This window comes from Python bivittatus, unplaced genomic scaffold (genome assembly GCF_059951505.1).
Source record: "Python bivittatus isolate LINGU-HERP-01145 unplaced genomic scaffold, Pbiv_v1 ctg000350_np1212, whole genome shotgun sequence".
Lineage (NCBI taxonomy): Eukaryota > Metazoa > Chordata > Lepidosauria > Squamata > Pythonidae > Python > Python bivittatus.
In genome coordinates, this window is record NW_028277074.1 from 22,630,016 (window position 1) to 22,702,104 (window position 72,089).

The following is a 72,089-nucleotide window of genomic DNA, read 5'->3' on the forward strand; positions in this document are numbered from 1 at the left end:
CGCACACATTCAAAGCTGTCTGAGTCTTTTGCCTGGGTAGCCTCATGTGTGGGTTTGGCAATCACCACAAATCCTAGAATCAAGAGGCAGCAAAATCCAAATAGGTAAACAGCTATTTTGAGCTTTTTCCTGAGACACCTGGTATTCAACCTGTCCCAAGAAATTCAACAATGTGCACATTGTACATGCTTGGGCATTATCAGCACACAACAGTAAACCAACAGCCTCACACAAATGTTGGTGCCACTGAAAACTGCTCTCCTCTCCCACAAGAGAGGCGCTGAGTTAAATACAGACCAACCAGAAAAATAACCTCACCAAGACAAGAAAAAAAAGAAAAAGAAGATTTTACAAATTCTTCAGGCAGTTGTTTTCAGAGCTCCCACTTTATAGCATGGCCTGGCATTTTCACAATAAAACTTTAACCAGTCTTTCTCAGGGGATCCCCTCCTCCTAACTCTTTTTCATCCCATTTTCCCATTCCTTTTTTTCCCCCAAAAAATAACATTAACTGCAGTATGGTGTTATAATCTATGGATCCTTCAGCCAGCAACTTAAGTTTATCTTCCAGCTTATACCATAGCTAGACATTTTCACACAAATATATTAGCTGACTTTTAGTTAAGGGGTTGCCAACCACCCAGTACCTTGGAGTTGGATAACACACATCTCAAGTGGGTCATTACATTCTCTGCCCTGTCCCAACCCCATTTCTTTCATTTGCCACCTGTCTTTGCCCTTTCCCATGCTACCAGGTTCAGCTTAGGGTCACTCACACTCTTTTGCAACCTGTTAGGGGTTTCATTCAACTGAACCAATTTCCTGTACCAGAGTTCAGCCCCTCTGGACACCCCTCTTGGGCACCTATGGGCTCTATCCCAACCTCAGCACGCCCTTGGCATCTATGGGCTTTATCCCAACCTCGATACCCCATCAAGGCCTTTGGTGGACTTATTAACAAAAGTTTGACCCAGGCAAGGATACTCACCCCTCTGATGCAATCAATGGTACTGGGATGTCAGAAAGCCCTGCATCAAACTGTCAGTTGAAGTTTTTCCTTTCAGAGATTTCCAAGGTTGGTGTTGCACCTTTGAGTCCCAGAGGAATCCTCTCACCCGAGTCTCCTGGTTTTGGCCCCAGTTAACATCTCTGGTGCACACTGCTGTCCCCAAGCTCATCTGGTGAGAGGAGACCTCTGTAGAACCAGACAAGGTCATTAGTCTGTCCAAAATTGTTGTCCCAGGAAATTTCTGGGTTTGTTGAGCCTGGCATGTAATACCCAATTAACAGGTAAGGTGGAAATCTCCTTTAATAGCTTTATTCTGCAGAAGAAAGGGCACTTGGGAAAGCCTTCTAGATGAAGCATGCAAGCTTGCAAATCAGCATAGCTTTTTTCCACGAACAAAAAAGTACATGATCATTGGCAAACAATAATTATTTAGACCCTTGGGTGGACGGAACGCTCCCAAAGGTGGACACTTGAACTGTTGAGAAGCTAGAAATATCTGACTCGATTCTAGTGCCTGCAAGTATGGATGCTGGAATAATACAGGATTTCCTGAGTACTTGGGCTTGAAGGATTAATTTTGCATAACACCTCTTAGTCTGCAAGATCATATTTTAATGTCTGTGAAGTTACATCATGCATTAACAGATCCTGCAATGCTTTTTTTTAAAGGGCAAAGAACAAAGGGCTTGTTCATACATGATAGTTTAGGCATTGGGCTGCAGGCTATGCTTCCCAAATTATTTGTAAGCTGTTCAACTAGTTCAGCTTCAACTAGTCTAACATAGTTAGAACCTATGAACTGTTGCAGCAACACATAGGCGTTTATGGTGGGTGTTATCCATATTTGGATAGCCATAACCCCTGGCATTATGCTGACATCAGGGATCTGCCCAGGATATTCTGATATAGCCCTCAAATTCAGACAGATTTGCTTGGAAATCTTCATTTTCAGAATGCACTTTGAAGTGCTGCAGAAAACATTGTTTTCTGACAACCCTTGTTTTTAAGTCTTCCTGAAAGTAAATACAATATCATTGTAAATACAGCTGCATTGCACTTCTTCACATTTTTAGAAGAAACATTGAAAAGGGGAAGATACATTGCAAGATAGAATTGTCCTATTTTTCCTGCACAGCTGATTATGATACAACCTGCAAGAAAAACTATTCTGTATTTCAACAGTATGAATAGAATGAATTTTTCATCAGTGCTAATTCCCCTCTTTAATCAAATTCTTTGGTTGGTAATGATCACAGCAAACAGGGGTGAATTTCAACACTGCAATAATACGTGTGTGAAAAAATGTATAATATTCTGTGAAGCCTTTGAAATACAAAATGTCACACAAATCATATCTTTGGTAAACGACTCTACAAGTGAGGGATAGGTTTTTCAACTAGAGAGGAATTGGTTCTGCCCAATGCTGTTTCATGTGCTATGACTATATTCTGTTCTGACATAGCAATCGGTAGGGTCAGAGAGCATTTTCATATATGAAGTGAAAATCTGCCTTCAAATATTTCTTCTGCTACTTATAGATGTTGACAAATAGTGTCTAAAGGAAGGCGACAAAGATAGTACTGTCCTACAGAGAACAGTTAGTCAATATCAGCCTGGAAAATAATGATTAAAAGGAAGTATGTTAATCATCTAGTCATCTTCGGATATCTGAAGGGCTGTCATGTAAGCGCCAAAACAAAACTGTTCTCTTTTGCTCCAAGGGGTTAAATCCAAAGCAACAAGTTTTAAAAAGAAGACATTAATTCTGACTCAAAGTTAGATGGATTTGATGTCCAGGTTGTTCTGTAGTAGAGTATATTGTGTTGAGAAGCTGTAGATTCTACTTTGATAGAGGGTTTAAGGTAATAGTCATCTATCAAAGACCCTGCAGCAATAGATTTCCTTCATTACCCTGAAGGTTAGGCAAGATGATTTTTGAAGTAACAACCAATTCTGATTTGATTATGCTATCATTCTGGTATACTTATGTGGGAATTAAGCACAGAGAAAGTATAAAAGAGGAGGTTGTAATATGAATTAGCATCAGGCCACAATAGGTTTTATTATATTTTATATATTATTATTATATATATAATATATAAATATATATTATGTAAATATATAATATATAAATATAATATATAAATATATTATTATATTTAGAGTCGATTGAATCATATGTGAATATCCACATATTTTTCAGATATATTTTGTTTTAGAAAGATTTGGTTCAATCAGCTGGCCCTGGAAGAATTTATGGATTTTCTTCCCTCTGTATGTTCATGGAAAGCAGAGAAAAGTCCTCTAATCTTGTCCCTATCTGAACTTGCACCATCTCCAATTCCTCTTACAAATGTCTATTAGATGTACATATGTGGAGTTACTATACTCCAGGACAGAATCTGGGTACATTTTGGGGGGATAGAAGCACTACATGCATACACCTGTACATATGGAAAATTATCAGGTCCATCTAATGGATGTTCAGCAGAGAGACAGCATTTGATATTAATGGTGGGCACCGCTACTATAGGTGGCTTCATGAACCCCTTCAAGCACATTTGTTGAATGTGTGGAAGGGAAGAATGAGAGGTATACATATTCTATGGGTTCACATATGGAACTGCAAATGATGTACTGCATAGTTAAGGATTGGTTAGGCAGGAATTGTCACATTATTAAAGAAAGAAAAATAACCATTGGAAAGAATTTTAATTTCCTCAAATATATAATGTATATTAAATGCTCTTGACTGTAGTTTGAATTCTGCAGCCATGAAACAATTATTTTCATAAAACCAACTGGTAATTCAAAGTATTTTTTGAGAAGAACTGAGTCTCAGAGAGCACTACACAGGAACAGGGAGAGGAGGAGGAAGTGAAAGTACCTTTTTCAAATAGGAGAAAGCATGTTTATCTCAGAAGGCTTAGTTACACTTGCAGAAAGTTCTAAGGCAGCTTTCCCCAGCCTGTAAGGCCATTGTTGAGAATTCTGAGAGTTTGAACTCCACGCAGTTGGAAAAAGCCAGGGTTAAGTAGGACTGTTCTAAAGGTATAACTGCACTAATAGCCTGGCTCCTGCCAATAGGCCTCCTGAACATGAGACTGAAGTAGAGCAGGATCTACTGCATTAAAATCTGTTTGAATTGGTGGAAAAACAAACAAAGCAAACACAAAGATCCATGCAGGATTAAATAAGGGAAGCTTCTCCCACCCCCAAACACTTGAGGAGAAAGGTGAGATATACCCAGATAAAGAAATACTTTGCATCACTTAGGGCTGGACTTGTTCTCCATTAGGTGGCAGTGGCAGAATTTGCTGCTTTCCAGGGAGAAAAAGAGAGACGAGGAGTGAAGCGGAAGTTATCACATGCTTTGTTTTATTTTATTTTTCAGGGAGTGCAAATACTCTTGGGCACCAGAATTCAGAGAAGTAGTATCTATATCCATGTCAGCAATTCCCCTCAGGTCAGGGAAAGTGGATTTAAATGGCTTATTCAGCTGTATTTTTCTGCAGGACTTCATGAAGTACAGGATCATAATGAAATATATGGTCATGAGGAAAAGTTGGGTGAACAGTTCTTCATGCAGAGAAGTACTTTCTATCGTGGAATTACTTCCTGTTAAGAGTATCAGTTTGGTGGAAAACATTTTATGAGGCACACCCTAATAGAGAAAGAATAAAAACAAAAATGGATAATGGTGAATAGAATGAAAAACAAAAATAAAATCAATAATTTGAGTAGATTCATCATAGCACTTCTCACCACAAACTGTGAAAAAAATCCTGACTTTAAACAGACTGATGCAATTTGTAGTACCTTACATGTTACCCATGGAGTAAGAGTCTATCTCCAGTAATTCCCAACTTGTAATGTTACTGCAGTTTCCTCTTCTTCATTTACTGTTGCTTAAGGGGAAATTGACATAATAATAATGTTGCCTTGCACATTTGGTTTTTCTAAACAATAGAGGAATATGGTATTTTCCTCCACAAAATTTGTAAGGGCTTTGGGTGGGTGGGATATTAGATAGGATTATACAGTGAGGAAAATTTAACCTCTTCATCATCACTTTATCACGTTTCAAAACTGATGGTGGAGACGTTATTTTTTTTAAAAAAATACAGGATGAACTGATATTTTAGAAACTAAATAAATACATTAAATATATTTTTGAATAAAATTTTGAATGCACAAGATTCTATGTTCTTGAGGATAGCAATCTAAACATATCCTGAAAAAAAGAAGATGGGGAAAAAATCATAATATCTGAAGGAGCTCCAGGCTGCAGTTTCTATCTTCCCGGTACTAGAAACAAAAGGCCTATTTTAAAGAGTGGGGAGAGATAATATGACAGCACAATACAATTTTTTTACTAATTCTGTCTTTGTGAATCTGCATAAAAGCAGCAACTCTAATGGGGAAATATATAATAGGTAATAAACTTTAAAAATCAAGTTTCCTCCCTCCCTTTCATACTCTTCTTTGCCATTCCTGGCTAATGCTGGGCCTGCCATTAAGCAGACTAATTTAACTGGTTCAGATAGCAGGTGCTGTGACATACCTGTTGGAATATAAAATGGATTTATACATGGCCTTTACGAGACTGTCTCAAATGGAAAGGAAGGATGGCTGCTACCCTATCAGTGGCATCGAGTGGAAATTCACCTGCCTTCAGTTTGTAGAACAGGAAGTGTGATTCTTAGCTTCTAGCAGTCAAAAACCTTAGGACAGTGTTGCTCTGATGCTTCAGAGGGGTTGCTGTCTCTCGTTTGATAAAGGTAAAATTGCATCCTATTGCTTGCCAAAGAACATTTTCAGCGCCTGATTATTAACTGCTTACTTTGAAGTTACCTGGTTTTGTCTAGGGATCAGTTTGGTTCAGGCAGAGCTGTAAGCCTTCATCAGGCATTCCCTAATGAAGGGTTTGTGAGAATGAAAAGAGCCTGATGAGATTCCAGACTCCAGCAATGCTTTCAAGTTGGATGAGAATAATTTAAGCGTTTAAGGTTTATCATGGTCAGGCTTGACAGTGGAAGGATGACTTTCTCTGTGCATAGACAACACTGGACGGATACAACTCAGTGAACAGATCTCTGGAGCAATCACAGTGCTAAGTTTCATGTTTATACTGTTTGGCATTCTCCATGTCAAAAGGTCATGGCATAATACACAGAATCCTAGCATCTCAAGGAGACTCACAGAATATATAACTGATTGAGGTGCCAATCTAGCATGATGCTCAGATGATTCATACTGACACTCACGCTACGCATGGGCAAGCAATCACACTGAAACCGATAGGAACTTGTAGCCCAGAAGTGACTTAAAGGGGGAGATACAAACCATCTACTGGAGCAGGCTTGAAACACCAGGGGACATTCCTCACATCTGAATCGAAGCAGCATTCTCTAGCATTGCATTCAATTTCAGTGATGCCTGGATAGCCACAATTTTCTCTTGCTTTTGGTGGAACATTGCATTCTCCCGTAGCTATTTAAAACAAAGTGCAGTATTAACAGGCTGTTTTCTCTATGGGATGTCAATTGCTCTACAAATACTAATGTATAATTATTTAATACTGTAGCAATAATTCCATTAATTATAATCTTAGCTGCAATAAAAAAGACTAAAATAATGTCTGTCTGTCTAGCAAACTATTTCCTACATATTCTAGCATTTTTCCTCTTATTCTATTTTGATTTTCCAAATTCCCATTACATTCTTTTGGGCTTACTACTGAGCAGTTCTGCCTATGCTTTTACTATTCATATATTTTAGTCTCTCAATATTTGATCTTTCACATAACACAAACCATACAGAAATATTGAAAATGTGTATACTTACGAATATAGGCATTGCTGAGCCCTATGATTAGGCAAATAGTCAGAATCCAGAACATTTTAGTTTCTTCTGCAGTTTCTATGCTCACTCTCCACAGGAGGAAGATGGTGACTCTATCGATGAGAACCGTTCAGGAGAACGTTTTGTTTTATATATATATATATATATAGGTTTTGTCTGTTTGTTTGGTTTCTCAGAATATTTGCCTATGGCTGTACAGTACTTTTTAACAGCCCATTTCCTTAGTTATTTTTTGATTAATATTAAGTCATTAGTACATTTACAAAATGATTAGCTTATCTTGACAATAGTAAAAAAAATGCTGCTGATATTAGACTTTACTAAAGGTGTGAGTATCAAAAAAGATTTTATGTTCTGTTTACACTGAATCTACATGGAGCCCCAACCTGTGGTTTTTAAATGTTGTATGTTAGGAGAATAAAATTCAGATTTACAGAAACATCCTATAGAATTTTCAACAGTGAAGCAGATTAGGCAAATACGTTTTACTGATTGAACAGCTTTACTACAGTTGCCTAATGCTAGGTAGTATACAAACTGAATTATAATGAATTAATTAGACTTAAAAAGCAATGTATAAGCCATTAAAAATGAGATAAAATCAACAAGCAGTAATAATAAAAGCAATAGAAATCACAATGATAAACAAGCAATAAAACACTAAAAACACTAAAAAAAATTTTTTAATGCTTGGGAGAATTTTTTAAAAATCCAGATGCTAAAAGCTCAAACTGTAAGCTCCAAATAAACCTGTCTGTGGACTGCCATTTGCAAACACAATGCCATCGGTGAAATAAATACTTTTTCTGGCAACCTGTCTTGACATAGCTATTTCTCCATGGAAGTCCTTCTGTGCAGGCCTCTGCTGAAAGTTCACATACATGGAAGGAGCTCTTAAAACCTTACTATTGTTCCATATATGAGCCAAAGATGCTGAGTAGCACTGAAGTAATAGAAACATAGAATATAGGGGTTGGAAGAGATTATATAGATATAATTTAGTCCAGCACCCTGCCCAGCACAGAAGCCCACTACTTTAGCATCCCCAATAGATGGTCATCCAGCCTCCTTTAGTCATACAGCTCTAGTAAAGGAGAGTCTATTATCTCCCAAAGTGGTTTGTTCCATTGTTGAACATTTCATCAGGGATTTTTTCCTGATATCCAGATGAAATTTAAACTTTATACATTACACTTATCGCTTCTTGTCCTGGAACTACTAAAAAATTTTTGAACAATTCTGCCCCATCTTCTAAATGACACACCTTCAGATATTTGGAAATAGCTACCACCATATCTCCCTAAAATCCTCTTTTCTTCAGGCTAAATATACTCATCATCTCCAACTGTTGCTTGTGCATTTTTCCTACCAGATCCTTTATCTTGGTTGCTTTTCTGCAGACATGCTCCAGTTTGTCAATGTCCTTCCTAAGATTCAGTGCCCAGAACTGGATGCAATATTCTCAGTGCATGAGACAAATGCAAAAAAGAGAGGAACAATGACTTTTTTTGATCTGTATATTATAATTCCATTAATACATTATGATGTCGTATTTTCAATAGCAAACATTTTCTGCTGCCTTCTACACAAGCTTTAAGGTACACTTTTGTGTGTGTGTGTGTGCCTTCGAGTCAGTATTGACTCCTGGCGATGGCCTGGACAAGTCCCTGCAGTTTTCTTGGCAAGTTTTTCAGAAGTGGTTTGCCCTTGTCTGCTTCCTAGGGCTGAGAGAGAGTGACTGGCCCAAAGTCATCCAGCTTGTGCCTACGGCAGGACTACTGCTTTCATGAGTTACTTCTTGAAGCACTAAGGTTTACTAACCTTGAGGTACTTTTTCTAGAAGCCACAAAATATTAATTTCTTTATTATTTAAAGCATTTTTCTTATGGAACTTTACCAGTGATGAAGTTTGTACACCACATATTGCTCATCTGACTTTTTCCAAACAAGCCAAGACATCATCATCATCATCATCGTCGTCGTCATCATCATTATTATTATTATTATTATTATTATTATTATTATTATTATTGCATATTCCCAGATATCATTAAATATATTGAGTAGGCTTTCGTATTAAGCACGGATTACTTTATGTACCCTGTGTACAACACCATGGTATGAAATGGTTATTGTCCTTTTCTTTGTACTGGTATCCTTTAAAAAACCCACATTACTACTTGTGAAATCTAGTTCTGTTAAATACTAGATATAAGTAAGCCTCCTATTTCTAAATATTTCCTGTAGTTGTAATGCAATCTGTGGCAATGCAGGTGCTTTACATTCTGGTTTCAGTTGGCAGTTCTTTAGTTGTTGAGTTATCCCTTTTTCAACAGGGAATGCATGCAGACTCCAGTGTTTGACTCACAAATATTGGAGCATTTGGAACAGCCTCAGCTTCAGCCCTCCACCTACCTAGCAGTTTCTTCTAGAAAATGTTCTTTTCAAGCAGCGATGAGGTATTTAAAAGGCCTCCAGGGATGTCACTGGAAGCTGTTTAAAAAAATGAGGACAGATTAAGAGCAATAATTGTTCAATGACAAGTTGCAACACTATGGAGAGTTGGCCTTTTCTTCTCAGGCAGCAATGCCCCTACTCTAGTTGCTTTCCAGTTAGTTTTAAGGGGATCACAAAGTAGAATGTTAGTCTTGTTTTCTAAGCAACATCCTGCTCAACATATGCTCATATGCTCAAGTGGGCAAGGCGCCTGGTGGAGGGAGGGAGGGAGGGATATCTAGGGAGATATCTGGAGACACATTGGCGTATGCCTCATATACGTAATGAAATTAAGGTATAATTAAGTGTGGTGCTGTATCGCTTGTTTCTCTTCAAGAAAAAGTTGAAGTGAATGAATAGTTCTACATTTTAATTTGATCTCTGTATATTGAAAGCTAGTCAGAAAAGCAGTCGGAAGACATTTATAACGATATCTACAACTTTTAATGGAAAGATACTTGTGATACAGTCTGCAATTTGTTTTTAATGGAAAAGCAGTTAGCGGAATGTAGAGTTATATGTGGAGAATCAGTAGGAAATAGAATAGGGGTGGAAAGATGCTTAATGTTCCCCCGATGTTCCTCTATATATATGATTGTTAGACTATGTCAGAAGAGGCAAAAAAGGAACAATATGAGAAGGTTTGAGCAGAAAAATGGCAGTCAGAAAAATCCTCATATCCCCATTACTGCTTGAAACTGTGATTGCCTGAATGAAAATTGTAGTGGCTTTTCATTTAAAGAGCAGCCTTAACTGCATCTTTGAGTATAACATATGCTTTGATCTAAAAGTATCTATGGAGTGTTGGTGGGTGTTTCCCTCTTTCTCTTTCATTCATTCATTCTATTCTGCCTTTCCTATGGGAGCTCAAGGTGGCTTACATGGGTATGTTCCCCCTATTTTGCCCTCTGTACAACAACTTTAGGTTGAACTGAGATAGTGACTGATGGAAAGTAATGAAATGAGTTGTGTGGTTAAATGGGAACTTCAACTTGCCTCTTTGTAGTCCTTATCCAAGCCTTTAATCACTACACAGTAATTGGTATACCAAAGTGGTCATATTTTTAAAATGAGGTCACCATAAAGTGGCTTACATATTAAAAATAATATAATAAAATATTGATAAACCCTAAGATGATAGAGATCTTATCAGATACGAGATATAAACTATCAGAAAATAAGTTAGACTTGATTTTAACCACTAACATAGAGAAGACGGCCATTGTTATTTAAAGATGAAGGAGGAATTATTCAACCACCCAAACCCTGTATGAAAAAAAGGAGAAACATGCTAATTAGTTGCAAACAGCAGAGATGAAGAAACACCAATGTTTGACAATCTAACCATATAAAACTCAATTGTTTGGTAATAATGTGTATGTGTGTTTGTTCATTATTCATATTTCTAAGGCTGCCCAATAGCAGCTCTGGATGGCATACAGAATTAAAAACAAAGATATAAATAACAAGCACAAAAAAAAAAAGACAGTCATCTCAGTAGAACAAAATAACCACTAACACCTGATAAAAAACCTCACATAGGGAACCTGCATCCCACCTTATCCCAGAGTCTGGGGAAAGAACCAGGTTTCAAGGCATATTTAAAGGTCCATTTGAATCTCTGGGGGGGATGCGGTTCCAGAGGACAGGGGCCACAACAGAGGAGCCATGCCTTGTGGGTCCTATCAGATGGGAACTGAAGTATTCTGCATCTATCTGATCTCACAGGATAGGCAGAAACAACAGGAGAAGGACTTCAACTAGGCCTTATGCCTTGCGGGGTCTTTCAGATGGCAACCAGCACATTGAATTCCACCCAGATGCTTACTAGTAACAGTGCAGCTCACATAGTAGAGGTGCTACATGGACATAGCATGGCACATCCATAACTGTTTGTGCTGCCATAGAAAGTTACTCTGGATTGTTAAGCCCACCAATGGCCTCTTGAGAAGTGAGTGCATCACTACCTCCTTCAAGGCAGATAGAACCATCCCCCCTCCCTCAAAGAGTAGGTCATCACTACATGGATCCAATCATAGGTTACCTCCTGGGAAGCATTCACTAGTCAGAAAGGACATGGATCTAACCAACAGATGTCCAGGTGAACAATCCTGAGGAACCTGACTCTTTCCAGATAACTGAGCAAGACCATGTCTCAGTCACCTCAACTGGACTTGCCCAGTTGGAATCCAACTCCTAGTAGATCCAAGCAACTTTATCTATCAAATGAAGGTAGCCTTATTATATACCAACCTAATGTTTAGTAGCAACAGCCAGAGACCAGGACTGCTGAGGATCCAGAGTCAGTACTGAGGGCCAGAAGGTGAGATCATCCAGAGATTGACATTGCCTTCCCCATGCTAGGACACTATAATCTTTCCTTAAGCTGCTTCTTTAAGGATTGTTTAAGTTGGGTTTTTTTTTCCAGCAAATATTCATATTGTAGCTTTCTCTACTTTGCCTTGAATGCAGATCTTAATTAATTAAATGCATTCTGGTAAGGTGTAATGTTTAAAGCATTGGATTGGCACTAGGAAAAAACAGCTTCAAGTCCACCATCAGACATAGTAGCCCACTTTTGGGCCTTTCTATTTCAGCCCAAGCCCAATCTACACAGGGTTGTTATTGTGGGGAATAATGGGAGGAAGGAGCACTACTTGAGCTCTTGTACAAAAAAGTGGGATATAAATCTAATAAAGGCAGGAATAAAGGCTCCCTATGATATCTGTACAGCCTCTGTACATTTGGAATATTGCTTTTTGAATAATGTTGGTGTTGTATGTCCAGTTGCAGAGCTAGCTAAAGTGTTTGTGTGAAGGGGTACCAGGCATGACTCCCTTGATTTGAAACTCTAACTGGAAACCAACAATCATGCAGGCAGAGAATTCTCTAAAATTGTTCCACTCTTGTTTATCCTGTGCAAAGCAGAAATGGAAGGATGGTAATGACAATGGACTTGTTCTAGTGACCCAAATATTTGCCTTATCACCCTCTGCAGTCAACCCTCCCCAGTTGTAAGAGGATGCTATTAGTTGATGACAGACTAGCAAGTGCAAATGAAGACAGGAGTATATTTTTTGAGGATGAGATAATAAGTCACACATCACATCCTTTAAAAAAATATTTATATACCAAATGCTCAATATCTATTAGGTACAAAAATGCAGTTAAGATATCAGAAAAACTGCACATAAAAACAAAGCGGTATGATATCTGCATTTTCTTTTCCTTTTTTCTAAAGGCCTTTTTTAGAATCAATCAAATCACTGATATATTCCCATCCACCTGGTTTCAGAAAGAACCAATTTTCCAACAGACATGTGGAGTCTGTTGTTTAAATAACTGCAGAAAGGAAATAACAGTGCATTTGTTATCTCTGAAGCAAATAGTAAGACCAAAAAATAATAATAATAATAATTAGAGAACACAGATTTTGTGTGTCTCTATCCTTGCTCACAAGCACCAAAGTCAAGCTCTGTTCAAATCATTAATTAGGTGCCCTGAAGTTAAAATGTTCAACACTCAACTAGCATCTAACAAAATTTCTACCAGAAGTAGTTCCATATATGAGACATAAGGCAGTCCCCTCTGCCCTTTTATTTGTATTCCTTCCATTCTTGCTGTAGGAACTCAGCTGATCTTTTAAACATGTCCTTCATTGTTCTGCTTGTTTGGCCAGATCTGATAGGATCTTCTGGTTCCATTTTAATGTAATCAGATTATGGATGGGATTTAAAAAAATGAATCCATTTTATAAATAAGCTTTCATCTCATGATTGCATGAAGTCCTCAGAAGAAGATAAAGATTCTCCATTGTAAAGCAGATTTTGTAGTTATAGGAAAAAAGGAAAGTTGCAGCACCTCTGTTAACAAGTACAAAAATCATGCAAGAGGGAAGTTAATTGTAGAGCATTTGAAGAAATCATGATGATGGTGCTAACCGTCTCCTTTCCACTCTTCTCTCTATGGATAAAAATCAAGAATGGACCTTTTGAGATATCAGTAACATTGATTCTCAGGAAGAAAATTAAAAGGTTAGCTATGAAAGTAATTTAGGATTCTAGAATTTGGGTAACCAAAAGAAAATAAATGTTAACTCTCTTTTTTATAACACATTCCAGATCCCACTTTACTTATATTAGCTAGTCAGAATTTAGGATGTGTTGATAAACATCTACCATAAAATGCACATGGAGAGTTCATGTGGAGATAATACTTATGTGAACTAGCCACATCCACGTAGTTCTGCATAAGCAGCATCCCAAAAGTTTATGGAAAGTTGTTGACTCAGAAGAATCAGAGGATCCATATATAGACAAAACATGTGAAAGTGCTTTCATGTATATCAAGTGTCCTTCCTAAAGTGTCTTTACATTCTAAACTTCTTTCAATGTCTTTTTTAAAATTGTGGCTGTTGGTTCATCTATTATTCACTAATAATACATTGACAGCAGTTATCGAAGTCAGGGATTGGCATCACAGTTCCCATGGGCATATCACTCATGATACCCACACTTGGTCCTTACATTGTTTTACAGGTAGTCCCCAGGTTACAAACCTCCAGCTTATGAACAACCCATGGTTGTGAATGGGCTGTCTACAGTACTTAAAATGGTAGACAGCTGACCGGCAATGAGATCTGACACAAAATGGCAGATGGTGCTTTCCTCCCCATAATCCAACAAACTGCCAAAGCCGCACAATGCCTCCATGGGTGTCATGAAGTAGTTGTGCATTTTTAATACATTGTACGGCCTGTTTTCAATGGTTCATGAAAGCATTAGGTGGCTTCAGTGGTTCATCAGCGTGAGGAAGAAGAACACCATCTGCAATTTTACCTCATGAATGCCCCTTCTGGTCTGCAAGACATACCCCTTCCAGTACGCAGGGTAATATACAACAAGAGTAAGTGTTAACCTTTAATCATGATCTTTCTGGTATGCTACAAAGCATACCTACAGACATACACACAGACAGATTTTTTTCCCTCTCTCTCTCTCCTAACTGACTCTAAATACTTGCTCCAGCTTACATTCAAATTTGACTTAAACACAGACCTTGGGAACGGAACTTGTTCTTAACCCAGGGATTGCCTGTATTACATGTCCACATATTCCTTTACTGCATCCCATTGTAAAGTGCCTATAGCCTAAGGACCAAGCAAGGACTGCTGAGTAAGAGTTATGCTGTTTGCCATTCTGCAGATAAGTGAAGGAGGTGCCCAGCAGGAAGCCTCTCATTATCTTAGGAATATTTGCTCATGCTCCTGAAATAATTGCCTCTAACTGGCAATGCAAAACCAAGCAGGAAATGATTAAACATAACTTGGCAAATCTAATCTTTCTACTGTTTTATCCCTGGACAAATAGAAGCATATTAGGGTGCAGCAGGACTACCAAACTTGCCAAATGTCAGCAAAGTTCAGCTGGCGCTCAGTCTCTTGACGTACATCTTTACATTTTATCATGCTTAAATCTCTCCTCCTACTCCTGGAACTGAAGACTCAGGCTTGGTTTCTCCCCACCCACATACTTAATAAACGCTGGATTTCAACAACTACTCCTACGGGCCAACTTAATGTTGTATAAAACATACTGCAGATGAAGCAAAATCCCGTTCTCTTGTTCCATTCACATGCTTGCAATAGAGAGAAACAGGAACATCTGCAGGGAGGGAGGGGGGAATCAAGATGGCAACCACAACCCTGTGATTGAAGGCCCATCTCCTTTTATGTGCATGGATGTATGTCAAAGAGGGTTGGGGTGTTGAGCACAGTTATGGCTGCCATCTTGACTTTTTTATCCCTCGCCATAGATGCCCCTGGGGAAAAAACGTGGCAACCGAGCAGAAGAAACATAATTGCCTGACTACTCCCACTGGATACACTAAGCTAGGCCTGGAAAATAAACTGTCAGAGAGTAAACCTCCATTTGTTCATGTATCCAATCCAGAAATGAGGTGATGCGACTGTAGACTCCAGGTTTGTTTTCTTCTGCACAGCCCACCCCAAAGCTGGTTGTTCCTACCAACTTCCAAGTATTCATATCTTTGCATGCCAGTGGCCCCCCACTATCTCCCTGAAAGAGACAGAAAAACAAAATGTGGCCATGTCTGAAAAATATTGCTGATCATTATCTGAGCACACATTATCTTGAGAACATTTGCTACCTTTTAACCGCATCATAGTTTGAGGATTACCATCTTGTAAATCAGCAGAGCAATTAATTAAGCAAGCAAGTGTAACCTTTTATTCAAACTGCTTAGCAACTGCAAAAAGAGGGAGACTCTTTGTCTCTCTAATGAGTCAACAGCATGACTTTTCTGAGAGACTGACATGAATATCATGAAGAAGCTGCCTTTTGTCATTGTCATGCAGTTTATTATCACAGGGTTGAAGAACCCTATCACAGGGTTCCTCAACCTTGGCAACTTTAAGATGGGTGGACTTCAACTCCCAGAATTCCCCAGCCTGGCTAGGGAATTCCACCCATCTTAAAGTTGCCAAGGTTGAGGAACCCTAAGACTGGCAGTGGCTGCTCTCTACCTCAACATGGCCTCCTCAAAAAAGGAGTGGAAAGCAACTCCCAGAATTCCAAAGCAACATATCCAGAGGGCACACATCTGAATAGGAATATTTCCCTAAAGTCTTAGGAGCAGATCTTTGCCAGAAATTGAAAGTGGGATCTTCTGTACTCAACAGCTAAGCTTTGCATTCTTTCCATCCTTTCTTTCTTATGTTCTCCTAAACAAGACATTCTTTCTCATGGTTGTGGAATTCCTTCATTTATACTATTCCTAATGGTGTTTCCCCACATCCCCTGCATTACTTCCATTTGCGTCCATTTATCATTTGACCACAGGCTGATGTGACACATGGACTTGCCACCAAATACCATGCAGAAATTCTGCAGAGATTTTCTTTAAAAGGCAGTGGGTACAGTGGATGTCTGTGTGTTGAGGAGTTATTTTAAATGAATTTTTAATCAACAATACATTTTAAACAAGTACCAATAAGAAATGTTCCTACCTGACAGGTGTCTATGCCTCCTTTTAAATAACCTGCGCAAAGCATTGATGAGGCTACAATTCCTCCATAGACCTCTCCATGATTGCACGCTTTGTTAGAAATTAAAGGGACACCAGCATATTTCATGGATTCTGAAGTATCACCTGATATCCCAAGACAAAATTTTTTCCCATTTCTGTGATAACAAAATATGGCTTTTTAAAAAGCTATAAGCTGTGATGAAGTATATATTATATCCTAAGAAGATTTTCCATAATTTAATATATTTTATTAGTCTTCTAAAGAGCCAGTTTGGTGTAATGGTTAAGGTATCAGGCTAGAAACTGGGAGTCCATAAATTCTAGTCCTACCTAGGCACAAAGCCAGCTAGGTGATTTTGGGCCAGTCACTTTCTCTCAGCTCTAGGAAGGAGGCAATGGCAAACCACTTCTGAAAAACCTTGCCAAGAAAACTACAGACTTGTCCAGGCACTCTCAGAGAACTGGATACGATTGAATGGATTAAAAAAAAAAGTCTTATATTAATAAATAAATATAAATATGTTTATTCATTAGCTATGTATATGTATTGCTGTTTTAGAAGATATTGGACCATATGTATACTGTATTTATTTATTTATTTAGAAGGAATTCCCATATCCAACAAGAACTAATTCAAAACTATTTATAGGCTACTGCATTGAAATGTTTGACATTCAGCTGGAGTCAATGAGCAAAAACATGGTTTTGAATCATGAATCTCACACTAGAGGTGAAGTTATTCCCCACCACCTCTCAGTGGATGTAAATTAGGACTTGTAGAGAAACAGAGATGGAGCAGTCTCCAATAGAAGAGAATATATGTAGCTCAGGGTTGAACTGTGAAGTCCTTGGGGTTTTCTGAGCAGTCTTTCCAAATCTGACTTATTTTGTATATGTTCAACCATAGTCATTACTGTATAATTTTTGCAATTAAAAACAAAGAAAAAGATTGAATTTATTTTCATATTGTATATAATTTTCATAATATACATATTCTCATACACAGCATTCTCTACCATGCACATTTTGTATCAATTTTTCTTAATATATGCAATTTTGTGTGCAATTTTTAAGACAGAATTGCAATACAAAATTCAGAGGAGTGCAAAGTCAAAAGTTAACTGTATTCAGATCAACCTATGGACTAATCAAATTCTCATACATTGCAAAAGTAAGGTGTGGTGTTTATACATTAGGAAGTAGACAATGGTATCAGTCAGATATTTGGATCATCTCCTGAAGTCTTTTACCTTAGATCAAGCAGGCTAAGACTGATAGGAAATGATCCCCATATTTCTGAAAAGGAATCAATCTATTTATTTTGTTGGTACATAATGCAATAATTAGCAACTCTCAGTAATTCTATTTCTATTTCCTGGCTATAAATGTGTTTCTGTTTTAGAAATGAAGGGAATATTTATTGAGAAGTTTATATTTATAGAAAGGTATTTCTTATGTGCATCTCTTGAATTAATTTTTCACATGTGGCAAAGTTTGGTTGAGAAAAAGGCAATGCCAGTTTCAAAGACTTAAATGAATACCTCCTTCTTCTGTTGCTCCCCATCCTGATATCCAACACATTTTTCCTTCTGGAAAATGTTCTCCAAAATTAGGAAGGCAAATTGGCTCTATAAGACCTGTTTAAGTAAACAACATTCACCTGTGAGATCATATTCCTCATCTTTCTTCTAAAGAGTTCAGAACTTTTTAAAATTTAAATACAGTTCTTCGAATACTTCATGTGTAGACCCTGACTAACTTGATTTCAGCAGTAGAACTGCAGCATTGGGAGATTCCAGAGGGGTTGGTGGGAAGTGACAGGAGATTTCATATTACTGAATTGAGCATCCGATTCTTAAGCTATTTGAATTAAAGATCCAGTTCTGAAAATATGCAATTCCATGAACCCCTAAAATGATGATAATAATAATAATAACAAAATACAACAGTTATAGAACTGTACAACTTTATACAGTAAAACTATTTCATTGGAAACAATGAAAAAATAAAATTTAAAATGATGCTATTAATGGGAAAAATGAGTCTGCATACTTTGCATAAAATCTGAAATCTGGGTTTCATTTTGAAGATAACAAAATCTCATTCACCAAAAAGTTACCAGAAAGGGAAAAGAAAGTGAAAGGGTTGTCTCTTGGTTTTAAATTGGTTTTTCCTTCAACTGCTCTTAAAATTGTACAGATTGCAAAACAGTGACTGTCTGCAAATTGGGTTTTGGTAGTCTCTCCCACAGCTCAGTTATACTGAGATAACAGTAATAGCCCACACCTTTCCTCCCTTCCTCTCCATCATAGCTGCCTCTACAAAATAAGCATCAGGTCAGATGATCAGAGATTTGCATAGAAGGCTTCCAAAAACTATGACTCTTCCTTTCAAAGGCAAATACACACAATATTTAAGAGAAACAAAAAACACAAAAAAACATTCCAATTTCATACCGCTCTCAACTTCTCATGATCTTATAATAGTCTTTCCATAAAAATATACTGAATAGATACTATAGAAAATAATAAATAAATGTGATCAGTCTATGCCACCCTTCTCAATGTGAACTTTAAATACAAAACAAGAAAAAAAGAAAATCAAGGGAGTCAAAATTACCATTTGGTGCAAGTGGACTAGCCAGCTTAATCAGTGCTATATCATTTTTCATTGTTTTAGGCTTATAATTTTTATGGTATATAATTTTGTCCACTAAGTATGGATTAACAGGACTTTCTTCCAGGATTACAAAACCCACATGTACGCTCCAAGCTCTAGGTAGGTACAAACTGTTTCAACAAAAACATTAAAAATAAAAAGAAATTAATATCTTTCAACATTTAAAATTGGCTGTGAACAGAGTTTTGAACTTTATGTTCAATCACTTTTGCCTTAAAAGATTTCATTTCTAAAAAATATCATGGAAATGGTGCAAGTCATGCAAAGAAATCGTGCATCATTGTTTCTGTACTTGAAAATACAAATTATAATACAGTTATGTTCATTTACTTTTAAAATGATAATATTACATTGTCAATTCCAATTTTTAATTCTTATAATGCAGTCAAGCTATTGGTATAATCAGTATTGTGCCACGTAATTAGATCTGAATGCCACTGTTCCCCAACTTGGTGCCCTCCAGACTGGAAGTTCAGTCCTAATATAGCAGAAAGGTTCCAGGTTGAGCTAACCTAGTGTACACCCATGAGAATGTACAATATATCAGTTACATGTGCTGGGCAGGATTTCTGGAGGTTGTCATCCCATCATATCCAGGAAACATCAATTTGGTATTGTGCTTGCACTATAAACTTCTGCAAGTGGTGTCAGCAGAAGTTTCCCATCACCACCACCTTTTCCCAGCATCATTCATGGGTCATATAGGCAACTGACTCCATCCTCCTTATCAGTTCCAGAATCCAAATTGAAACATGAAAACCCTGCTTGAAGATAGCCATTGAAATATAACTGAGTGATTCTATAAAAAAGGTAGAGAGAAAACATAAGACACAGTTGCAGAAGTTTACAGCATGAGCACAAGATCAAATTGATGTCTCCTGGATATAATGAGATAATAATTGCATCACTTTGTTAAATGACGATGAATTTGTTTCACTATAAAAATACATCTGTTCACTTTTTAAAAGTTTCTTATAGTCCACCTCTAGCCACTCAGGCCCAGCCGGGATAAGATGACAACAATTAGTTGCCTCTCTATATTACACTAGCATCTTGGAAAGTAATCAAAGAAAACTGATTCCTATGTCATTGCTGTAATGAAAAGGATATATATTTTAAACATACAGAAGTTAGATGTTAATGCTTTACTGTTGTTGTGAAGCAATATGTAAAGGAGCATGGGTAAGGTTAGAAAAACAACAACAGAGAGACCACTTTTTCAGAAGAAGGCAAGCAAGTATATAGGGCAAATCTATGAAGACCAGAATTATGACAGTGAGAGATAAAATTCAAATAAAATTCAATGAGAGGGTTGATCTGGGTGCATTCTGGAACAAGGCATCTCCATTGTGGGGAGATGGGCGGGGACAAGTCCAATAAATAAATAAATAAATAAATAAATAAAATAACACTGCAAAACTTGTAGAAGACAGTAATCTAGATGAGATGCTTACTCATAAACACAGTGGGCTGCTGTAACAATCCACCAGGGGGTGATGACTGACCCACCACACAAATGATACCCTTGAAATTGAAGGCTGGCTTGCCATGGCCATTGCTGGAGCAGTGATGCATTTCCACCAACGATACGTGGGGTGTACCTAGACCTGGTACCACATGCTGGCAGAATGAAAAAATAAAATAACTGGAATACATCTGTCACTATAAAAATGCCCGTTCTTTGACTGATCTAATAGAAAATATTTAATCTGTCTACCTCTGAATAATCCCAAATCTAGATATTCACTTATTCATCTAATGTTATCTTTAATTTGTTCTTAACACTTAGGAGAAATGCAGTTATACCAAACATGTTAATATTTGAGATACAACCCACCAGAAAGTTCTCCTGCATGAGATTCACAGAAATGAACTGAGACTATGATAATCTTGTTCTGTATAGCTCCCCTTCATTATAACTGAGCATGCATATAAGGATTTCTCCAGTTCTTATATTTGAACATTTGCTAATTTCCCTGGTTCTTGTGAGGAAATTGGGTTTAGATTCTGTATCATTTTCCAAATCACTTACCTAGACATTTTAAGACAATTACATTGCCTGAAGTACATTCTTCTCTGAAATGGGGGGGAAAAAAAGTAAAGTCTATTACTTCTCCCTTCCCTGCCAGCTTTATCCATCAAGTATCAGGATACCAGTTGTTCAGTCAATAAATCTAAACCAGCTTTCCTAAATCCATCCCTTCCAAATGTGTTAGGACTACAACTCTCAGTATTCTCAAATGGCAAAAGATTTCTTTATGCTGGCTGGAAATTCTAAGAGTTACCATCCCAACACATTTGGAAGAGACCAGATTGGCAATGACTGATTTAATGAAAAAAATTATTGGCTCAATCTTGTAAATATTTTGTCAGCATAGTCTTCACTGATAGCAATATGAGATCATCACTGGAAGTCTGAATTTTCATACATATGGAAAAAGATGCTTAATTTAGTATATAAAGGCTTCCTTTCCATATTAAAGCCCTTAACAGGGTAAAATGGAATCTCCCAGATACAGGTTCCCTGGTATACTGATCCCAAAGATATCTCGCTCATGAATCAACTATATACATGTTCTTGGATATGAGAGAGGTCACATTATTTACACATAGCCTTTATATTTACACATAAGTGTCACAGTTAACCCCAGGAAATGACCGGGCATTTTAGTAAACTCATTGCTACTTACAGTATACCTTGCAAAGGCCTAGAAATGAGGATAGAAATGAATAATGACTTTTATTTCAGTTGTTGTATTCAACTGGAGATGGGATCTGAAATCAATGAACATTTCCTTTAGAATAGGAATCAATGCATATTGATTTGCCAATGGAGGAATAGTGGAGGCCCAATAATACAGGGCACCTTACATAATGGCATTATATGACAATTCATGCATGCAGATAATATAACTTTAGATGCTGCAGTCCCATGGAAACATTCCAAGAGAGGGCACTGAGTAGCCCATTTAGCCCATTTGCATGTCTTTCTGAAGGTAGGCATCTGAAACATACCGTAAGTGGGTAGTATTCTGTGGTGATGTTAGCTGATCAGCTGATAACCAATGATTTGCAGTAACAAAGTATTTTTGGAACTCATTTTCAATGGCAGCCACTGGGAACCCAGATGAACTTACAAAACTGTAGAGGGTAAGAATTAGCCAATATATTCTAGTACATTCTTCATGTTTAACTCTTATATTTACATACTACCTGGTTTTCAAATCTGGGGTAGACTATAATAATATAATAGATCTAATGCAGGGTAGCAAATCTACTACCTTCTCAGAATGCCAGCCTTTCGTTTATGTCAGCATTCCCAGCATCTTCTCAACATGTTAGACCACCACCATCCCATCATCCCTTTTCAGCATGGTGGGGGAAGTTAGAACCTATCTTGATGGCATCAGGAAGACTACTTTATGGTGGGCTCTGTTCTGCACAGTTGTAAACATTGCAAACAGAAGACCTACATCTCCAGTGCTATACTGTCAAAAACTCCTGACAGACTTAACATAATCATCAGCAAAACCAAGCATTTTGGCAAAGGTTTTCCTAACTTTTTGAATATTTTCAGAAACTGTATTAATTAATAGCTTATTGCAATCAAGTAATTAAAAAGAAGCACTTAATGCAAAAGCCAACTCAATGTAGATGTTCACTGTATATCAGAAATGTATATTTTGCTTTAAAACTACATTTTGACTCAAACTACATTTTGGGTCATTTTATTTCCATTGTTATTTGACAAAATTGCTAAGCAATACAGTACCTTGAAAATCCTAAGTATTTACATGTAACACTCCCATAATTGTCTTTCCAGCCATCTGAACACACAGTCCGCCAGGTTCCAAAACTGAACACCTGAAGCACAGCCCTTTTGCCACTCAGCCTGACTGGGGAGACACAAAAGAGTCAGTGGGTATTTAATAATTGCTGTAAAGACAGGACAGTTTCTCTTGCTTTTTCCTCTTTACGCTATTTGGGTAAGACCTGCAGCAGACTAGAGAAATAGAGCAGCGGTAATGTATACCAGACTTAATGAATTAACCCTGTAATTGACTCCAATGTTATCCCCCCTTTAAAAAAAATAATTTTTCAACAATGAATTTGGGATCGAATCTAATGGGGCTAAAATACAGTATGATTAAATGCAAAAATGTCCGTGGGGAGTCAAAAAGTATGGTGGGTTTAGCATGCCATTGAAGCCCTCCCCCCCTTTTTTTTGTACAAGTGTCACAAGTAAAACACATATAAAAAGGGGCAATCCTTTGATTATGCAGTTGCGTCAACCATCTTGACTTTTTTTACCTCCCCCTCCCCTGCAGACACCCCTGACTCCATGTGTTTAGGGCTATGTTGATAATGTTGGATTTAATTCCCCTTGACTCGCCATCATTGAAAAAGGCTTCTATGTAAAAGCAGAATTGTTAAACTTTTGAGTCAACTTTCAAATTAACTAAATTTGGGTTGTTTCAAGACAGTCTTATTCATATGTGAGTATCTGTGTACATACATATAAACACAGATGTAAAGGGATATTTTTATAGTACTTCAAGATAAATATAATGTTACCTTGTACAAATATAATGTTGTACATAACTGTGTTAATGTGATCTTTCAGTCACTGCTGCTCCTGGAATAAATGAAACTATCTTACCATTTGTCATCTCTTCGCAGCAAGCTGGGTCAAGGAAACAGCTTTACAAGTAATATTGGAACACTGCTTTATTGATAAGTAACAGAAACTTGAAAGCCTCATAGCATTTTCCTTCCCTTCTTCTTATACTCAAGAGAGTAAAGGCAGAGCTGGTCTGAGCTCCTTCTAAGGTTTTCTTCCTGTCTTAGACTTAAATAATTTTTTTTCACCTGCCTTCACATAGTTTCTCTAAGGTCATCTCTGTAGTTCTGTACACCATTCTATAAAATGGTAGCTTTTCTGCACATATTTAGTTAAAATGGTAGTTCCTAATGAGTGGAAGATAAAGAAATGTATTCAGATTGGCACTAATTTTAAATTCTCAAAATTTTTTAAAAAAAAACCAAGAAGGAGAAATTGTATCTATTTTTATTACTTTCTCCAGAAAAAGACACACACCCCCATAGCTAAACATTGTTTCTCCTTTTACTAGTGTGGTATATTATCTAAAGCAGGGTTTCCCAACCTGGGGTGCAAGATGGAATTTCAGGGTGTGTGACAATTTTATGCACTGAGTTAAAAGCTAATTTTTAAAGTTCAATTTGTTCACCTGCATTAGAAATTAGACTTCTTCATCTTCAAATGTGATATTACTTTTGTAGGGTGTGTGAACACTAATCAAACATTTCCTAGGGGTGTCAGGCATAGAAAAGGTTGGGAACCACTGATCTAAAGCAATGTTTCTCAACCTTAGCAACTTTAAGATGAGTGGACTTCAACTCCCAGATTCCCCAGCCAGCCATGCTGGCAGCAGAATTCAAAGAGTTGAAGTCCACTCATCTTAAAGTTGCCAGGATTAAGAAACACTGATCTAAAGTGTTGGACTAGATATGGAAATTCCCTGGGTAACCATGGCTTAGTCATTCTCTCTCAGCCCAAAATTTACGCTTTGAGGGGAAATAGCACATAACATCCATAATAAAAATGAATGTTACCACATCTGTACTCATCTTCTCCATCTTTACAGTTGAAGACACCATCGCACCTTGCTGTTGGATCAATACATTTAAAGGAAGACCTGCACTGAAACCTCCCATTGCAGTTGAAATAAACTGGAAAAAATCATATTGTATTAAGTCAACACAACTCCACATTCGTTCAAAAATATGCATGTGAGAAAAACAGACAGTTCATAATGAAGGAATGAAAAAGGGAACCTTGAAGAATCATCTGCTGTACACAACGTTATTATACTGTTCATTCAAAAAACCATCTACAATGAAACAGCAACATTCTGATATTTGGTTGCCTCTTACACTATTGGAACAGTAATTATGCATTCAATCTTCCCCTCTTTCTCTGAACATTGGAAAGAAGGAAGTGTTATAATTGCTTTGTGATGGAAGTTAAAATAGAAACCCATTCCTTTCTCTACGTTCCTTCCTCCAGCTGCCCCTTCCTTCCCATTTGCTTCTCTTCCACTCCCTCATACGGTAACAAAAATCAGCCACACAATGTAAAATAGCTAACACTCATTCACTGTCAATAAAAAGTGTTTATCTGGACATTTTCACACCTGTTTATTGTTCCCCATATGTTTTATAACCCAATCCTTCCATACTGAAAGTTTTGTGTGAACTATAAAGCTTGGTTAACTATTTTTGTCCCTGCTTTTTTCACAGTTTATAGTGGCTTTTAAATGAGACACTATTCCCTAATAAAATAGGTCCACTGAGATTAGGGGAGAGAGAATTTTCTGTAAAGATCAGTATTTCATCACACGCACATCCAGTGCCTTTGTTGATACTTAACTGATCAACTTTGTTGATACTTAACTGAGTAATGGTGCCCTTATATGTGATCAATATGACTGTCTACCATAGTAGAATGATCTAGGTATGTTGATTTTTGCATGGCAACAGAAATGCTCAAAAGTTTTACAAACTTTCAAATACTTGATCTTGTGCTAGAAAGCTAGCAAGTATCTGAAACACTCAGGAAAATATCCCCCCAAAGACGGGAGTACAGCAAAATTGAAACCATGTAATTGGGCCCCAGTGCAGGATTGGCTTTCTGGAATAACCTGTTTCCAGGGCTGAGGATTGCCTTCAGAGGAGCTGAAGTTCAGTTTCCATGACCTTCCAGGCAATCTGTCCTTTGGCTAGGTTGTCTGGGAATCATGAGTCCAACATCTCTGGAGGGCACCAAGTTGGGGGAAGAGTGGGCTAAGCCTATTAATGAAAGGCTTACTTTACAAAGCTCACAATGAGGTTTTTATATTACTATTATTATTATTATTATTATTATTATTATTTCAACAGCAATAATTCAAGATAGCAACTTATAGTACCCAATTAATATAACCCTTGGCAGGAGACTCATGAAAAATGCACACTCTTTGATGGTTAGCTGAGAACCTAATAAATAAATAATTTGTACTCACCGCTCAAGGCAATGGCAGCTGCTATGATTAAAGTGAGAAATAAGACAAGGATAAAGGGAAGCAGCCTTAGTGGCATTAAAAAATGGCACTGTGGCGTTGTAATCTCTTCTGGGAATTAAACAGAAAAGTGAGAAACAAAAATATCTAAAAATGCATACAACCATGAGATATTGTACCAAAATAATGTTGTAAAAGTCCCCAGATAGTTACATTCCTTAATACGAACTTATATGCAGTGGCTTGAATATATATTTCTAAAAGAAAACTCTTGTTTAATGTTAAGAAGCCTGATAGCACCTTTCAATAGCAATTTTTATTAAAAGGCATAAGCTTTTATGAGCTGTAGCTCACTTCATCAGAGGCATGGAGTGGTTTAACTGGTGTAGGATTTAAATTGGGATGAGACATTATGCAGATTACAAGTACCTCATCAATTAGCAATTGTAATGTGTTAAAAACCTATTCTGTTTCTTAAGGCCTTTTGAAATAGCCTTTTGATATATGTGAGCTCTGCAGTCTCTTACTCTGTAGTACTGGCATGGTTTCTTTGTTCCGAAACAGCTACCTTGAGATCTATAATCTAGTGTCCTGGGAAGTTACAATGCTCTGATATTACTTTCTCCTTGTTCTGAATCCTGATATTAAATTTGCATCAATTAGTTCTTTTGCTCAAGGTTTGTTCCACGTAGAATCCAGAATGGTATTGCTGGCAGATAATGGCATATATCACATTAGAAAAAGAGCGTGTGAAGCTGCCTCTAATCCTGTATGTGAAGTTGTTGAGGCCCCTGATAATGCTGTTGCTGTGAATGTGTGGGCAAAGTAAATACTTGGTCTTGTTGCAGGGTGTGATTCCCCTGTTAACATCTTCACAGGCTCCTTCTGACTTTTGGATACCATAGACTGACATGGCTGTCCTTCTACAGTATTTTTAATGGTATCTCATTCTCACATCCCATAAATACTTCGTTCCTAAACGAAGTACGTATGATTCAATTTTGAAAAATTGTGACACAGAACAGACTACAATGGATTGTAGAATCCAGAATAGTATCAGAAACAGGGACTGAAAGTAAGTTTGCATATGATGGGACCTTTGAATACTCAAGGCCCCAACATAAAATGGCTGCCATGAATCTCAAAACACCCATTTACCAAAACGAAGCAAGGGGGGGGGGGATCACTCAAATAATCTTAAAACAACCAAAAACTTAAGTAGAAAACAGAGGTGGAGAGAGAACCTCAAATTCCAAATCATGGTTGTGCCTCTAAAGCAAAAGCTATGTTTGTTTTATAGAAGGCTCATTCCAAAAAGATACTAGTATCTGTTTTTATTCTGAAAGGTTTGAGAACCATACTGTACACAGTTCTTAGACAGAACCCAAGGCACAGATATTCAAGGCAGAATTATCAGTAACTCTCAATCTTGTATTATTATCATTATTATTATTTCCATTCTTTCATTCAGATTCAGGAAGAAGAAGACTGAGTCAGTGAGTTCACTGATATCATTCTCTTTTTCTTGACTCTGCCATGTCTTTTCAGTTTTCCTGATATCTCATCCTCCTTCTAAAACCACATAAGCTAAAATATGTCAGAAATGGTTACTGAAGAAAAAGAAGTAAAGAACATCAATATGCAGTATAAAGAAGAGGAGTACAGAGCTTAAAGAAGATTTGGAGAGGCAGCACCCTATATTACATCCAAGAATTCTATGCTGCTTACCATTTTCATTTTCACTAGGGTCTACTTTTGCTTGCTTTATACAGAAAATCCTTTTGTAGTAAAAACAAAGATTAGAATCTGGCAGTTCATCTTCTGCAGCAGAGGCAATTTCAGTGGAATCAAGACTGGAATCTGTTCCTTGGGCCTAGATCAGCATAGGTACATATGTCTTGTGAGTCCCATAACCAACTGCAGCATAGTAAGTCTATCTTGTGTTGTAGGATTGTTGGAAGGATTGTGACTAAGTAATGCATATGAAAACTAGTGTAACCATTAAGTATAAATGTGTGATGGGTGGAATCTCACCCCTGGAGTAGAATAGGTCAGGTCCCCGATCTATTTAGGCCAGGGAGCACATTTGGGATTTTGAGCGCAGGTCATAACCACCTCTACAAAATGATTGCCAAGTAAGTATGTCCATTCAAAACATTCATATGCCAGCAGCAAAGCACAAAGCTTCAGCCACTCGCCCTTTTATTTTCTATGAATGCCTCTGGGACCTATGTGGGCCTAGAGACATTGCTGGATATATAGGTTGTACCTGATGTTGGTATTTATGCTACAGCATGGCAATTTCTCATTCATTTTTTAAAATTAAACAAATCTAAGAAAAATAACATAGAGAGGATAGGGAGCTTGGTGAGTAGTGACAACTCAGGGATTAATTTCTCAACCAATGCCGATTTTTTTAGTGGTGCTCCTTATTTTACTAAAGAGTAAATAGAAAGCCAGTTTGGTGTAGTGGTTAAGGCACCAGGCTAGAAGTCAGGAGACCATTGGGCACAAAACAAACTGGGTGACTTTTGGCCAGTCATTCTCTCTCTCAGCCCTATGAAGGACAAGGACAAACCACTTCCAAAAAACCTTGCCAAGGAAACTGCAGGGACTAGTCCATGTGGTTGCCAGGAGTCAAAAACTGACTTGAAGGGACCCCCCCCCAAATACAATTCATATTAATTAGGAACTGAAGCCTTCTTCTACTAATTGGACTCTCCAGATAATCTTGGATTACAGAAATTCTGGCTCTTGTAATTCCAATACATCTGGTGGACACTGTGGCAATTTCTTTACATATTTATTTAACTTATTAGATTTTCATACTGTCACAATTGTTGCACCTCTTGGTGGTGTACCAAGATAAAACATCCACCAAAAACAAAAACAACCTCCCCATCCCAATAATAAAGTATTCAGCCCCAAAAGCAAAACAGCATATAATATTCTTCTATGGCACTGTCTAATTAATTAAAACATAAACAGAACAATTCTGCTTTAACTTGCTTCCAGAAGGCCAACAGTATTACTTCCTAAGGAGTAAGTGGGGGCCAAGACAGAAAAAAAAAGAAAACTGCTTCTCACCTATGTCCCCTTAATTTCATGGACATGGGGGAATTACAAGCAATTAAGTCCTGTGATGTTTATATCAGAGAACTCTGAAGTAGGCAGTGCTGGAAATACTATGGTACCAAATCTGATGTCAGCCCTGTAAGGTAGACTAGACTAAGAAACCAAGGCCATATATGTCAGGACTACTTTTATTGTAAGAGCTAAAGTAACAGAATTTTGCAAGACTGAACGTGCTTCCCCCTTCCCTCACTTTATCTTCATGTGAACTAGGAGGGGGCTGTCTGAGATGTTTACGTAAATTAGTTACTTGGAATGGGCTCAAGGCGCACTTGTCTGATTGTTGCCTTGGTAATGGCTCTCTCTTCTGTCCTTCAAAGCTATTCCCTATGTCCTCTATACCATTTAAGGCTTTCTCATTCAAAGCCAAAACTTCATATTGCACTCGGAAGCCTATTGGTAGCCCATAGCAGATGTATAATATATTCATGGTGTAAATATGAGCCACAGAAGTTTGTACCTATTGCAGTTTCTAAGTGGTCTTTAAAGTCAGCCCCAATGAGAGCACATTTCAGTAGTCCAACTGGGTGGTGGTAATAGCATATGTTGCTGTTGTGAAATCCTTTCACTCCAGGTAGGGTTGAAGCTTTATAGATTAAGGATCACATACATGACCATGGTTGGACTTTTGCTAGATAAGTAGGGATCTTGTCCACTGAGGGCCTTTACAGGTCAGTTATTTTATTTGTTTATTTGTTTAAATCATGTGTATATTTCTTCCCATTATGGAGTAAAACACTATATGGAGTTTACAACCTGTAGCCTCAAGAACCTGGACCTGTTATAATCTACTATCTAATAGTAGATAGTTGGTACATATAGGCCTACATTATCCCATATAATCTGGATCACAGGTCTATAGGCTGAAACTGAAGATTAGATATTGGTGTAGACATGCCTAGAGCTTACATGAACAACCCTGTTTTCTTTTGGATAAAGTGCAAGAGTTATTTTGCTTTAGAGCTGTTTTGATTTAGGACTCAAACTTTCATCATGTTTGGTCTTTTGCTATAGGATCTATAACCCGAAAGGATTGATGTGTTCCTTAAGCCAGCCTTTAATCAGCTGCAATTGTTCTTTTGACTTCCTAAAGACTAAAATAATTATGTGCAAATATTTTTCCATTCTTTAATACGACCTATTTAAATCAGAAATACATGCCATTTCTTTTCAAAGATTTTTTTAACAAATAATATTTCAGTCTGATGTTCTCTATAGAAATTATAAAATAAATAATGGAATGTCTTAGTTGATGCAACTGTATATCTGAAATGGGAAGATAGGGGATTTATGATTATTCCTCTTTCTCTGTAACTTCTCTTCCTCCTTAAAATCTGCTTCAAAGTCCCCCATATTTTTGGAGCAGGTTTGGAGGGAGCACAGGGAATGCAGGGAGAAGGAATAATTGTTGAAAAATCAACCCCTCCTCATTACATTGATGAATACCTTCTGTGGGCAGACAGAATTAACTGCATATCACCCTATAATTTTATTTTCTCTAGGAACACATTGATGAAGAGAAAAGATATTCATGCTCATAGCACAATTATAAGTCTGCAATATATATATATATATATATATATATATATATATATATATATATATTAAACAAAACAGGTGCCTAGTATTAACATGATTCCATTTACTCTGAACTACTTCTTACACCTTTGCATGTATGTGACATTTTCTTGGGTAGAATCCTTCCATTGCACATAGAGTTGATGCACCAGCTGTGTGTACATGTGTCCACCTCTGAACATGTGAGTGCCATGTAGCACACATGACAATTAGTGTTGTGCTAGGATTGAACCTGCTCCTAAATAACCTTATACTCTACCCTGAAATCCTCACTGAATTGAAAGTGGCAATACCCAGTACTAGGATCTATTCAACTTGTGCTTGAAGAAATTCAGTGAAGGGTAATTCACAATCTCCTACCCTGAATATACAGCTGGATTAACAGGTCACCATCCTCCTGGAACAATCTGATACTGTTGAAATGAATGTGCTCTTATACCCCTCCCATTCAGTGCATTTGGATTTCAAAGAGCTTTCTAGAATCAGAAATAACAAGGTACACAGTCTATTGTATGTTAGAACGCTGCTTTCTACCCCAACATGTGAGGTCAGGAAGACTTGCCCTCATCTGGCTCCAGTCCACTTGTCTCTAAGGGGACTTTGCCTTGTAAGAACCAGCAACAGTCAAAGAAACAACTTTCCAAAATGTGGCACTCAATGCAGGAACAGAAGAAAAATATTTAACCCTCCTTCTTCTTCCCTGGGTTTCACTTACCTGTTCCACTGAATTCATTCTGAGAAGCCAGAGTGTTTCCTCTTTTCATTATAAAACTTAGCTAGCTAAAAAATCCCATGGTCTGCTCTACAAATATGTTCACCTAGCCCTCAGGAATTGCTAATGGAATAATTGCAGCAGATGATGCTTTGACTGCTATTAATGTAATTCAGTCAGACCAAAGATATCAGGTAGCCTAGAATGACATTGTTCCAAAGGCCAGGAAGGTAAAAAGGCACCAGTCCTATTAATTAACTGTAATCAAGGGAAGGAAACATTTGAGATAGCTGCAAATATGTTCAAGAATCTTGGAAACTGCAGCCTTTGCTTTTCAGGCAAAACAGTTGAAACTGATGATCTGGTTGGGCAGATTGCCTTTAGAAGAAATTCTGCTAAGAGGATAGCTAATAAAACCAAATACATTATTTGTTGATAAAATAGCCTCTCAAACAACAGAGAGGAGATGCGGTTTCAAAGATACTGAAAAGATAGCAGTGGGCAGTTAAAAAAAACAAATCTATAACCAGAAGCAGGATCTTTCATCGCCTTTTGCTATACATGAAAATCCTGAGTCTGGACAGGAAATTAAAGATTTATGAAGTGTGCATGAAAAGATTCACACCAATTAAAATATTTACATAAAGGGATAATTGGAGTACTGCCAGAGACTCTATAGTTTTTTCTGTCTCAAGCATCAAAAAAACAAACAAAAAACTTTGAGACAATGGGGCTTGCAGAGAAGGCCATTTATTATTTTGCCTCAGTAGGTGCCAGCAGAAGTGTGCAATAACCAGAGTGGATAATAAGGAGTGCCAAGGTTTTCTGTTTGTACTACATCAACAAAAGTTGCAGAACCAAACTGGACAGGTTTTCTACTTTACAGAATGATTCTTACATTACCTCAGAAGCATGAGAGACATTGATAAAGAGATTCCAGCAGCTGAAGGTGTCAACTTCTCACATACAAGGGGGGACCCCAAAAAATCTGAAATTATCTTCTGGAGGGTGGGGCCCTTGTAGTTCAGGCTTCCCCCGCTAGGTGAGTGTTCTAGGAACCCATCTGCATCAGTGTACCAGCTGGGTTGTTGTGAGAGGCTGCGTTTGGCTTCAGTGAGTTTTTTTTTAGAGACTCTTTCAACGCGTTTGCCTATTTCGTGATGGTGATCCGTGCCTCGCTTGCTCATGCCTGAACAAAGAGACAATCGCTTGACTGCGTGCCATGCTTTGAAGGAGCAGTTGGAGGCTGACCCTGATTTTTTTTCAAAAGTCATAACTGGAGATGAATCTTGGTGCTACGCCTACGACCCTGAAACGAAACAGCAGTCCAGCCAATGGAAAACTGCCACATGCCCACGACCCAAAAAAGCACAAGTGAAGTCCAATGTGAAAACAATGATCATCTGTTTCTTTGATGTGAGAGGGACTGTGTACTCGGAATTTGTTCCTCCAGGTGAAACAGTTAACCAAAGTTTTTATCTGGAAGTTTTGAGAAAGTTGCGTCATGATTTGCGGAAGAAACGTCCGGAGTTGTGGCAAACAGGTGACTGGTTCTTCCACCATGACAACGCACCTGCACATACTGCACTGAGTGTTCAGCAATTTTTAACCACAAACGGCATGACCCTTGTGCCCCACCCTCCCTATTCACCGGATCTCACCCCATGTGACTTTTTCTTGTCTCCCCAGATGAAAAAAGTCCTCAAAGGGAAACATTCTGCTGATGTGGAGGAGGTAAAACCAAAAACAGCAGAAGCACTAAAAGGCATCAAACTCAATGAGTTCAAAACCTGTTTTGAGCAGTGGAAAAAACATCTCGATAGGTGTATTGCATTAAACAAAGAGTACTTTGAAGGTGACTGAAGTTTGAACATGTAAAAATAAATACATGATTTTTTATAAATTCCAGGTTTTTTTAGGTCCCCCCTCATACTAATTAAAAGTCTTGGCCCATGACTCGTCAGCAGGGATGAAATAGTATTTTTCTTCAAATTCATAAGTGGAATTTTGAACCAATATTTTCAGAAAAACTTCTGCTCAGAAATAGAATGCAAGCAGGATGTCCTGTTTCCTGTTTAAAATCCTGGAGAACAGTTTGTCATATCAGGGAACATTAAACCTTCCCAACCTGGTTTGTCCATTTGTCTTGGCCAACAATTTCCATTAGTGGCAGCCAGCAAGATTAACTGTTGGAGATTATGGAAAATATACTGTACTCCAAAATATCTGAATGTTCTACATGCAGATTCTGACCTACCATAAATCAACTACCTGAGTTTAATTACAGTGATTGAACATAGAATGGACAGTGTGAAGTGGTGGGTAAATACCCCCCCCCCAAAAAAAACCCCCACAGTCCAACTAAGATTATACATCAATGGTCAAAAAGCTTATCTACTGTGTAAAGAGGAAGATACAGTGTTTTGGATGAAGTTATATTTCCCCTGAAAGCTTCTTGACTTAATTCTACTTTTACTTTTACTTTTTATAAGCTTTGTCATTAGCTTTGATGAGAACACCAATTCCTAGAATTGTCAGAATTTTATTCCTTAAATAATCTCAGAACAACTGTGATTCTTAATTATAGAGTCACTACTGAAAATTCAGCTAGAACACTGTGGAAGATAGCAGTACATAAATGTTTTAAAAATTAGCTATCCACCTCACTTAAGTCATTTAGGAGCTTCTGGAGAAAAGCTTTAGGATCAAGAATGGGAGAGAAACAAAGTGAGACCTAGCTCTTTAGGAATCTTATAGCACTATCCTACAACATGTTACTTCAGCAGTAAGCCCACTGGTTTTAGTAGAACATATTATCAAGTATGTATCTTAAGACTGCCATGACACATTCTTCTTTGTTTTCTGTTAGCTATTTTTTTTCAGGGGGGGCTTGTTCCTTGGATTTTTGTGGTTAAATTGCTAATGTTTTGAAATGTTTTATTTCATTTTAATATAAGTTAGTTATTTTGTCTGATTTTTGTTACTGTGCATTATTTTGATCCTTGTTTTTTAGAAAGAAAGTATACTAATAAAATAACCTATCAAAATAAACTGTCCATTTTTCATTATATTGCTTAACAGAAATACACATTAATATATAATTCCTGCTGGCTTAAACCTGCTTTTGAATAAATGAATAGGGTCCCATAATGCATTGGATTTGATTCCAAAAAGGTGCTTCAGAACATACAGGGATAAGAATGTAGCACCCATCTGCAACTCTTTAAAGCAGCCACATCTTTTCCAAGGATTGTCTGGGTGCACTCTGCACGTGCCACATCGTTCCAGGAAAAGAGATAGGTATTTTAAATGCTTGCAGACAGATAATATACTGCATTTGTGTTCCTGAACACTTTTGGGGAACTGAATCTGGACTGCTGGACAGTTTAATAAATAAAATTACAAATCTGGAAACACTGGCATGTAGTAATGTGGAATGTGGATAATTCATTGGTAATTCATGCTGAAAAAGAGCCAGTTTGGTACAGCAGTTTAAGACAACCAGCCTAGAAACAGGAGACCACGGGTTCTAGTCCTGTCTTAGGCAGAAAGCCACCTGGGTGACTTTGGGCCAGTCACTCTCAGCTGTAGGAAGCAGGCGATGGCAGGCCACTTCCAAAATCTTGCCAAGGAAACTGCAGGAGTCAAGACTGATTCAAAGGCAAAATAATTCATACAGAATCTGCTGCTGTGTACATAGCCATGTACTGTATATCAAAATTTTGCTTTATTTTTTTCCCCCTTTTCAGTCTGCTTACTGTAATAATTCTAAGAACCACAGCATTCTGTAAAAACAGGATATCAGCTTGTGTCAAAAAGACTGAAAGAGGTTTTGAGGGTTTGATTTTATCTTAGCAGACTCTGCCTCTCTACTCTTTCTCTATCCACACATTCACAGAAGGGAAAGGAAGACATGGCAGCAGCTGAGACACAGCTCTATACAAAGGTCTTAAACAAGAAAAAAAACAGAAGTACCGATTCCTTACTGGAGCCTCTCTTGGCCACTGGCTTCTCTGTACATACAGCGTAAGTACAGTTATTATCACATTGCCACAGAAATCCTCTCTTCTATGTTTAGAAAAGCTTATAACCTAGAAGGCCACATGGAACCATCCATGATTCATCTGTAGCACAGCATCTCCTTTGGGATCAAGGCAAGTTCAGTTCTTAGATACCACAAAGGATATGTCTTTGTTTTTCAGGCTAACCTGCTGAGGAACATTATTTGGTGCTGTTGTAAAGTTCAATCATAGTATAATCAACTGAAGTAAACCTGGACCAAAACAAAGCAAATAAAACCTTTAAACTGGAGATTGTTTGGGATTCATTGAGGCTAAATTCCTGAAGAAACAAGAATTCTGGAAGATTTTAAAACTCTTGTGATAGTAAGCGAATTTTTGTAGAATTTGTGATCCTGTGGGGACTCTTAGGAGCTACAGATAAGGACTAGACAGCCCCTTGAATTTCCCACAGCAAACAGGCAATTAAGTTAAATGACCTCCTGTACAACGTCCTTTCCAACTTTATGATTTTAGAATTCTAGGGGTGCTTTCTCTGATTTCCTTTTGTTCTTAGCCAGCCAATTTCTACCATTTAAATCAGAAAGTGCTAGCTTTTATGATGCTAAGGAGCATACAAGGCATTCAAGGAATGCAACATATAAATTGTATTTTTGGCTGTCTTCTAATGAGTTTGCTCTGATGAATTACTTCTTGCTATGCAGATAAAGTTTTAGGAATAATTTCAATAGCAAGCTTTTATTAAAGGCTTAGGAGCAGGCTTGGGAGGAACAATTTACATTTTTCATGCACTTAAACATAATGTAAGGGCCTCCTGGATGGTAACTCATGTCTTTTCTGAGTGGGGCCACAAGCTACATTTCCTGATTATTTCTCCTGGCAGGCAGATATTATTTTGCCCCTTCTTTAGCTTGTAAATAGTTGCATGTCCATGGGCTATTTCCATTGTTTCTTTTAATCAGTATGTGTTTCATCATTGGATTTTTACTGTTATTTTTGTATAGGTTATAATAGCTTGCTTGTTGGTGCAGTTGCTGCTAGCCAGCCTCAGTATTTTGGGGTAGAATGGCAGGATACAAAGAGATCCTAAATAAATACAATTCAAGAGGGCTGCAGTATTTGGAGGATTAATCATTAACGGATGCAGGCCTCAACCTTATTATTCCTGGGAAGGTATCTAAGGAATGAAAGCTTCTTTGGTTTTTCTCTTCTGAAGGCAGGGAGAGAGCTCCAACTTCAGAGGGAGAAACCCCGCTGCACAAAAGCCTCTAAAGCAGGTTCATTCTGACATTAGGATTCAACATCAAACAAGGGCTAAAGAGGCATGTCAAAGAACTCATTAAGAATACTGATGGGTCCATTGCATCCAAGCCCCTTCTCTCTCCCAGTCACACTTACAAATGAGCTGCTAATCTACATCAGCTAAGGAGTGAGTCTCAATTAATTATATCTTATTTATTCTAAAGGTGGAGATTCTTTTTAAAAAACACTGACCAGGAAGGAGGAAATAAATGTTTTAAAAATTGCCTAATGTTATGCTACTGCAGAATTTTAATAGGAATCAAGTTTTGTCTAAGGCTTAATGTCATAAGTTTGTAAAACCACAAATAGGATTGTTTTGTACAATCGTTTTTTGATAGATCAAGAAAGGGAGATCTAATTCTCCAAATAACCAGGGCACAGGTTTCTAAAATTCAATTATTTTTAACACAAGTGTTAAATTCTTACTTGCCTGTCATTACAAGAGGAAATATCTAAATGGTGAGTGTTGTCATGTGTAAAAACAATCTTTAAACCTAGAGGAGCTGAACTGGAGAATTACTGTGGATTCATGGGCAATTGTATTCAGATTAACTTTGTTATCATCTAACAAGACAGTTTCCATCCTTATGCCAGTCCAGTTGAAAAGACAGAAAAAGCTAATGGCTTACTAAAACACTCTTGCGTGTGCAAGAGTATTTTTAGCACCAGGGTTTGAACTTAGTGATGTTGTGTGTTCAAATAGCTCTACATATGGCAAAGCCAAAACATTAGACACACTGTTTAAACATCATTTGTCACTTTCTTTGCTCAAAATGGGTATGTGGTTCTTTCCTTAGATTAAAGGCATTGGCAGCTACTGGACAAAAGACAGCAGAAGCAGCAATACAATGGTAAGTGCATGGACATACCACCTGGGCAGACTTCCTCCTCCCCCATCCCAAATCATACCTTTTTTGTGTGCAGTTATACAAGTTGATGCTCCAAAGCCATAGCAAACCTGTGGTATATGTCAGTGGAATGAGAATGCCTGGGTGAATGGGTACGTGATGGAGCAGTTTAACAATGGGCCAACTAATGCCGTCTATGTGGCAGATGAGTTTGCTGCCTCAGACTTGTTGCTTATGATTTTTTAGGCTGGAGAAATGGTTGTAAGCACCTGGGGACAAAGTGTGTGTGCTTGTATGTATGTATGTATGTGTGTGTGTGTGTGTGTGTATGTATATATATATATATATATATATATATATATATAATAAATTATCGAAGCATCTGTATGCTATCTACTTCATAGATTCTGTATGGCTTACAGTCATAAAAACAATAGGTAAAAATAACCACAAAAACAATAGGTAAAAATAACCACAATATATTTCATTCTCACACTGCTATCCATCTAAAAGGGATTCTATCCAAAAGTCCTATGGAAGAACATGTTACTGTTGTAACAATGATCAACACGGTGCAGAGGGAAAGTGACAGGAGCTTCCTTAAAGAAAAAAAAGTCTAAAGTTGAGTCTTTGGGTGTAATTATGTGCTAACTCAGAAATGTAAGGTAGGAGCAAAAACAGGTCCATGTAGGGTTATGAAATATGCACTTCCAACAAAATAGCTGATTTCTGCTATGCATAGAAGGAGGGGTCAAGTAGGGAGAATAGGTAGTTCTGTCTTTTGATGTACTAAAGAAATATAATGGGGTGGGGTCTTGAAACTGATTGTAGGAGTAATGTGGTTTGTTAAGGACTAGGGGAATCTGTGGTTTATTGCATGTATGTGTAAAGCAAGACTGCATATTTTCTTTGCTACTTCTGCCTAATGGGGCATCTCCCTCTCTCTTGGAGTGAGTGTTGAGACAGTATGGCATGCTGCTGCTCAGAAATTAGATTTCTTATGCATTATTTCTTATTAAAAAACTCTATATTGTGAAGAGACCCAATTTTTGTTTATGTTATCTAGAGAATAGAGCTGTACACAGTTCAAAAATGATAGGCCTATCTATCTTGGGGCCTTTCCCACTTATATCTAATCAAGGTATGAAATCCCCCAGCAACATCTTTACTCTGCTGGTTCCTAAGAGTTTGCCTTCTCATCCTTTGCCCAACCTTGAGGCAGTCTTCAGTCATTCTTAGCTGTTCCTGTATTGTTTCCCCTCCAAAATTGACAGCAACCAGTAACATTTTCAAAATGTGTCAAATATGACATGTTTCACTGCCCGTGCTGTTGGCATGGCTCAGTCAAGTGATCCAAAGGGGACGGAAAAGCCTAGTCTCTCTTGGCCACTTCAAGGTAGTGTGGACAAGCTCTCTTCCTTCCATTTCCCTGGCTCTCCTCTACTGCCATTTTTCTCCACCCCATAAAAAAGAGCTGGGGAGGTATAGGGATTTGAAAGGACAATACTTTCTTGAAAACAGAAGTGCAACTCTTTCAAAACCAGCCAACTTGACATACCCAGTGGGCTATTTCAAGATTGCAGTCTTTGGCAAGTCAGCTTCTGTGGTTTTGAAAGAGCACTCTTTCAAAATCTGGTGTTTCAGCAAGCCTCCTAATAGCTGTGAGGTGGGCTTCCTGAGTTGGGGTGCTCTGTGCTCTGCACAGTAAAGCAGGAAAGGAGCCTGTCATGCCACCTGTCAAAATTCCCCACCTCTCCAAACCCCCTTCTGTCCCACTCCTGTATTATCATTGGGATTGGTGACTGTTTCCCACTGGCTTGGAGCGTCTCAGAAATAATGGAGGCAACAAAACCAGAAAGTTTAATGAAGCATAGCACACACTCAATATCAGGACACCGCCTTTCAGAAGAGATGCAAAAGAGGTGGGATAGAGATTGCAAAGGAGAAAGCAAACATTTTCTAGTGACTCATGGATAGGTGGACAACAGTTTAATCTGGCAGTGAGGAAAGATGGCTTAGTCAACAGAACTACCAGAAACTAGGGCAGTTCTCCAACATGATCAGATCCTTTAAAAATGTGAATATTAAATGTGTAAACGTAACATTTACAGTTCTGAGGACAAATATGGAATGCTTCTGAAATTGGGGCTTCTTTAAGAGGATCTAACCCAAAGATCTTATTGGAGACTTAGCTGTTGCTGAACCATAACTCTCTACATTTCTTATGATTTGGCCATAGATTCTAGAGATATTGGGAGGCACACCTCAGGAATACCAGGTTGTCTACTCCTGTCTAAGAGGTGGACCTTCAGCACAAACCTTAAGCTGCTCTAGACTGCTAAAGTTAAAACTAAACTTAAATATTTAACTTAGTACTTAAGGGAGCTAATTAACAAGAACCATGTTCTCCTTCTTTTTCAAAGCTATTAGCCTTCCACATGCATTAAAAATACTTGAAGAATAATGGAGATGTATGTTATCTTTTCTGATCTCTACTCACTGAAATTTTTGTATACTGATGTTCAGCTGAATGCAGTTCCAAACAGGAGTGCTAATCTTGATTGTGGACTCAACTGCATTGAGTTAAATAGGGATTTCCTTTCTTTCTGAACTTTTTTTACCAAGGTAGAGAGGGGAGGAGTGCATGATGGGTCCCTCTCTCCACAATATATCCATTTTTTTGCATGCATGAAACAGGCTATTGTTCCCTGCTCATTTCCTTTCATTCAGAATGCATTCCTGACAATTTCAAAGAAAGACATTTAATCCTGAGAAGGACGAACCTCGTGTAATTTTAAACTAGAATCAGCTCAATTCCATCAGTTCCATCAGTTCAATGGACATTTTTGTAACAAGAATTGTGGCTTTAACATCTCTACACGGGAGATATGTTTGGTTCTTAAATCATAGTTAAATCATAGTTTGAAGGAACATCAACAAATTGGCACAAGAGAAGGGCTACTAAGATGGTAAGAAGCTAGAAACCAAGTCCTATGAGGAACAATTAAAGGAGATGGGCATGTCTGGTTTACTGAAGAGAAGACTAAGATATGACAGCAGTCTCCAGATACATAAAGGGTTATCATACAGAGGAGAGAGTTGGCTTTTCTCTATTGCTCCAGAAGGCAGGAACAGAACCAATGGTAGGTTCAAATTAGGTACTAGGAGGATTTTCCTGGCAATAACTTATCAACCAGTGGAATTGTCCTATAAAGTCGTTTGTTTCCATTCAGTGGAGGTCAACAGATAACTATCTGTCTGAAAAGCTTTAGCAGAACTTGCCTTGAGTAAGGGATTGTATTAGGTCACCACTGAGGTCTTTTCCCACTCTACATTTCTATGTGCAATTTCTGACAAGTTGAGGGATGAAACTAGGCTTTATGCAATGTGTCAAGGACCATACTCTAAAAGTGAGTGGGACTAGCATGTATTTTGAGAGGATTAGCAGGTATTTTAAGGAGTGGAATGGATTCTTTAAGGATCTGCAAGGCTTTAGACAACTATTGTGCCCTTCAAAACTATTCTAAAATTCAAGAAAGAGTTGCCTAACTTTTGGCCCTATCCATTCTGGGGAGCTTTGAAGATCTCAGAACGGAAGTCGATAGACCTTATCCAGCCCTGGGTCACTCTTTTTTGCATTCTTTATGTGTCATATGGTACCTTAGCTGAAAAATGCTCATACAACAATGATCCATTCTCCCTTTTAATTGCAGGCTGCATTCTCACTGCAATGATCCTTCTTTAGAAGATCCCATCCCTCAGGAATATGCCCTCTATTTGTGTCCAACGGGCCCTTTGAATGACATTCTGATGGAGTTTTGGAGAGAAAGCAAATGTCAATGTGGAAAAAACAAAGCCCATGAAAATTTCCCACACATCACACTTTCTGACTTCTTCACAGTAAGTTACTTTTGTGTGTGAGATGACAATGACTTAAATAATATCCTGGTATTTCCTATTGTTGTCATCTTCCCTTACTGTGTAAAGCTTAGTGCACTATTCATTGAGCCAAGGATCAAGCTCAGAGGTAATTTCATGCTGCATCTGTGCCAATCTGGGGTTTGTGTCACACTTACTATTCTCACACCATTGAAGTTTTTCCATAGCTGAGCTCATTAACTTCCTTCTCATCTGTGGTGCAGGAGGAAATACTATGAAGATTATTTTGCAGTGTTAGCACTGGAGCTGTGGGGCAGGTGATTTAATAGGCAAGCATTTTTGCCTCCTTAATTGATATGAAGGTGCCATGACACCTTGACATTGTTTTCTGCTGAGTTTCCCTCCCCCCACTACACACCATTTGTACTTTGTCATTATTTTACTGTACTTTTTCAGTTGAGTGCCTTTTTTTCTCTTGCTGCAAGAATAAATGCTGCAAGACAAGGTGGGAAAGTGGGATGGAGTAGAAGAGAATGGAGTGCTGGCTGAATGCTGATTTCTGTACAGCCTTGGTGTCCCACTGGAAGAGTTCCAGTTGGCTCATGGGAAGAACTGAGTATTGCCAGGATGGAAATGGGCAGGAGACTTGTGGGCAGCATGAAAATGCTTCTTGGATTTCAGAAGTGAAACCAGTGGCTGGATGGAAATGATCTTTACTTATTTCAGTTGCTATTTGTCATATTCTTGTCAACTTTAATTTAAAGGCTTTAGTTTTATATATTATATTACACTCAATGGTTAAAAGGGCTCTTTAGATTGTAATGGTAACTCAAGTGTTTTTTTTTCCCCCCCAGTGTGAAGACCAAAAGGTTGATGGCTTATATGAAGCTCTAAAAAGAGCTGGTAGCCAGTTTTCCAGCAGGTTTCCGATGACTATTTCCCTATCACTACATTCCTCCAGCACCTACATTGGCTTCTTTGTTAGTGATGGCCCTGCAAATGTCATCAAATCATTTGCTGCAGCTTTTGCCACAGAGGCTATGGTCTTAGCAGGTAACAATAAGCCAGAAGTCACAACGTCTATGAGCAGAGAAGCAGATTTCTGAGAGGAGAAGCTGTCCTTCCCTTTTCAGTGTCAGAAACAACATTCCCCTTATACCTGAACAGCCCCTTCTTCTATGTAGCTTTGTGAATATTGCAATATGTTCTAATACTTGCACATATGTATTTAACCATAAGAACACAATACCATTTTTTTTAAAAAATGGTCTGTATACACCACTGAAACCAATGGAGCTTATTTCTGAGAGATTGATCATATGCTAGAACACTTTAAGGAATACAAGTCTGGGAATAATATAGTAATAACTGATCCAGCCTTGTAGATACAGTTTGGTTATGCTTTGTCTGCAGATTGCTGTGTGAAGCCTTCAACAAAGCAGCTCCACCTTACTTTAGCCCACAGATTTTATCCTCACCATCAAAAGACATTGGAACAACTGGCCAAATCAATCAACCCTAAGCAAAGCTGCCAGTGGGTGGCAGCGCTCTATTCCAGAGATATGCGCTTTGTCCATTATCAGGTAGGTGTATTACCTGGAATCTGTCCATTTCAGGTTTGCTCTGTTTCTCAGTTCATCCATTTTTCTATCTGTTTTGTAGTTTTTTAGAACAGCACTCAAAAAGGTATATGCATTTTCATACACATACTCCTGTATGTATGTATGTATATCTGCATATCTGCTCGGATCCTGCTATAGAATTATTCAAAGCAATTTTCTTGAATGCCATTTTCTACTCTTTCATTAATATATGGATCTTGTACACTTTCCCCCCCAAATCAACATAAATCATGCATAGTTTTGATGGGAGAACTGCATCATACAATTTGGAAAACTATGAACTTACAGTAGAATTGAGTTTTAGTTCAGGAAATACAAACTTGGTAAGTTTCCACTAAAATGTAAACCAAAGTAATTTTTCCATCACACTTGCATGCCCTGTTTGATAAGTTGCACTCTATTAAAATTAAAATCTATACGTGAATATTTGAGCAAAATGTACAGTGGTACTTAAAAGTTTGTGAACCCTTTTGAAAGTTCAATATTTCTGCATAAATATGACCTAAAACATTATCCATTCTCCACACAAGTCCTAAAACTAGATATAAAGAACCCAATTAAATAAGTCAAAAAACATTATATTTGCTCATGTATTTATTGAGGATTTTTTCTGAATTAAAATTTGAGTCTTATATGTAAAAAGTAAATATGGTACAAATGCATAGAGATCTGAAAAGGCTTTGATTTTAGCAATAATAAGTAATGCATTACTGAGTAATCATTTTGGCTGTCACTGACGATCATTTTGTTGCAGGAGAAAAGTGTTCCCTCCATGATAACAATTCACACAATTAGATTATCACATTTTTACCATGGGTATCACATGAAAAACAGCCTGAGAGCTTTGCTTTCATTCCACACCATGTTTTCTCCTACTATTGATATAATCTGTTTGATTTTGCAGCATTCAAATCCCATCTCCTTCTTCTTAAGTAAATTCTATTGAAATCAGTGGGATTTAATTCTGAAATCAATTTTGGAAATATTCTTAATCAAGCTATGATTTGCTTAAGAATGTAAGAGTGTGGTTATAGTTGTATGTCTACTGTATGAAAGGAAATCAGGTTACTGCATCAAATGAAACATATGCAAATATCAGGTTTTTTTGGATTTCACAAAATATTCTTCACTTGAACACTGCCCTTTTTTTCTTTTTTCTTTTGGCTTCTGAAAGGTCTTGAGGGCCTTATTCCAGTACAAGCCTCAAAACATTGATGAATTAATGCTGAATTCAGGGGATCTTATATATGTTGATCGGTCACAGCAAAATGAAGTTTGTGATGGCTGGACAATTGGTATATCTCACCGAACTGGATGCCGGGGATTTCTTCCTGAAAATTACACAGAAAAAGCTGATGAGTCAGAGACCTGGGTGAAACACAGGTTAGTATTGGTTGGTTGCAAATTTTTTAACTCATCGTTTCAGAGACAGAACCTCACTTGCAGCACCACAAGACAGATAGGTCAGTCTGGTGATTAGGCTCACAGGCTGAAGACTTCCCAATCCTGATTTAAGAGCTTTGTGTGTATATGTGTGTGTGTGACTTTTACCAGTGCTATCCCTACCTAAATGCAGGTCAGCAGAAAAACATACAACAACCACAAGTTTTGCCTCATCCCACTTCAGGAAATATGAGTAACCAGCCAATGAAGAGAATTGGGTCTCAACATTATATTCGTTATTTTAGCATATCCAAGACAGACTCATGGAATCAAAATGAAAATGAACATATTGCCATGGCCACTAAATTGAGAGATAATCTTGTAACTGTTCCTGTACCTTTGACAGCTGAGGATGCTTTTTAATGGTTTTGCTTAAAATAGCTTTGGAGGGGTTTTTTGGTTGTAGGCGCTGGAAAGAAATATTTTGACAGACAGCCTTAGCCATGTGCTCTGAAGGGGAAATATGCTATTTTCTCTGCATAAGATGCAGATTTGTAGATATATAGTCTATTATACCAGTAATACTAAGGAAATGGAGTTCTGCTTTTGAACTTTTTATCACTTGTTACTAAACAGTTCAGCTTTACTATCATTAGCACATTGAGCCCATAATTCTCCTTCTCCTTCTCCTTCTCCTTCTCCTTCTCCTTCTCCTTCTCCTTCTCCTTCTCCTTCTCCTTCTCCTTCTCCTTCTCCTTCTCCTTCTCCTTCTCCTTCTCCTTCTCAATATGTCCTAATGCCAAGACCAAGCTGTGTTGAGTTACAACTTCCATTATCACTGACCATTGACAATATTGGGTGGGTTTATGAAAAATTGTAATCCAACCTATTTGGAGAGTGCTGGATTTCCCTACTTCCCACTTTAATCACAGGAGAGAGTCTTACTATCTATGCAAGCTCAGATTTCTTGGTAAGAACACTGTGTTCCATTTATGATGGAAATTGCTTTTCTGAGATGTGCTATGCCTTAAGTTTGGTCCAAAAATATACGTGATCCTGAATTTTCTCACTGTTTTCTTTTTTGTTCTTTGCCATTTATGTTCCAGAGAATACATTTTTTCTGCAGATGCAGGCCAACTTCCTAAGAACCAAACCAAACCTTGCTTTAAAACAAAGATTCCAAATCCAGTGCCCAGGAATGTAGCCAGAATGCTTGCTCATCAGGTAACTGGAATTCAAAGATCTCGATCTATGGAATATGTGCGAGAATGAAATCTTTGGACAAGTTTAGGTACAAAAAGTTTAGGAATGTTTCCCCAATTTTTGCATTCAGGATTTCTAGATGAAAGAGTAACATTATTAAAATTGCCAAAAGTCAAGGAATCTTATTTTCAGAAGTCAACCAACTTTATCAAAAGTAACCCTAAAGATTTCATTCTATTTAAATATACAGCTTGTAATAAATTCTTCCTGCAAACTGTTTGAGAAAGTATCTTAATTGACTGGTTATGTTCAACCTTTTCCAACCAGATGCTGTCCCAGAGGTGTTTGCCTCTAATTCTCATCACTTACTTTATTTATGTATTTATGTATTTATTTATTTTTCAAACTTATATATGCCGCCCATTTCACTATGCCAGCACTTCCACACAACATGGCATTTTGTGTTAGTTGAGAATTATGGAGATTGTAATCTAACATATTTGGGGGATGGCAGTTTGGAAAAGATACCCTAGACTGTGTTCTTAAGAGTTTAATTACGGTGAGCAAATGTTTTAGTATTCAATAACTATGAGATATAATAATTAAATCTTCTGTGTATCCACAGAGGCACCTGCAGCATGGGATGATTTTGTCAGAATGACCAACCAAATATTGCAACGCCATGATGCTTGCTTCATCATTTGCTCTCCCTTGTCACCTGCTGTAGGTGCCCATGCACCAGATGTCACCTCCTACTTATGAGTTTCTCAGGTCCAACATTTTTTCTGGAGACAGAAAGCTATTCTTGATAGACTTGATTCTAGTAACAGTGTTCTTACTTCATGAAACATGCTACGTTATCATAGTACTCTGAGTGTCACAGGTTTGCTGCATTAATAAAAAACTATTTTAAAAAAATAGTACAGTCTAATGCAGTGTTCTTCAACCTTGGCAACTTTAAGATGTGTGAATTTCAACTCCCAGAATTCCCCAGCCAGCAAAGTTGCCAAGGTTGAAAAACACTGATCGAATGTCATCAGTTTCTATATGAATAACACTTCTGTTCATTTGAACTTCTAATCTTTCAATCTTTCAATAATTTCAATAAGCAGAGTTGTAACATAATTTCTTTCAGCTGTCAGCACAAACCACAACCCAAAGACACATGTTGGTGATTTGCCATGGAGAAAGAATAGATCAAGTGTTTGGGAAATCTTGGGTACAGCAGTGTTTTGAGCCAGATGGTAAGTAGAGTTTAGAGATCTGATATTGCAGGTGTGATCTAAAGCAGTGGATTATGTTAACAGAAATGAACAAAAGAACGATGGCTCATCAATTTTGCATTGTAGTGAAAGAAGATACATGAGCTTACCATCAGTTCCCAAATTTACTGTGAGTTTAAAATGTTTTTCGTATAAATTAATAAAACATCCATTGTTCACCAGGAGATTTTCATGATAGTTTAAGTTTGGAGGAAGGGCTGGGATTATAGCTCTGAGAAGAACCGAGCAACAGTTTTACTAGCAACAGCAGCATGTTAAGATCAACTGGTTAATTAACAAAATTAAATGAAATAAGATTAATGTCATCTTGTTTCAGGAAAATATTATCGACGAGACCTCAATTTCCCCTCCAGTTTACCAAACCGAGATGATTATATTAAAAACTATGAATGTGATCCTCCTTTATCATGCTGTGGCGCATTTCAATCTAGACTGACTGGTAAGCACTTTACTATATTAACTGGCAGCTTAGGAAGCAAAATGAGGAGTTTTAAAATCTCAGAAATTATTATTTGGCTTTTCTTCATATAACATGCAAGCGTGTTTCAGTCTGAGATGATCAAAATGTTACACATGTTCAAAAGTAAAGTTGCCAATGGGACAGGAAGTTGAATCTTACTCCCAGGTCATGTGATACACAGAATTTTGTTTGCTTGATACAGTAGTCCTGCCCCTCAGCAATAATTGCCTTAGGCAATGGCTTCATTGTGCTTAATAGTTGGACTGGCCCTAACTGGTAAATAAGTGCTTTTATATATTGCACTACTATATTTGGTTAGAGAAATACCATGTTTTCCAGACACTTACAGTTCAATTGCTGATTTGCTCAGTTATTCTGTGATAATTGGATGGTGAAACTGCCAAAGAAAGGTGACACTGGGCAGCTCCTCCTAGGTTAAACACCCACAGGAAGACAGAGGGAATTAGGAGGTACAGGTGGAAGGACAGGACTAAGAGAGGCTCAGAGTCCAGGCCTGGGAGACAGGCCTAGGAATGCTTTTAGGGCCAAGGTAAGCTAGAAGTGAGGGTTGGAACCTGTTTTAAAAACCCATTTTTAAAATTATTTAATAAAAGTCAAATTATTCCTTTGTTCCTGTGTAATTAAGTGTCAGCACTATTCTATAGCTTAAATAATTTCTAAACCCGCAAAGGGCAGCAAAACAAAAGGATAAAAGAAAAGATTCCTGACAATGAGGAGGGTCTGGCAACTGTTACTATTGGAAGCAGTGGTGGAATTTGTTGCCATAAACACCATGGACATTATTTGTCCCAGTGGGAACACATGTTAAGATAGTTTCATCATGACTAATTTGGACTATAGTGAAGAGAAATTGATATGGTATTGCCTGGTGCGTTAGAAGAGATGGGGCATCAGATAATTGTTTACCAGCTTAAGTAATCAGGAAGTATCTTCTGGCACTCCTTTCCCTGAAGGCTAAATGCTTTTTCTCTGTAGGGACTTATACTGTGGCATCTTTATAACATCATTCAACCATTGCTGAGGGGATAGAAAATCCATCCTCACTACTATTCTATCAGCACAGCAATGACTGAATGACACTAGAAGGCAATAGAAATCACTAATGAGGGAATGACTAATGTAAAATTTACACAAAATGACCATTCTTCATAATAATAAAGTAAATAAAGTAAATGTTTGTGACTGTTGGTTAACATTATTTAAACTGGCTTTTTCAGTCACATAAAAAAATATTTTTTAAAAAATGTACATCACAATTGTAAACCTCTCTGAACTGGGTATACTTGAAATTAAATCTTAGAGGAGGGTTTTGGTCATAAAAGCCACTATATTTTGGGGAAAATTTATTTTAGTTCTTTATTTTAGCTAACTGTGGAAGAATAATGCCTGAGCAGCCCTAAGTAGAGGAGCATCCCTAGAAACAGTGGAAAGAAATCATGATTTTATTTCATATTCATATTGCATGGATATGTATGAATGAATATTCTTATACATCAGGCATTATAATTTTTACAAAATTATTAATGATCTATATATTAAAACCAAATTGTCGTGAAGACTCTAGTAACTTCTTTTCATTCTGAAAGGGTTTGTGTGTGTGTGCTCGTGTGTGTGTGTGTGTGGGGGTTGTATATATGGAGAGGAAGGCATCCACTGAGTGTCCACATTTAAACTGTACAAAACTCAATCAAATGTTCCCAAATTGATTGTATGAAGCAATTTCAACTGATATGCATGAAAATGTATTAATTTCCACTCATCCCTTTTTTGTGTGGAAAAAAAAAAAAGAAAATCAATATTTTCTCCCTCCTACTAACAGGAGAAGCCTTGCTAGAAAAAGAAGTGATTGTTAGCTGTGTATACTCTTCTCCAGCATTACACTGTATTCAAACTGCTCAGCATATATTAGAAGGTGAGTTTTTCTAATATAGCAATTGTTTTATTGATTGCCCAAGGCTTGCTGGCATTTGTCCTCGAACCAATTTTCTGCTCTTGTTACCACAAGGTAACTTCTGTTTCTCCTACCTAGCATAATTCAAATTCTATCATCCAGCCATCTCTGAAGGTACTTTAATGTTAGGATTCAAAAGATTGGAATTCAAGGAAACTATTGCTCTGACAAGAAATCATATTACTCTTTCAATATCATGGCTGCTAATAAAAGCAGCTTGTAAAAGAATATTGTTGATACATCATTTAAGCATTCCTCCCCCAAATCATTGTGATTGGAGCTCTGCCATAAAAATATGCCTTCTCCTGTCCCATTCCCCCTTTTCCTTTTATTGGGGGAAGGGAAGGGGGCAGGAATGTATCCTTTTTAATTAGTGAATTGGAACTTTCAAAACCATCTTGCTTTACTTTCACTTGCTTCAGAGAAGATCCATTTTAGATCAAGTCTACACCTTTCAAGCAGTCATAGTTTAGATTCATCTATGATTTTCTTTCCTTCTTAGATTTTTATTTATGTATTTACTCATTTATTTGAATTTATAAGCTAAATTAACTAGATGTTTATTGAATGAAAGAATCAGATCTGAACAGTGGTCTGGATTATTTACTTTATAGATTTTTTTGTTTTCCAATTTCAGGACTTCAGATAGAACAGAAAGCTAAAATTCGGATAGAACCTGGACTCTTTGAATGGACTAAGTCGGAGACAAGCACAGCTGCTCCCTTTTTTATGACAGAAAAAGAACTGACTGAGTTCGGTTACAGCATAGATACCACATACAAGTAAGTATTGGCAATCAGAGTATGTTTCTCAGATGCTGGGTCAATGTAATGGGCAGTAACTGAAGGGAGTTCACCCACCTAAAGACCTGAAAGCCTCATCAAATAGAACTAATCAGGGAGGGTCACTTTACTTGTAGTAAGTGTGTTATCAATTCAATTAGCTAAATATTACATCTAACTTTAAATCCAATCTCTTGGCTTATCCTCACCACCCTCTAACCATGGTGCAAAGATGCCCTGCTAACCCTTCTGATCACCTGCCACTCCCAGTTGGTGACTGGAAGCCCCCTTGATGGATTTTCCTGGACTTATGCCATGGCTAGAGACAGTTGCAACATTGATTAGAAGATGAGCCCAGTCTAGTTTTACTGATCTTGTGTTTGAGTACATAAGCTAAGGACAGTTATCCCTTGCTTCTACACAACTGAGAATTAGCAGTGAACTGTTAAACAAGAAGACTGTTGCCCATTTATCTTGCTTATATGAGTCCTGAAAGCACTGCACTGATTATAGCTAGAAACAGATGCCATATGAAGAATGCATTTGAGCTGAACTCTCAGCATGCTTCTTGAATTCTGAAGGCTTATGTACACTGCTCTTGTGCATACAGTTTCTAGCAATAACCAGTGCAATGCCTTCCTGATGAAGCAGCAATGCCAATGGCTGGTATAAGCAAGCAACTGCCTTGTGCAAGGGAAAGGCATTATTCATAAATCAAAGTTCAATTCGAAAGAGGCAAATGCCAATAACTCTCAATGTGGAATACAAAGCTGTTAAGCTATTTTAGGTAGTCTCTGTGAGGATTTTAAAAAGAAACAATTAAGAAGCAACTTTGGGGGAAAAACCAAGAGCCACACTGAACAATGCAACAAGATTTTTTTAAGTTAAAAACCAAGCAACTTAGATTCTATTTAATGTGCTTTCAAATAATTAATATCATATATGTTGATATGGACCTAGTACAGCCAGAAATTCTTTATGTGTTTTCTACAACCAACCCACTGTTTCATTATTTCCCACAGCAACGTAATTCTGTGGTTCAGTACAGTTTTTGAACATTTGCAAACCCACAAACGGAACAGGAAGTAATGTTAGGAGCTTGACTGATGGCAGCAAAGTACATTTCAGTTTTGAAATATGTATGATACTGATGCTGAAATTGTGAAAATTGTTTAGAAGACAGAAGTGGCTTGGGGTTTTTTGGTTAAGCATATATAGCAATGGAAAAGACAACTTTTACAATGAATTATTTTCCTTAGCAAGGTTATTAGTAGCATCATTTTGCTTTTATTTTTGTCAGAATCTTGTTTTAACAATGATGCTACCTGAAATGTTTTCTGTAATAATCTTTATGTCTTCTGAAACTATATAAGGGGTGTGAGATAGACAGGATGTAGTTGAGAATACTGTTGTCTTCTCTTCTTGTTTGTCATCAGAACTGAAAATTCAGTGTCAAATTATATATGACATTAAAAGTATATTTGTATTTAATTTGTAGTTTTTTAAAAAAAAATTGTACCAACTGGATATTTCTTTCCAAAACAAATGCAAATTTCAAGGAATAAATATTTCTCATAATTGCAACCAATAAGGAAAGGGTTAAATTCTTTTCCTTGAAAGATCTGCATATTAAATGCGGCCACACATTTAATGTCACATCTTATTCAACCCCAAAAATATATTACCTGTACTGTACACATAAATATACTGTTTTTGAAGTATTATAATAGTGTTTGGTAGACTGAAACGTTGTGTTAGTTGTTCACTTGCTGGTTGTGCTTTTGCTCAATAGCTATTTGGCAAGGGAGAGCAAGGGGGAGGCATCTGTTTTGTTGTTGTTCATCAGAGGAACATAGAGATGGAGGAAAATGCTTTTGTGACCTTCCTGAAAACAACAAGAACTACACACGGGCAGGCCGATTGTCCCTGTGGAAAGAGGGTGAAGGGGCTAAAGGCAAAACTGTTCACCTTCTAGCTTATCAAGGAAGATGGGAAATTCTTGAATTGGACAGGAAGCACTTCTATAAGGACACCAAGCACCAAAAAACCTCCTGGAAGATAGAGGAAAGCCAAGTGGATGGGATAGAGAAATGGAGGAATATGACATAAAAGTCCAAGGCTGTCAGGAAGAGCTCTTACACTTTGGAGCTTCAGAATAATTTTAAGAGTTTCACTGTTGATGACCTTTCTGGATCCATGGATGAAGAGCAGCTGCCACAAGCTTCAGGGACTGAGGAATATAGACTTGAAGAGGGAAGGATTCCTGTCCCTAATCTGCAATATAAGGAGTGGTGGATGGTGATGATCAGAGTCTCCCTGCTGAGAAGGACTGAAGCCACAATCTGTTGACTGGATAGTCTATCAAGAGGAAATTGCTGCCTTCCCGGAGCAGACATTTGGAGTGTTCCAGAAAGATTCCCAAAGCTCATAAAATATTCCTTTCTACTGATCCATGGGGGAACAAATGCAAGGCACTTGATGATATTGCAAGGGACTATGAAGCTCTGGGCAGAAGAGTGGCTGAACTGATGGTACAGTTGCTTTTTTTTTTTTTTTTTTACTCCTTTCTGTCAAAGGACATGATCTAGCAGGAGAGAAAATACTGAAATTGAACAAATGGCTTGGCAGATGATGCCATTTAGAATGGTTTGGATTCTTTAATCCTAGAACACATTTCTGATATGAGGTATGCTGGCAAGTGATGGACTACAAAAGAGATGGGCTACACCTGACAAAAAGAGGAAGCATGTGTCTGGAAGGTGCTTTGCAAACCAATCCAGAAAGTTTTAAAGTGAATTCTGTAGGGGTGGGAGAAGAAAGCCCTGAAAATAGTGTAGCATCAAGTACTGGGAATGGAACTGGGGGGCATATGCAAAGTGTGGAGGTATCCAATAATGAGCATGTAAAGAATAGTAAGGAACAGGTCAAGTTATATTACCTAAGGATCCCTGTACAAAAAATATGATGAGCAGCCAGGAATAACTGGAAGCCTTAATGCAGGAAGGTGAATGTGATTTAGCAGACATTACTGAAATCTTACAGGATGAAACCCATGAATGGAAAGTAAGGAATGAAGTATGTCACTAATCAAAAGGAATAGACTACATAAAAGAGGAGAAGGGGTGGCCTCATATGTGAAGGAAGTGCACATATTTTTTGAGATCCAGGGATTTAAGCACAAAGATCCAGTAGGGAGTATTTGAGTAAGAATATAAAGGAAGACAAAAACAAAGATATTTTTGTGGGGTGTGAATAATAGACTGCCAAACCAGGCAGAAAACCTGGATAATATCCTTCTGGACCAAATTATAGAACTTTTAGGAAAGAAAAAAACAGCAATAAGTAATAATAATCTTCAGGAAAATCAAGTAGCCCAAGACTGCAAGATCCTAGCAATTCTTCAGTGCTCTTCCTACTTTATTTTCCAAAAAGCTGAAGAACAGATAATAGGATTGGCTCTCACTGATCTGCTCTTAACCATGGGGAAGAGCTACTTGAAGAGATTAAAGCAGTAAGAACATGGAGAGGAAGTGACCACATTATTTTAGAGTTCAATGTATTACAGAAAAAGAATTTGGAGCATAATTTTACATGCACCCTAGATTTCAGGACAGCCAATTTCAACAGCTGGAGCTTGTATCATTGCAGCAGCCCAGTGGATGAGAATCCTACATGTACAGACATATAGAAATGCATATGCTGCTTCCTCCATTGAAGACCACTTGTATGAGATCTCCATATGTACATCAGGAAATGCACAAAATCTAAATCTAAATTTGAAGTTCAGTCACATATGGTCCCTAAAAGAGTTGGATACAGCACCAGAGTCCTAGAAGTTGCCATCAAATTAGCCATTTTAATATGCTATAATAGAAAAGATATGAAAAGTGTATTAACTGTATTTAAAACAAATGTAACTCAATGTTAATTAAATGCAAATATAATTTAAATTACACCAAATCTAGATTTTTTTCCCCCTGACCCCTGGCACTTCTTTGTTCTTCTGGTTGAAGCAAGGTCCTAACGTAAAAGTCAAGTTTGGCCATTCACTCTAAATCTAGGATGACTTTACAAGCCATGATGAGAGATCGTTGATGAAACAGGATCAGTATTCAAATGATCCAGATTTAATAGTTCCTACAAGCCAAAGACATGCATCTTTTTATAAGTGGAAGCAGGGTGATTATCCAAAATATTCCAGATCACATTGCATAAGACAATAGCACTGGGATGGGGGGGAGGTTGGAATTTATAAATTTATAAAAAATGTAAGACAAATATCAGTTTTATTCTGTGTTCCACTGAAATGGCAGACAATTGTGCTGCTAATTTTCAGAAGCAAATCCTACTGGGTTTCAGTAGCACAATCATAGGGTCTCTACCAGCAGCTGTAAAAAAGAGCTGTTTGCTGGCCAAGGACTCCAATTATCCATTCCTGCTTTAAGTCAAATTCTAACCAAGTGGATTGTTTTGTTAACAGATGTAATTGCCCTTTCTCTTCCCTGATGCCAGCTGAAGGCTATGAGGACTATGTTAACAGATGCTCTGCAAGTATAAAACAGATTGTTGATACTTGTGCAACTGAAGGTAAATCTTTATTATCCTTTAGCCAGTGATTAAAATGCAAGCAAAACTTTTCAGGAGAAAATTCTTCTCTATTGGGATAGGCAACTATCTTTGACTGCATGTGACCCCAATTTTGGGCACCCCAAGATTGTGCCACTGAAATTTGGTGGTGAATCAATGATAGCAGTGTGTTTTCCTTCTAGTTTTTGTCAGGAAACAGAAGAAAATGAAAGAAATACTGGTACATTAAGTCTCTGATAAGCTTAACGTATCTAGAACTGTGAGGAAAGAAAACAAGAAAGAAAGGAGTTAAAATCCTCCAGCCTTTCACAAGCCCCATTAAGTCACTGCCTGAAGACAGGAAGGGAGATGACCTTGGCAGACATATGCAGGAGCCATTGCTGAAGCAAAAGGGGCTGAAGCATTTTTTAAACCCAAAACAAGGTAACATTTGGAAGCGGCCCAGGCAGACACCTCCCTGATTCACTGGAGTATAAGAAGGGGGAGGAGGTCCAGCACAATCAGACATGCAAGATTCTGCTGTTACAGCCAACCTCAATAAAAGCAGTTTTAGCCTTCCTGTGGAGTTGATTCCCTAGTCTGGTCTACCGAGTGGGACTGACACTGCACCATTGACTGTGACTCTCTGTCTCTTAAATAATAAGTGTGACCCACAGTTGCCAAAAATCTGCCCACCTATCTCTCAGAGTATAAGAAGACTAGAATGTGCAGGACTCCAACTGCTCTCAAAGTTCATTTTGTGCTCTCTAAATGTATTAGGATTATAACTTCCAAAATTTCCAGCCAATACACCCAATATTGTTCCAGGCCACAGACTGGGGAAAACAAGTCTAGAAGAATTCATATCCAGTACCTTAATATGACACTCTAAGATACCCCATTTCTGACTATAGGCACCATTCTGATTATTGGTCATTGCTCATCCTTGGATTCCATCACACGGCCATTACTGGGTCTGCCGGCCAGGGAAAGCAGTGAATTTGCTGAGCTTGTTCAAAGGGTAAGACATTGTACACTTGCCTTTTCTTTGTTCTTCATAATTTAGGAATTTAACATTGTCAATCAATATTTTCTATATTTATTGTTCAGACTTCACCAACTAGGCGCCCTTCAGAGATTTTGAATTACAGGTAGTCCCCGGGTTAAGAACATCCAGTTTACAGACCCATATTTAAGAATGGAGCCTATTGTAGCAAATTTTGAATTAAGTACACAATGATTCGTGTTAAATACACAATGGTTTGAGTTCATTACACAATACTACTTATACAATATTATACAATAATACCGTTCTGGCTTACATGTAAATTTGGCTTAAGGACAGACCTTGAGAACGGAACTCATTCTTATACTGGGGACTACCCATACTAGAGTTTGCATCGTTCCTAGTCTAATACCTGTGTAGTCTGGAGGTTAAGGAGGGCTAAGAGAACTTGGGTGTATCTGTTTATTTTTCAAAACGTGAACAGCTGCTTTGTACTAGATCAAGGTATCTGTCCATCTTGCAAGAAATTCTGAGGACTTCAGGCAGAGCTTTCCTCATGATTTCTTACCTTACCTTTTAGGAAACATCAGGCATCACACTTGGGAATTTTTGCATTTAAAGCAAGTGTTCCAGCACTGAGCAATGAGCAGTCCCTTCTTGTTAAAGGGATAGAGACAGAACAAACTGGCTACCAGCATCTTTAATGAAATCTTTTAATGAAAATATACAAAGGAGCCCAGTGTATAAGGTCCTGCTTTATATTGCTGATGTAGCTTCCTGATTCATCTCTTTTTCAGATGCTGCTTTTTCAGATTAGTGATCCATATGCAGACCTCAGAGGACTCCCATGTCTCTTCTGCTCCCCAAATTCCTCCCCATGCACACACAAAGCTGTGTGCTAGAGAAGAGTGCATACACAGAATCGCCCCTGTATGCCTTCTTGCCTCAAACTTCATCATAACTGCTGGGCAGGAAACAAGGTTACAGTTTCTCTTTTCCCTCCAGTGATCTTTAAAAAGTCTCAAGTGCCTAGTCCTTAGCTCTCATGGATAATGAAAACTACTTGGTTGTATCATCATGTTGGCATATATAGGTCATCTTTCTGTTTCTCCCCAAATAATTTGGATAGCCCGACTCATGCACCTCTTGAATTCTCTGTTTTATTAGGTACCTTCTCTGGCCATGTGTTTCTGCAAAGAAATGAAAGAGGAAAAAAGATGGCAAATGGTTAACCCGCCAGTTGAAATGTTAACTCATGGAGCAAATACTGCATTTAACTGGAAACAAATCCTTTTGGACAATTAAACAATAACTGAATTTATATCTGGAGTCTCATAGCCAGAAAAACTGCACTGCATCTATTTTCTTGGGCTAACAGCCAAATCACTGTTCTGAACTGGCTTTCATAGAAAGCAACAGCCTCACTAAGGTTCGTGTTTGGAACTTTAAGTAAACCACATTGACAGTTTTTTTCCCCTTCTTTTTTAAATAATTCCATGAGGAGGACCAAATGTACTTTTTAACTATATTTAAAATTTAAATTTAGAATGTACATTTTAACTACATCTAATCCACAATAAATATGTCTGGAATTAATGAAGAATGATGCTTGTATCATTTTTAACTGACCACACATTAGTTTCCACGAGATAATTTCAGGGGTAATAAGATGCTGGGATTGTTTAGTATTTTGCAATACATCTGAAGAAAAATGACTGTTTGCTGTTTTGCTGTTCTAAAATCCATGATGCTGATAAAAATCAAGCTATCATGTCAGTGTAGTGCTTGCTGGAGATTTCCTGAGAGGATAGGTCCACGTGGTGGTACTACTTTGGGTCTGATTTCACATGATACCGAAAATACTTTAATTTATATACCATAAATTAAAAACAAAACAGTCCCTGCGTACAGTTTTACAGTCAAAAGCTTATTACAGAAAAGGAGTAACTGAAAATTCAGGCAGTTCAAGCTGCTGTGAGAGATCCTTGGAGAGACCACTGATCCTGGGCTGCACAGGTCAGTTTATAGAGGGCGACATGGGTTCTTCTCTCTCTGCATTGCTGGTTCTTCCCCAAATCAATGTTACCTTTTTTGTGTGCTTTTGTAGACCAGGGTTTCATTATTATTTTTTTTGCTATTTGTTTATTTAACGTATTCTATACTGCAGCAATCAAAAATGACTCTCTGTGGCTCACCAAAAAATAAATAAATAAATAAATAAATAAATAAATAGAACAAAAAACAAGTCCCATTCAAAAAATAAAAACACAACACTACAATAGAAATAAAAATGAGATAGTAACATTCAGGTTAGCTTCATCTTTAAAAGTTTGCAAAAAACTAGCAATAGCAGCACTGCAGTGAAAAAGCAGTCTCCTTGCCCCAGCTTCCCAAATCTCCTGAAAACATGGGATTTACTGCATTTCTCCCTGCTAGTTCTAATTAGTTTGACCAAAACTGGCTGAAGAAGGTGATCCTGAAGGCATCTGGGTGCCAAGCCATAGGACAAAATCAGCACCTTCTATTGGCAACCAATGCATGGCACACAAAACCCTGTTCTTATGGGGGGAGGAGGAAAGAAGCACCAATTTGCTGATACTCCTGAGCCATTTGCTTACATCATGGGCTACTCCCAGGTGCTGCCAGCCATGAGATCAGAAGTGGATTCCTTAGTCAATTACTATCAGCACTGTCACTTATTTATGGCAATAAGTAGAGACAACTCTTTGTAGAAGGAGCAAAACTGGGGGAACTCACTTATTAGTTTCCTTAACTTGTCCCATGTTAAATTTGTGAGGGTAGCAGCAGTTGTCAGCCTTGATCATGAGGTAAATAGAGTATGACCAACATGGCAGTGCAATTTATGTAGGCAAAAATTTGTGCCCCTTGAATGACTGGAGGAATCCATGTAAAAGAAGGATCATGAAGAAAAGCTTTAGGAAACCTTAAGCCCTTCCAGGCAAAAGCTTTCTAGGGCTACCAGTCAAAGGTTTTAGGCATCTTTTGTCCTTAACAGGTTTTTTTTTTTTAAGAGAAAAGGAGGGAGGAGGAGAGAGATGGAGAAAAAGAAGTTACAAATGAAACAGAAGAATGTCACATGTATCCACCCCCAAATTTCTATATTTTAATGAATGTGATTGTTGAATAAAAGACTTGCCTGGGAAATGCAGGTAAGTTTGAAATCTGCTTCCATTTTATTTTCCCATTTTTTTTAATGTAAGAGTGATTGCACAACAGTCTTGGGTGACATCTAGTGAAACTAATTAAAAACAGCATCTGCTGGTTTGAAGAAGAAAATTCATTTGGAATCACATATAACTCAAGAGGTGCTTTTCATAGTACAGATAAAAAGGTGAGTCTAGAGGCTTCTCATTTGGAGCTTGCTGCTACGTAAGCATTCACTTGGAAACTTTCTAGTTCTATGTATAAAATACATGCTAAATATATGATTGCAGCAAGGTAGATGGACTCAGTTACCGTGGTGATGGGTGCCCCACTGAAGGACCAGGTTAGGGACAGATTGCCATGGAGAAGATCTATCTATGTGGTCTCTAAGAGTCAACACCAGCTTGATGGCACATAATGAATCGATTTTGCTATATAGTAATTGTTTCCAAACTTAATTATAAAAGGATGAACTGGCTGATATGATTAGAACTAATTAGTTATATAGGTCTAAGCACAGCTAGGTCTGAAGCCAATTCATTGTGTCTGAGGATGAGAGAAGTTCCTGATAACTTTATTTCCAAATAAATTACTCTAATAGAAGAAGCAGGTCCAAAGGAAAATAACATATTTTAAACTGAAGGAAAAAGTAAATAAAATCTAAGCTTGATTAAGTTCTTGGTTGGCATTCCAGGGTTGAGTTATATTCATAGGAACTTTTCCTTTAAGCAGTAGACACAAACCTTAAACTTTCTTAAATTATATACAGGTAGTCCTCGCTTAGCAACCACAATTGGGACTGGCAGCTGTGACTGTGAGGCAGTTGTTTAGTGGGAAATCACATGACCTTGACTGTACTTTCCTTTACTCTACTGCCCCAACCTATGGAATGCTCACCTGAGCCTGGGATAGCTGGCTGGAAAGTGACAAGACTAATCAGTTTCACACCTTCAGCTTTCTTTGCTTCATAACAATTTTACTTCAGCTTCCCTTTTTCCCCACTCCCCCACCCTTTGGAATGCTCACCCTGGCGTTGGGGTAATTAGCAAGAAGTGAATTAATGTTTGTATTTACATTCATTGGAGAGGAAGTGTTTGCAAAAGAGTAAGCAGACACACAATGGGGAACACAGCAGGCTTGGGGCTGCTGGCACCCCTGCATTGCTTTCAATGTGTATTCCCTATTATGTGCCTTACTCTCTTGTAATCACTTCCTCTCTCCACTCTACAAGGCGGGGGGGGGGGGGGAGAAGAAAAACAGGAGATCAGGCACAGCATGTGTATTGACTGCAATAATGATCAAGTGATTGAGGGACACTGCAGAAGTAATAAATGTGGGCACTGGTCATAGTTATTTTTTCAGCAGGTTGTAACTCAACAGTTGCTGAACAAGGCAGTCACAAAGTGAGGACTACCTGTATGAGTTTCCCATGAGGACAATGAGATGCTTTGGCATCCCTATTTTTCTGAGCACATTCCACAGCTTGACATGATCAACACAATCAACGGTTCTTCCACAATCAGTGAAGCACGTAGTGATTTCTTTTTTGGTGTTCTTTGGCTTTCTCAATTATCCAACATAATGCCTCATGTTCCTTGGCCTTTTCTAAAGCCAGCTCGAACATCTGGCATCTTTTTCCATGTAAGGCTCTAATCTGTGCTGGATGATCCTAAGCGTTATTTTGCTAGCATGTGAAATTAAGAATACTATACAATAATTTGCACACTCTGTTAAGTCTCCTTTTTTTGGTACTGGAATATAAATTGACCTCTTTGCTGGCATAGCTTGGTTAAAAACTTTACTGATTCTTCTGTTGCTTGCCATATTTCTGCGGGTATTCCATCAGTTCCTGTAGCCTTCCAACTTGATAACTGGAGTGCTGCTCTAATTTCATCTTCTAGTAGTAGAGTTTTTTGTAAGTAGGGAATATCTTCTAAGGTATCTTGGATGTTGATGTCTCTACTGTACAGTGTTTCTGTATACTCCTTCCATCTTAGTTTGATCTCCTGTGAATCTGGTTACTATCTGTCCATTGGCATTCTTTAGCATACCAATTCAAGGTTGCAACTTCCTTCTGAGTTCAGAGATCTTTTGAAAGACTTTTTTTGTTTTACTATGTCTGTTTTCATCTTCAATGTCTTTACAGATATTGTTGTAAAACTACTTCTTGTCTCTGAAACCCATAGGGTGCTTCAAAATATTGCACATAAAATGAATGTGCATAAACACTATTGTTTAGAGCCAGAGCTTTGACTTAAACACTTGATATAGGGTATCTTGTTAAGAAAGTAATGCATGCAGCTCTGTAGAGAGTAGAGGTCTTCTCTCTCTCTCAGTGAAGTCTGAGTAAAGTGCTGAACAGCACTGATGGGAATGAAGTTACTAATAGAAATTAGTTACCACTCTTTCCTTTAACCCCCCCCCACACACACACACAAATGATACATTATCAGTCTTGTCAGAATGTCTTTATGGATATTGCTTTCCCTAGCATTCTAGCCTGGTGTTTGCACGTAAGGAGATCCTCAGAAAGAACATGTTATTTCTACTGCATTATCACGTACTAGGCGTAATCTATGATCTTGAAAAATAAAGCATAATGTCTTGTAGAGACATTTATAGGTATGCTCTGATAAGCCATTCTATCAGATCATTCTATATAATGAAAGGTGCATCTATGAGGACTTTTTTAAAAATGTGATGATTCCATTATCAGATTCTAATGGACAATGTTAGGAAAAAAATAAAATCTCCATATTTTGTGCATTCAAACAAATGTGAAAGTTGTGAACCTCTAAATGGCATCTGTTTCATACAGTATTACAGACGCATATTAAATAGGAGGAACCAGCACAAACAGATGGACTATATAAGAATAAAGTACTTTTAGATTTTATATTAAGACACTGAGATTTTAAACACAGTTTGCTAGCCTACCAGACATATTATCAACCAGGAGGCTTATATTTCCTTCTACTGCACAGATAGTTTGCCTGTTTATTGCTATATATTTAAAGGGATGCATGCTTCTAATGTTTGCTTCTGTTAAAAATATATATATATATAAAGAATTACAAATAAAAGGGATAAATGCCAAAACAAACTACAAAAAATATAAACAGAAAAATACAAAAGAAAAGAAAAAAGTGTGAAAAAGGGAAAAAAAGAAAAGAAGAAAGGAAGTAACTTCCCCCTTCATCCTAGCAAGTAAAGACAATTTTAACAGCTTATCACCATCTCTAGATATAACATAATCTCTCTTCACCCCCAACTCATCTCTTAAGTAAAAAAAACAAAATCCAAAAGTTTCATCAATTGTTCCTTGTCAGCAAAAGTCCAGTAAAGGAAACTAGATATTCTTTTCTCTTTTAGCCCAGATCAAACAAGCTGACCTGGTACTCCTCCCCTAAATTTTTAAGAATCTAATTTCTTAAAAGGAGTCCCAGAGTCTGCACAACTGTTTTTTTAAACCGAGAATCTTTCAGAATGTTAACAGATTTCTTTTGTATATCAAATAAGTAAAATTTGTCCTTTTGTCACTTCTCATAAAATCCTTTAAGACCTTAACAGAGCTCTTTTGTATATCCAGTAAGAAAGAGTTATCTAAATCAGTTTTCTGGTTCAATAATTGTACATCTCCTTTAGGGAATAAATCATCGATCAGTTCCATTTGTATAACCAGTATATTTTTCTCCATGTCCTTGTCATTGCTTGTTACATTTAAATCCTCCTTTAAATTAATTTCAAAATTATCCATTATAAATTGTTCTTCTTCTATAACATGCTCTATCTTATCAAGTAATTTTGCAGACCAGTATTCAAAAACTTTTAAGGATCTTTGTTCCATTCTTTTCTTTGTAAACCAATTTATTCTTCTGTAGCTCCCTCTAGTGGAGGGACCTGGAAGGGGACCTCCTTCCAGGTCCCCTTATCATATTTCTTAAGAAAAGTCAAAATAATCATCATTTTAGTTAATTCAAAACTAAAATTCCAAATTCATCTGGAGCTTTTAATCCATTGTTAACTTCTGAAATCCATATTCTAAGCACTCTTTTGCTATATAATCCAAAAAATCATATATTTCCAAAACTTTAAAAAACAAATTTATGCCATGTTTCTCCAAGAAGGAAACTCCGATGAATACAGTAAAATCTTGCCAATCCGAAGGGTCTTAATCTTTCCAGTATAGTAAAAAAGAAAAAAAATCCAAAAAGAAATGATTTAGAAATGAGGCTCAGTCAAGCTTTATGTCAATAAAAGGCTGTGTTATGAGTGTGAGCTTGAAGGAATCCCAACTCCCAGCCACTCAACTCATAAGCTGACTGCAAAATGGTAGTTCTTGCAGTCTACTCATGAGGAGCAGATATCTGAAGGCACATGGATAATCTCAATGATCTCTCCTTCCTCTGGAGAGATTTCGCTGGTCCAGCATCCAGCAGTGATTCTCCTCATAAACACGGACCTGCTGCCAGGACGTCAACTTACCATGGTGCTCACAGGAAGTCTCCATTTCTGATGTTTGCTTCTAAAAATCAGTGCTTAGCAAGCTTTCTTCTTCCAAGACATCAATATTGCTCTAAATATGAAATTCAGTGTTCTATACAGATCTCAAACAATAGCCATATTGGACAGCATAATTGGTAGGAAAGATATTCAAATGCCAAATGAATGCCAGGCCATAATCCTGCCATAATTTATTACTCTTAAATACTACTGAAATTAATAGATAAGCTAATTATAACTAAAATGTAATTAATTTTGCTGGGATCTTTTCTCTATAACATTAAAACCTGTAATTATAAATCACACTTATAAGTATCTAACTGAAGAATGTTTATATACATATATAATTTTAGAAGTTATACTGTCATATTTAACATAAAGCTATATCCCACAAGTAGGGATATGCAAAATATTTGAACCTCCAGATACAAAAGTGCTATTTCAAATGTTCTGATTGTGAAATAAATCATGAATGTACTACCTGTTTTAGATTAAGGGTTGCATGTGGGTCCTATGGAATATGTTGGGAACATTTATGTGACTAGAGTAAGGCAGAAAGTTGATATAGACAAGAAGAAATCATGTTTTTCTCCCACGCTTATTTCCCTCCAATTTATGTATCATCTTCCAACCATTTTAAACCACTGGTTGAAGCTGGCTATGTTTAATTTTAATTACCTCAGAATCATAATCAGCAGAAGAGTAAGGCTTGGAATTGCACAAAAACTCTTGGAGGGGTATGCAGAAAACTGAACAGAATTTATTTGCACTTTTACTAGACCAGGACAGAAAGTGGGAAAAACATGAAATATTTAGGGGAAAAAAACACAGTTAAGTCAACATAATTTAGTCAATATAAATTTTGTTTCTTTAAACTGGGCATAACAGACTTCTTAAAAGCGCTGAAAATAATTCATAAATGTTAGCATTTAATTTTTAAAATCCTCATAATTTGAATTAAAAATCTCCTGCCTTCAAATGGGTGGAGGGAAGGAAGAAGAGGGGCAGGAATGATTGAAGATGGAGGTGGAACTCTTACCTCAGGTAGCAAAGAAACAAGACTGCTGCTTCAAACATTAAGCAAGCAAACCGGCTAATAAACTAAACTAATAAAAATTAAGAGTCATATACTTAGTAAAGTTAACCACTGATTTCAGTGGGAGAGTTCAATATGTGTTCAAATTCTCAATTAATATTAATGAAATTTAACATGACTGAATCTTTCTTTCTTTCTTTCTTTTTCTTTCTTTCTTTCTTTCTTTCTTTCTTTCTTTCTTTCTTTCTTTCTTTCTTTCTTTCTTTCTTCCTCTCTCTCTCTCTCTCTCTTTCTTTTTCTTTTTTCTTTTTGTAATTTGTTTCCATTACTCTTGTGGCTCAGATTCTCTTGTTTCTTCTTCTTTTTCTTCTGCTATGGCTGTGGAGAAAAAAATAAAATAACATTAAAAATAGCAACAGTGTTATTGTTGCTGTACTGTTAGAAAACTGTGAACTCTCAGTTTTGTAACAGGAGTTGAAAACAAAGAATATGAAAAAAAATCCTTAAATGGCTTAAACTAAAACCAAACATAGACAACGTCACAAGATGGGAAAGAAAGAATGGAGGAAAAATAGGTTTAAAATGCTAGGAAGTCTTGGAGAAAGGAGAAACAAAGGATTGTTTGTTTTACAGTCTGACTTTTAATTGATTAATTAATTTTATTTATGTGGGATTATTTTTAATTGTTCATGGTTTTTGGTTTTATTTGTGAGCTGCCCAGAGTCACCCGTTGGGGGAGATGGGTGACATACAAATTTAATAAATAAATAAATAAATAAATAAATAACAATGATTAAACACAGATTATGAGGAAAGATATTGGTGCACAATTGTAGAATTTTTAAGAAGTTTTTTAAAAGGCTGTGTTTCATCCATTAATAGTAAAGATTTGGTTTTGCAGTTTTGCACAATACCGTATTCCAATACGATGATTCAGCAACAGAGAGCCTAACTCTCACATCTACCTTCAAAAACAATACAGTTTTGAATTTCAATATGAACAGGGACATTCATGGGAGGCAGGGGAGAGGAGCAAAATGTCAAGATGCCAAGCACAACCATGTGATCAAACCCTTGCCCAAACTGCTGTTTCTTTACCTTTCTCCTTTTTTTTTTTTCCTGTAAACAAAAAGCTTCCCAAGATGGTGCTCCTTAATTCAAGTACATTGGAGTGGAACTATTTTTCAAAAAACAGCACTTTCTCTAAAATGTTGGCGGACATTCTAAGACATTAGCATCGTCTTGCATACACTTTGTCACCAAGAAGAAAGGTGGGAACCCTCTGTATCTTTGGCCTTTGATAAGTAGTGACTGGCGGAGGACAAGTAATAGGAAAAACAGGGACCGGAGCAATAACAGACTATCAGCTGAGGTGGTAATGAATTTAAAGCTGCCTGCTGGAACATAAAAAACCCAGTGCAAGAGAACGAGTGTTCTGCCATTTCTACACAGCTACTGGGAATCTGAGCTGTCTCTACCATGCTCAAGCACTTACAGCAACCATGCAAGTGGATGCACAGAAAAAGCCTATAATGTGTGAGGAGCACTGAACAATGTGGCATCCAGAAGTGGCCTTGGGATTCATTTTGCCTTTTGATTTTTTTTTCCTCAGTTAGATGTTGCTAGCTTACAGAGGAAGTTTTGATTATCCACATTTTGTTGCTTTCAACATGAATATATGTTAGCAAGAGATTCCTCTTCCTTACAGAAAGACTAGCTGCTCTTGACAGCAGTCCTGGGACAGGCAAGTAAAAGGGAAGCCCACTGTGGTCCCATCATAGATCAGGGATGCTATTGTACGCTACACTGAAGATCATTTAATCAAAAAGCAGTAACCAGCTTACTTATTCACTGCATATTCCCTCTCCCCTCACCCTGATCTCCTTGGTCATCTTTAGCTGCCTCTTCTTCTTCCTCTATATCTTTAGGTGAAGAAGCTGTTTCAGTGGGCTCTCCTGCTTCTGCAGCAATTTCAGCACTTTCAGAAGGTGCTTCAGCAATATTCTCAGCAGCTGAAATGAAGGTGTGTAGAATGGAAGGAAAAATTGAGAAAACAAGTAATTACTGCCATACCTATTTCCATGCCATTTCTTTTAATTAATTACTGGGGTGAAATCCTCCTTTTAAACAGATGTCAAAAGCCTTAACGTAGTACAAATACGATAATACAGTACATTCTTAGCCATGTGAACTCAGAAGTAAATTCTACTGAATTCAACGGGGCTCTCTTCTATGACCATAGGCAAAGCTTCTATTCTTAAAATGAAGAATCTTCAAGTGGATTACGCTCCACTTCTAATCAAAGCGGAGCACAATCCTAACTCTTGAGGTGCTTTTCCTTTCCTTTTTTTCTGATGCTAACTAGTGGATTAAAAAACTCCCAACTAAAGCCAAATGGTAAGGAAATCCATTATGGCCAGTATAGCTGATGATCCCAATATTGGGACCTCAGGTTAACAAATGGATTCAAAATTCAGTAGCTACAAATCTGCTTCCGTCCCACCTTGACATGTTCCATTTCTGGACCTCTGGTAGGGAGATTACTATTGAATTTAAGCCCATGATATTTTCTGCAGAGATAACTGGAACGTCCACTCACATACCAGTATTCAAAAATCCCAGAGTAGTAGTTGTAAACTTCAATTTGGGGATTTATTAGAATTATTTTTCCTTTAAATGACTTCATAAGATTTCCTAACTGCCCCAACTGGACAAGCTGAAGGCTGAAGTCACAGAAAGAAATAATACCATATCAGGCAGCACGTGAATATACTATGCAAGATAACCCTTGTGAACCAGAGTAGGGCTTATGAATCTGATACCACCTTTCCCAAGGCTGATACATATGTAACACATGGTCCAAATGTTGTCCTGAGAGTTTTTGATGAGGAGAAAACTTTAGAGGCAGGAGAGAAGCTTAATGGGCACTACCATAAAAAGCTGTCGTTCTATCAAATGTATTTAATAGAAATTCAGTTGAAGAAAGTGAAGAATATGATCACTACCAAAAGTAAATCTTCCCAACACCTCCTCTTCAATCTCACCTCTTTTTTAAATACCTGTTCTCTCTCTCCTAAGGCAGGCCAAAGGAGACAGATGTGCCTTTCTAGATAGTTAGATTGTTTGTAAAAGGATTTTGTACATGATCAGAGGGCCACTTGAAATTAAGTTCAGAGATGCACAAGAGAAGCTTAAAGAGGACCACACATTCCCTAAACCTAGGATAGAACATTGCTACCTGAATGCTTTTTCTAGGCCTAACAGTAGTTGAATATTATTTATTTTACTGAACATATTTTTATATTGCTTCTCAGTTGTATCTCAAATGGCTGACAATAGAAATTCCTAACATACAGTAAGAAAAACAACTGATTAAAACAATGCAAAAAATTAATAGAAAACGTTAGTCCTGTTTTTCCTTCTCCTACCTGCCATCAAAATTCATAAAGGGAAGACCTAGCTGAAGTGAGAGATCTTAAAAAGATGTAATTTCAGGGAGAGAACACTCTAAATTCAGGCATCACCATAGAGAAGATCCATATGTAAATACAAGATAGCATCTATCAATCCTGCCACATGCAGCAGAACCTCTTCTGATCCTCTTAGCAATCAAATACAGGTAGCCCCCAGTTTAAGAACAAGTTCCGTTCCCAAGGTCAGTCCTTAAGTCAAATTTGTAAGCAAGCCAAAACAGTATTATTTTATAATACTGTAGAAGTAGCATTGTGTAATGAATTCAAACATTGTGTATTTAACTTGAATGATTGTGTATTTAACTGGAATTTTGTTACAACAAGCTCCATTCTTAACTATGGGTCATCTGTAACCCAGGCATTCTTAACCTGGAGACTACTTGTAGTTCTATAAAGGGGAAAGGAGTCAGTCTGGCACCCTGATCCTCAACTGTTTAGTGTCTTCTATGTTACAATTAAAACCTTGAATTTGGTTTGGTGGTTAACTATTAAGAGAGCCAGTTTGGTCCAGTGGTTAAGCTACCAGGCCAGAAACCACCTGGTTTCTGTGAGTTCCAGTCCCACCTTCGGCATGAAAGCCAGATGGGGAACTTTGAGCCAGTCACTCTCTCTCAGCAAAACTCACCTCATGGGGTTGTTGTTGTGGGGAAACAGGAGTAGGAAGGAGTACTAGGTATGTTTCACCACCTTGGGTTATTTATAAAAAATAATAAAGGTGGGATAAAAAAATCTAAAAAAAAAAAAAACTACTTGCTTTGGTGGTTGACTACCAGTACAGTTGCTTCAACAGAGCTATAATATGCATGGCCAAATATCCCCCTCAACAACTTTGCTACCACATTCTGCACACCAGTGGCAGCTTCCAGACCAAGTGCAACGTTAACTTCACAGATCACATTACAATTGTCTATATATAAGGTGAACAGTGTCTGAACAACTGTAGCTAGGCTGTCCCCATCTAGAAAAAGGTATTATAATTGGTCTGCCAGCAAAAACTGGCAACTACCACTTCTGACCATAAAGATTTCTAGCAATACAATTACAGTGGTGATTCTAGGAGCTCTCCCAAACAATGTATCTTATAAATAAAACTATACCATCATATTTAAAACAAAAACTAAAGCAAACAAAATCCTAAAATCCCATTTAGAACAGGCAGAATATACAATTCTTATCCAGGGTGTCATCAACCACAATGATTTCATCTTTTACATATACTTGCCCTCATCACTGCATGAAGATACTAGTTTAGAATATTCACAGCTTGTATATCTCCATGTCCATCCAAAAGGTACAGACAAGATATTATTGATTGGGCTTGAAGTGAAAATTCAACTCATTAATGAGACCATCAATCTCTGGATTTCTCCCTCTGCATATCTTATTATACCCAACACAGTATTCTAGAGTGGTGGTCATATGTCCTAAGTTAGTGATTTACTGGGAAAATTTTACACAATCTAAGATTATAAAATATATATGTAAATTTACTATGGTAGTATATTGCAAAACTTTGATCTAAGTTGGCACCCAGTGAAATGAATGCAGATTCATGGATGCATGAAAGGTTGCTCTAAAGTCAAAATACAAACCTGCAGCAACTTCTGGTTCAGCTGATGGACCCTCTACTGTTGCTGCAGGAGTTGCTTCTGGAGGAGGTGGTTCTTCAGGTGTCCAGAGTGTTAGATTAGTAATTTTTGTTGCTTTCCATTTTGGAATGGATGGTACCAAAGTTTCTTCTTCCTCCTCTTCTTCTGGTTTCTCCTAGAGAAAGATGAATATTCAGGACAATAATAGAATGAAAAAGGAAATGGGCAGTCTATTTGTGGTAAAAGCTTTTCTGCAGAATTTATGAAGACCCATACACAACATGCTTCACGCTCCTTAGCCTCTTTCAACAATACACATGGCCAGATATTTCTGCAAGTCTGGATTGCTAAAATATGTTCTTTGTGGGGTGCCCTTTAAAATTGTCTGAAAACCTCAGCAATGTTGCAGCCTAGTTATTGGGAAAGATCAAAGGTAAGATACATATGACTATTAGTTACAAAGGTTACACTAGCTGCTGGCCAATTTTTGGTCACAATGCAAAGTATAGAACAAAAAAAAAAAAGTCCTAAGCAGCTTTGGACCTTGCTACTAGAAGGAGCATCCTCCTTCCTGCTTCATTGTTGAGAGTCTTCAAAGGGAGTATTTTCACCACCAATTTCTCATGTGTTTGACACAAAACTATTCTCAGAGGCTGCATTTAAATATTAGAGCTATCTGCTGTAAGAGATTTGTCTAACCCCATATTTATGGTCTTCTATTTAGTGATAAATCTTGTTTTGATTAAACAGGCATCTGGCTTACTGGATTGAAATATTTGTTTTATTCTGCTAATTATGTTAACACTAATTAACTAGCTGCCATTTTCTTATCTGCACTAACTTGACATAGCTTCTTTGGCTTCAATATCCCTCAAATGATGCTGAAAGAATCCAGCCCCTCTTCTGGAAATATTCACCCAGAAGCCCTGTAGTAGGTGCTTCAGCAACAACAACAACAACAAAAAAGTAGTGATGGCATTTTGTTATACTTTTCACGGTTGAATAATATTTTCCCCAGAAACAGCTAGCTGCATGGCCAACTAAAGAAGGAGTGCAACTGACAAAACATGTGTTGTGACACAAACTGTATCCCTTAAATATGTAAGTGCTGCTAGATATATTTGCCATGCAGCATTTCATAAAATTTCTTTTAAGAAACCTACTGGATGTCCCATCAGCCACTGACTTGTCTTTCTATACAACAAAGTCCCACCTCTGTTGTACTGTCCCTAAAATCCCCCATAATCCATCACTGTGTTTCACTCAACCATCTGGAAACCCTGGGACGTATTGCAAAAGTAGTCTATTATAAATAAAACTATACCATCATATTTAAAACAAAAGCAAAAGCAAAAGCAAAAGCAAACAAAAGATTGCTAAAATAACTGGTTAGGACTGGCAGGTGGGGGTGGGGATATAATGCCAAAATTATTCCAAAGGAATTTCTTCCTGTCACATGCAAGCAAATCATGCAGAATCATTCTATTTCAAAGCCAAAAGGCACCTCTTTGGTAAAGATTTCAGTGGCTAATTTTTTCTCATAATTCTGAGCAAGTCATTTCTTTTTTACTCCTTCTCTTTCCTTGGTTCGTATGAGCTAAGCAAATTACAGAAAGAGTCAACATGAAATATTATTTTATTATACAAAAGTTTAAAAGTTCAAGGAGAAAAGTTTATACTCAGGGGAAAGGCAGATTTGTTAAAAGAACACAGATGGTATTCGTGAAATAAACTTAACTGCTACACAACATTTACAAAAGGATAAATGCATAAAAATCATGCGTGTCTGAAAACTGTGTATGCTTGTTTTACATATTTTGTTATATGTTATGTCAGTGGCTAATAGCTTCTCATTACTTTGAACATAAGGCAGTTCTTTGCCATCTGTTCCACAAAATAACTTTTTGTGTGGATATTTACAGCAAATATTGAATGCCACAACTTGTTCATATTTGCATGCTGAGAAGTCACAGGTAAATAATATTTAAATGAAAGACAGTCTAGAGAGTAAGAACCAGAAATCTAATATATTTTGAGCTCAAAGGTTCATTTTTGAACTGAGGTCATTTAAAAATGTTTGGAGAAGATATAGCTTAAGAAGAAATCCATTTTTATATAATAACTTTATTAAATTTTGAGAAAAAACAATAAAAACTAACTAAGAAAAAGAAGAAAGGGAAACTTGAAAAGAGAGAAAATAGTAAAGATTAAAAGTGCAAAAAGAAAAAAGAAAGAAAAAGAAAGAATTGACTTCCAACCCTTCTCATAACAGATGTAAATTACAATATACATTCAACTCTTACTCTAAGTTTAAAAAATGACTTCCATTATTTCTATTAATCCATATTATTTCTAATCATCAAATCTATACAACAAAACTTCATTTTTTTCAGTGACAAAA

General features: G+C 37.4%; 3 protein-coding genes across 7 annotated transcripts in view; 1 reads left to right on the top strand and 2 right to left on the bottom strand.

Annotated features, from left to right (window-relative positions):
• Window positions 1-12,250: 12,250 nt before the first annotated feature.
• TMPRSS3 (transmembrane serine protease 3) lies at window positions 12,251-31,618 on the bottom strand. Its single transcript, XM_088144453.1, has 13 exons — window positions 31,601-31,618; window positions 27,904-28,048; window positions 26,179-26,286; window positions 24,731-24,847; window positions 22,869-22,992; window positions 22,112-22,237; window positions 21,129-21,172; window positions 20,551-20,716; window positions 19,037-19,206; window positions 17,959-18,054; window positions 16,398-16,540; window positions 15,295-15,447; window positions 12,251-13,333 (listed from the first exon to the last, which is right to left on the bottom strand). Exons 1-13 carry the CDS (start codon window positions 31,616-31,618, stop codon window positions 13,307-13,309), a joined length of 1,437 nt encoding a protein of 478 aa, XP_088000579.1. The 3' UTR covers window positions 12,251-13,306.
• Window positions 31,619-35,498: 3,880 nt separating this feature from the next.
• Window positions 35,499-57,508, top strand: UBASH3A (ubiquitin associated and SH3 domain containing A). 5 transcript variants are annotated; one of them, XM_025170922.2, is made up of 15 exons: window positions 35,514-35,623; window positions 36,833-37,045; window positions 37,716-37,769; window positions 41,480-41,666; window positions 42,500-42,698; window positions 43,059-43,228; window positions 44,442-44,650; window positions 45,757-45,874; window positions 46,989-47,097; window positions 47,453-47,575; window positions 49,437-49,529; window positions 50,206-50,350; window positions 54,831-54,937; window positions 55,831-55,937; window positions 57,090-57,508. In XM_025170922.2, the coding sequence occupies exons 4-15, from the start codon at window positions 41,577-41,579 to the stop codon at window positions 57,225-57,227; spliced, it is 1,608 nt and encodes a 535-aa protein (XP_025026690.1). In that variant the 5' UTR covers window positions 35,514-35,623; window positions 36,833-37,045; window positions 37,716-37,769; window positions 41,480-41,576; the 3' UTR covers window positions 57,228-57,508. The 5 variants fall into 5 exon arrangements, with proteins under 5 accessions (XP_025026687.1, XP_025026688.1, XP_025026690.1 ...); XM_088144704.1 differs by lacking the exon at window positions 35,514-35,623 and adding an exon at window positions 35,806-35,982; XM_025170919.2 differs by lacking the exon at window positions 36,833-37,045 and having other exon boundaries at window positions 35,499-35,623.
• A 6,937-nt stretch (window positions 57,509-64,445) lies between these two features.
• The window catches only part of RSPH1 (radial spoke head component 1), a 20,286-nt gene continuing 12,642 nt past the window's right edge, over window positions 64,446-72,089 (bottom strand). The window contains exons 7-9 of the mRNA XM_088144706.1: window positions 69,692-69,863; window positions 66,501-66,638; window positions 64,446-65,004 (exon numbers count right to left, since the gene is read on the bottom strand). Coding sequence (XP_088000832.1) covers window positions 64,952-65,004; window positions 66,501-66,638; window positions 69,692-69,863 — 363 coding nt within the window. The 3' untranslated portion in view covers window positions 64,446-64,951. The remainder of the gene's footprint in view (window positions 65,005-66,500; window positions 66,639-69,691; window positions 69,864-72,089) is intronic.

Coding starts and splice junctions, on each gene's coding strand:
- TMPRSS3 (XM_088144453.1), bottom strand. Junction 21,173..22,111: donor CAGAATACTACCCACTTACG/GTATGTTTCAGA, acceptor CCCCCATTTCAG/AGAAGAATGTACTTCAGGCA. Junction 19,207..20,550: donor GCAGCCCACTGTGTTTATGA/GTAAGCATCTCA, acceptor TTGTTGAAACAG/TTTGTACCTACCTAGAGCTT.
- UBASH3A (XM_025170919.2), top strand. CDS start 35,511: ATGGCAGCAGCTGAGACACAGCTCTATACAAAGGTCTTAAACAAGAAA. Junction 37,770..41,479: donor GCAGAAGCAGCAATACAATG/GTAAGTGCATGG, acceptor TTTTAATTGCAG/GCTGCATTCTCACTGCAATG. Junction 49,530..50,205: donor TGCTCAGCATATATTAGAAG/GTGAGTTTTTCT, acceptor TTCCAATTTCAG/GACTTCAGATAGAACAGAAA.